Genomic DNA, 72,089 nt, shown 5'->3' with positions numbered 1-72,089 from the left:
ATGTTCTTTTTCATTTCTCTTGTACTTGAAATGTTCTGACTTCTGGACCCAGGAGATAAAAGATTTTTATCTCTGTATTCTCAGGATTTGAAAAGATGCTTTTTCTTATACTAAATTTAAACAGTTTACTCTGGATTTTAGCATTTTTCAGCACTCTTAGATGAAGGAAAACAAATAATTCCACTTTTCCTTTATAAATTTGTTTTAATTTGCAGATTCCAAGTGCCTGACATTTGTCTTCATGGCAAGTTTTATTGATGGCTAACAATAATTCAGATTTGTTTTCTCGAAGCCCAGGTAGTTGCATCCCTTTGTTTTTGAATTGAATATGAGATTCTTACTCTGTTCTCTGACAGTCCTGATCTAGATATAAATGGAAGAAAATCAGTGTGTCTGTGGTAAGTACTATCATTGAAATTTGTAGAGGAGATAACGGAACATCCGGTACAAAGGTGAGGAGAGTTGGGGGAGGTATCACAGAGAAGTGATTGTGCAGTTGGTATATGAAGCCTCAATTTTGAATGTTTCCCAGGAAAAACAGGTGAACAAAAGTGGAGGTACCAGGTAGAAGGAATATCTTGTATCAACACAAGGTTTGAGCTTATTCTGGGAATGATAAGAATTCCTGTATGGCTCTCAGATAGGATTTGTAAAAGAGATTTAAGGATATACCTGGACAGATAAATTGAGGTTACATTTAGAAAGTCCTATTTATCAACAGCTAGAGAATTAATTTTTTCTTCTGTAATTAGTAACTTTAGGAAGTATTAGAATCCAATTTGTGGTTTAGAATGCAGTAAGTGAAAAATCACGTAGCAGAGGTGTGAATAGAATTGGGCAGCATGTACATTTTCTACTGCTTTATAACAAATTACCCCTAATAGTACACTACCACAATTCACCCTCTCTCCCGATAATTCACACTCCTTCCACATTCAAAGTCCACTTGTCCTTTCTTAAGACCCCTAAAAGTATCATTCAGTCTTTCCACAGAATTGCAAATAAGAGGGTTGCTAAACTTCCTGCCACTACATGAAAAGGTTCCCTCTTCATTTGGTTTTCAATAACTTTTGCCTTACTTTCCTGTAAGCACTTATAAAAGGCCTCTTTAAAAGTTACCCATGGCCTTATATAAAAGACTCTGAAGCTTCACCAAGGAATTTTAGGATTTTGCCACTTTATTCTCAGAGCTCACCATCTGATTCCAAAGGCATACCCACATTGTAGTATTCATTTTAACAACATCCCACTTCCAGGTATCAAAATCTGTATGTATATGGGTTTCTATTATTGCGTAATAAATTACCCCAATGCTTTGCAGTTTACAATAAAATTTTTTTCACTAAGTTTCTGTGGGTCAAGAATCTGGGAGTAGTTTAGCTGGGTGTCTGTCTCAGGGTCTTTCATGAGGTTTAGGTTTGGGTCAGGACATCAGTCATCTGAAGAGAAAGGAGAATCTACTTTCAGTTCAATAACATGGATAATAGAAGGAGACTTAATTCCTGTCACATGAAACTTTTCATGGAGCTATGCATGAAAGCGATCCAACAAGATAGCTTTCTTAGCTCAAAATGAGTGATCTGCGAGACAATGTGAGAGATAACGCTAAAGTTTCAATTGTGTATAACCTAATCTCAGAGATGACAGCATTTGTATACATGACATCAGTTGTGTTGTATGTAGTTAGTTACACAATCCAGCCCTGATAAATGTGGGAGGTGACTACATGAAAGTGTGAATATTAGGAGGCAAGGATCATTAGGAGCCATGTTGAAAACTGTCTAACACAATCAGGCATTTATACTTGAGCTAGGGAAAGCCAAAATCCAATTTAATTGTTTAAGCTGAATATGAAGGGACGAATAGGATTAGAGAGGAGAAACTCGTTTGAGAATTATTTCAAAATGAGAATAGCCTATATTGTACTTCCTAACAAAGTACTTATTAAGAGCAATAGAGAGGAGTAAGAATCAGGTGAAAATTTATAGAGGGGGGTATGACTGATTGATTGAATTTATGGCCCCAATTTTCCTACCCCCTTATTTCCATAACATTCAGTAGGGCCCTTCTGCACTGGCTTGTCCATATGACTGACTTTGGCCAAAAGTGTATTAGCAAATTTGATGAAACCATAGTCTTGAAAAAACACATTTTCTGCTTTTTTTTTTTTTTTTTGGACCTACATATTTTTGTGGGGAAATAGAGTTCAATTATATAGACTGGAAGTCAATATATCAATAAATAGAAACATTTTAATAGGATTCTTTTAGTAGAGTGCCAATATGATTCCCTCAAAATGAAAAAAAAATTGGAATTATTTGGAGTTGAAATTATCTCTATTACAGTGACTCTAGAATGGTTATCTATATCCTTTACTGTCTTTCTCAGACCTGCTAAAAACACTGAGAAGCTTTACTCTCAGAAATGGATCACTTTTAATGTTCTAGAAAAGTTGTCCTGTGTGTCTGGAGTAGAATGAGGAATAATGTTCTCCCATTCTTGCTGTTCCTTGCTAAACGATGTGTTTTTGAAATAAAATAATGCTCAAGATTTAGGCTTTGTGCGAGTTCTCATAAATGAATAACATTTTCACCCGTCTTTCAACTTGCAAGACTTTTATCTTAAATTTAATTTCATTTTTCCAACAACTGGGAAATCTGCCTCAACATCAGAATCATAAATTATTAGCTTTACCTATTTCTCAGTGGGGCATGGGTTTATGAAAATAATCAAAATCTGTTGTAGAACATTCCAGAAGTTACAAAGTTTTGCACATTTCTATGTACAATTTTAATCCTGTTACACCTTAATAGAATGAGTGGTAGGTATACCATTCATTATTATGTATGAATTTTAAACCTCTGTAGTACACTTTTCTCTGTGGTACTGAAGCAGAGACTCAGCAAACTACATTTTTTCTTTGCCTGCTGGATCTTTAAGTTCTGCCAATAGAGGGCACCAGAAGAGATTGGGAGCAGGAGGAAAATGGGGGACCTGTGCTTCCTAGGTTGTCTACTGCTGCTAGTAAGATAGCCCCTGCAATTACTGTTGGTCTCAACAACAGGAGTTTGCTCTGAAGCAGATGATTAGTGTATCAGGGTTTTGTGTTTTGTTTTGTTTTGTTTTTTTACTTTATTTGCTTGTTTTTAATACTCCTAGAAGCAACATTGTGGTGTCTATTCACAGGTTCAAGTAGCAGCTAGGTGGTACCATCTCCAGAAGTTTGAGTCCTTACTCCCTGAGGGCTCTCCTCAGAGTTCCTTAGGTTCCAACAGAAACTAAGTGGCATCTCCTCCCTAGTAGGCTGAGTCCCAGCTCCTCCACACTCCTCCCCTGACACTTTCGGGTTTTGATAACTCAAACACTTCCCTTTGTTTCCACAGCACTAGGGTTGATTGCTAGTTGCAATCTGTTTACCTCACTATTCCTCTTTTCTTTATAGTTTGTCAATACCTTTATAATGACTAGTCTACATTAAATACTTTGGTTGTTTGGGTTTTTTGTTTTGTTTTGTTTTGTTTTGTTTTGTTTTGAGTAGAGCAATAGAAGTTTATTAAGCAAGGATACAGAAAAAGCTCTCAGGAGTGAGAGGTGTCCTGACAGGGTTGCCCCATTAAATACTTAGTTAAAATTACTTGCATGGTTCCTGTTTTCCTGATTGAATCCTCACTGATACAGGAATTGATATTCTCCTTATTCTAATACCTGTATCCTATCATAAATTTCATATCCTCATGAAAAATTATCTCCATTTAAGGTTGACATCATCAACTTAAACCACTCACTGTTCTTCCCATATTGCTGCTTTCTATAAGCATCCTGATCACTCTAAACACAATTCAAGTACTTTGGCATCTATGATGCTGTTCTAATGAGGAAAAACGTAAGTGTGCCAATTTTAAGTATTTTAATCCCCTTGGTTTAAAGTAATCTTATTATGCATATAGAATGAGGAGATCTAAGCCTTGGTTTACTGTTGGATCTCTGTTCCCTCCCTACTTCTCAAAATGGAATCTGGCTCCAAGGAGAAATTTCTGTGTCTTTCTGATAAATAGGGGCAGGGAATTCACTTTACATGAGTACTTGTGCCATTCTCTGAATGCTTACAGGCCTTGGTGGCACTGTCCCTTGCCCAGCCTGAGGCTATTCATCTAATGTGGAAGTATGTAGCTGCTCAAGTCTATGGCAATTTCCTCCTAGCTTCTGTTGACTCCTGGCTGTCCTTTGACTACTGTCTCTAGACAGTCTCCTTTAGTATTCTAAATGAGCTTCAAAGCTCAGTGAAGTCAAAGCCAGCATGGTAACTTTTGATCATTTGCCTTATTTACATTCTTTCTCTCTTCTTTTATTCTTGCTCTGTCTTGCTTTTACTCCCTTCTCCTTTATACCCATCTTCTTTCTTTCTCTCTCCCTCATGAAAGTGGAATGACATTATTTCTCTTTCTTCTTTGCCATAGATTCCTTTTGTGTCATGCTCTTCTTATTCCTTAAATTGTATTTGGCCTAATTATTCTCTCAGGCCGTAATTATAGAAGACTTCAGAGGAATATACATTTATGAATTTATGGAGAGAAATAAGAAAATTCACTTGTATATTATTTCTCAAATATGATCCACTTAACACGCGGCTCTGTGGTTCTTTGGATATGGAGAAAGTACAATTTCTTTCTTAAAAGGTCATGGGAAAAATGGAATCTTTAGAGAAATTGACAGCAATTAAATCTAAAATTTCAAAGAAAGATTAATGCTGTAGGAGAGTGTGTTTAAAATGGAATGAAATGTGAAGCCAATGTAAGATGTTACAAGATAAGTCAAGAGTAGGAGGATGGGTGGGGACAGCAAGCTGAAAGCAATATGGGGGTAAAGGTTTTTTTGCTTTTTGGGTGTTGTACATAGAACTATTCACTTAATCCTCATTGTTTTTGAGAAAAAAAGACAAAAACTCTTTACACAGTAAATGAGGACCTTGATTAATTGACCCTGATATTCCTCTACAGACCCATTTTTATATTGTTACAAGGTCTTCTAATCATTGTTCAAGTCTCTCCTCAATCAATTCCTCAAAGAACATGTGCTGATTAGGTCTTACTGTATTACATTCTTATATATTATCATAAAACCATGTTCTTATCCTTCAGAATATGCATCTCAGTTTGCAACTACACATTCATTCATTTGATTATTTAATATCCATCTTCTCTATCAAATAATAGCTTTCTGAAAGAATAAAATACATCTGGTTTTACCTACCATTTTATGCTCAGAGCTTAGTCTCTAAAATGGTAAGAACACAAATATCTGTTGAATTGATGATTGAATGCATTCACAAAATTCTGAGTCCTGAATAAAATTACAGGATAGCATTTTCTCCATTAGTTCAGGCATAGACTGTTGGAAGAATATAATTCAATGATATGATTCTCATAACAATGACTCTCCACAGCTTGGTCAGCATTATATGTTTTTCATTTTTTTAATGTTAAAACTTTTTGATTAAGTTGTTTTAGTGACTCTACAAAAGCTAGCTCTCAGTTGACCAGTGCCTTTATGAAAGTAATCAGTATTTCTTTAGCTACTGCCCTTGACAAAGCTTTCTCCCTGGGCCTGATCAGATATATTTAACCTTGCTCTAGCCAGAGACTGTCACTTGAATTCCTGAATAACAACTAGTATAAAACAATTCTTGAATGTGTTTAATATTAATAAATAATTAAAATACCAATATGCATCTGACTACTATAAGAACACTGTAAGTAAATATAGAGACAGTAAGAACACTGAAAGTGTCTCTATATTTTCTAATCCATCATGAACACAATAGTTAGCTATCTAACATATGAATCAATTTGTATAACTTTTACAATTAAAAATGTTTGACAACTCACTGTTTTATTCAGAAGGTAGTACAAATTATCATGGTGTGATAGTTAATTCCATATGTCAGTTTGACTGGGCATGGGCACCCAGATATTTGTTCAAGAATTATTCTGGATGTGTCAATGAAAGTGTTTCTAGGAGAGATTAATATGTGAATTGGTAGACTTAACTAAAGCTGAATACCCTTCCTAATGTGATTGGGTCTCATCTAGTCACTGGAAGGTCTGAATAAAATAAAAAACAGAATACGAAGGAACCCCTCCTGCCTACTGCTTTCAAGCTAGGACATACTCTTTTTTTGTCCTTCTTTGGTCTCAAATAGAAACATCAGCTCTTCTGGGTTCTCATGTCAGACACCTAGCATTTGGACTAGAACTATATCATCAACTCTCCCAGGTCTCCAACTTACAACTTCAGGTTTTAGTCTCTACAGTCACCTGAGCCAATCCTTTATAATGTATACATGATCAGGAACAAGGCAAAGATTATCACTCTCATAGCTCTTATTCAACATAGTACTGGAAATCCTAGCAAGTGCAATCAGACAAGAAAAAAAATAAAGACATCCAAATTGAAAGGGAAGAAGTAAAATTGTCTCTGTTTGTCAGTAACATGATCTTACATATAGAATATCCCAAAGATTCTACCAAGAAAGTGTTACAAATAATAAATTTAATAAAGTTACAAGATAGAAACTCAACACAGAAAATTAGTTGCATTTCTGTATACTACCAATGAATTATCTGAAAAATAAAGCAATCCCATTTACAGTAGCATCAAAAACAATAAAATACTTATAAATAATTTAACCAAGAAAGTGAAATATCTGTACACTGAAAACTACAAGATACTGATGCAAGAAATTGAAGAAGACATAAATAAATGAAAGATATCTTGTATTCAGGGCTGAAATAATATTGTTAAAATGTTCATATTACCAAAGCCATCTATAGATTCAATGCAATCTCTATCAAAATTATAATGGCATTTTTTATAAAAACAGAAAATAATTCCTAAAATTCACGTGGAACCACAAAAGGCCTCAAATATCTAAAGCAATCCTGAGAAAGAAGAACAAAGCTGGAGGCATCACACTTCCTGATTCCAAACTATATCACAAAGCTATAGTAATCAAAGCAGTATGGTACTGTCATAAAAGCAGACAAGTAGAATAATGGAAGAAAATTGAGAGCACCTAAATAAATTCATGTATATATACGGTGAACTAATATTTAGTAGGGAGACAAGAATACTTAGTAGGGAAAATAAGATAGTCTCTTCAATAAAAGTTGTTGGGAAAACTAAATTACTACATGAAACTGGATCCCTATCTTACATCAGTCACAAAAATTAACTTAAAATGGATTAAAGACTTATGTAAGACTTGAAATCATAAAATCCAAAAAAAAAAAACAACAACAAAAAAACAGAAAAAACACTCCTTTACGTTGTTCTTGCCAATGAATTTATGGATATAACATGTAAAACAAAACAGAAATAAACAAGTGAGACTACATCAAACTAAAAAGCTTCTGTATAGTAAAAGAAATGACAAAAAAATGAAAAGGACCTGCAGAATGGGAGAAAATATTTGTAAACCACATATCTGATAAGGGGTTAATATCCAAAATATATAAGGAACTCACACAACTCATGAGCAAAAACAACCCAATTAAAAAATAAACAAAAGACTTAGACATTTTTCCAAAGAAGATATGTTCCCCTTGTTTGAGTTGTCTATTCACTTTCTGGACAGCATCTTTCAATGCACAGTTTTCAACTTGAAGTCCAAATGGTTATACTTTTAGTTGTTGTGTTTTAATTGATATGTGTGGGAAACTGCTGCCTTATCCAAAGTCATAAAGATTTATACCTGTGCTTTTTTTCTAAAATTTTTGAGTTTTATATCTTATATATTTCATCAATTTGAATTAATCTTTGGATATAGTATGATGTAGAGGTCTCACTTCATTTGTTTTTAAGAGACTATCCAATTATCCCAACACTATTTTTTTTAAAGACTATGTTTTCCTCAATGAATTGTATTGGCATCCTTGTAGAAAATAAATTGATCACAAATGGAAGGCTTTATTCCTAGACTTCTAATTCTGTAACATTAATTTATGTCTGTATCACATTGTCATACTGTCTTTGTCACTTTGTCACTATAGCTTTGTAATAAGTTTTGAAATCAGAAAGTTTGAGTTTTCCAACTTTGTTCTTCTTTTCTCTAGATTAATTTGACTCTTCTGGATTTATTTTTTTCCACATGAATTTTAGGATAAACTTATCAATTTCTGGGGATTTTGGCAGGGATTGTACTGAATTTATATATCAATTTGAGAAGTATTAGAACTTTGCTATTAAGTCTTCCATTCCATGAACACCGTCATCTTTCCATTTGTTTGAATCTTTTCTTTTAATCTTTTACCAGTGTGTTGTAGCCTTCAATGTGTTTTGCAGTCTTCTGTTAAATGAATTCATAAGTATTTAATTCTTTTTTGTGCTATTGTAAATTGAATTATTTTCTTTATATCCTTTTCTGTTCAATTTAAGGGTATAAAAATAAAATTATTTTTTTAAATTTTTTATTGTTATGTTGATCACCATACATCACTGGTTTTTGATGTAGTGTTCCATGATTCATTGTTTGTGCATAAAATTATTTTTTTACATCAGTCTTGTGTCTGCATAGTTGCTGAACTCATTTATTAGTTATAATAATGTTTAGGGAGTTCTTTGGGATTTTCTAATAACAAAATAATGTCAAAATTAAATATAAGTAGATTCTAATTTTTTTTTTTAAATTTCTTATGGGTACACCTTTCATTTCATTTGCCTAACTGTCTTGGCTAGAACCTCTAGTACAATGTGAATAGAAATGTCAAAATTAGATATCCTTTCATTATTCCTGATCTTAGAAAGCATCCAATGTTTCATCGTTATGAATGATGTTAGCTGTGGACTTTTTATGATACTTTTACCAGGTTTAAGGAGTTTGTTTCTATTCCTAGTTTGTTTAATGTTTTTGTCATGAAGGGGTCCTAGCTTTTTCTCAATGCTTTTTTATGTGGCTATTGAGATTATCATGTGGTTTTTGTCTTTTATTCTATTAGTACAGTGTGCTACATTAAGTGATTTTCCAATTTTGAATCAGCCTTGCATATCTATAATAAACCTCAGCTGGTCATGATGTATAATCCTTTTTTATGCTGCTGAATCAAGTTTTCTAGTACTTTATTGATTATTTTGTATCTATATTTGTAAGGGATATTGATCTATAGTTTTCTTATAATTTGTGATGTCTTAATCTAGCTTTGATATCAGGGTAATATTAGTTTATATGATGAGTTGTGAAGTGTTCCATTTTAAATTTTTAAGGAAGTGTTTTGTGAAGCATTATTAATTCTTCTTTAAATGTTTGGTCAGATTTTTCAGTGAGATCAAATTGGCCTGAGCTTTTATTCGTGGAAATTGTTTACTATTTCAATCTCTTCACTTGTTACGAAGCTTTCCAATTTTCTATTTATTAATTCTGTTTCAGGTGTTTGTGTCTTTTCAGAAATTTCTTAATTTCATATAAGTTTTCTAAGTTGTTTGTCCACAATTGCTCATTGCATTGCCTTTTTAGTCAGTCTAGGTAAAGGTTTGAAACGGTTACTGATCTTTTCATAAAACAAGCTTTTGGTTTCATTGATTTTTCTCTATTTTTCTATTATCTATTTCATTTATTTCTACTTTAATTTTGAACATTTTGCACTGTTCTCATTAATTATATTGAGGTGCATATTTTCCAATGTCCTTACTCTGCCATTCAAGATGGCACTATCTCATAGAGTCATACTTCTTTTTTTTTTTTAAGTTTTTATTTAAAGTCCAGTTAGTTAACATCCAGGGTACTATTAGTTTCAGGAATATAATTTAGTGATTACCACTTCCATACAACACTTGGTGCTCATCACAACAAGTGCCCTCCTTAATCCTCATCACCTATTTAACCCATCCCCCACCCCCTGCCCTTCTGGTAACCATCATTTTGTTCTCTATAGTTAAAAGTCTGTTTCTTGGTTTACCTCTCTCTCTTTTTTCCCCTTTGCTCGTTTGTTTTGTTTCTTAAATTTCACATATGAGTGAAATCATATTTTTCTTTCTCTGACTGATTCATTTCACTTACTGTAATACTCCCTAGCTCCCTCCATGTTGTTGCAAATGTCAAGATTACATTCTTTTGGAGCACCTGGGTGGCTCAGTCATTAAGCGTCTGCCTTCGGCTCAGGTCATGATCCCAGCGTCCTGGGATCGAGCCCCGCATCAGGCTCCCTGCTCCGCAGGAAGCCTGCTTCTCTCTCTCCCGCTCCCCCTGCTTGTGTTTCCTCTCTCGCTGTGTCTCTCCCTGTCAAATAAATAAATAAAATCTTTAAAAAAAAAAAATTACATTCTTTTTTATGGCTGAATAATGTAATGTGTATACACACACACATGCACACACACACACACACACACACACACACACACACACATATATATATATATATACCACATCTTTATCCATTCCTAAGTCAGTGGGCACTTGGGTTGTTTCCATAATTTGGCTAAATAATACTCCCCATAAACATTGGGGTGCATATATCCTATTGAATTAGTATTTTTATATTCTTTGAAAAATACCTAGTAGTGCAATTGCTGGATCATAGGGTAGTTCCATTTTTAACTTTTTGAGGGACTTCCATACTGTTTTTCAGAGTGGCTGCACTGGTTTGCATTCCCACCAACAGTACGAAAATGTTCCCCTTTCTCCACATCCTCACCACAACCTGCTATTTCTTGTGTTGTTGATTTTAGCCTTTCTCACAGGTGTGAGGTGATAGTTCGTTGTATTTTTGATTTGCATTTCCCTGATGATGACTGATGTTGAGCATCTTTTCATGTGTCTGTTGGCCATCTGTATGTCTTCTTTTGGAAAAATGTCTGTTCATATCTTCTGCCCATTTTTAATTGCGTTATTTTTGGATGTTGAGTTATATCAGTTCTTTATATATTTTGGATATTAACCACTTATTGGCTATGTCATTTGCAAATATCTTCTATTCTATAGGTTTCCTTTTAGTTTTGTTGATTGTTTCCTTTGCTGTCTGAGCTTTTTGTCTTGATGAAGTCCCAATAGTTTATTTTTGCTTTTGTTTCCCTTGTCTCAAGAGATATATCTAGAAAGAAGTTGCTACAGCCGATGTCAAACAAATTACTGCCTGTGTTCTCTTCTAGGATTTTTATGGTTTCCTTCTCACATTTAGGTCTTTCATTCATTTTGAGTTTATTTTTGTGTATAGTATAAGAAAGTTTCATTCTTTTTCTTTCTTTTTCATGTTGCTTTCCAGTTTTCCCAACACCATTTGTTAAAGAGACTGTCTTTTTCCCACTGGATATTCTTACCTGCTTTGTTGAAGCTTGACCATATTGTTGTGAGTTTATTTCTGGATTTTCTATTCTGTTGTGTTGATTTATGTGTCTATTTTTGTGCCAGTATCATACTGTTTCGATGACTGCAGCTTTGTAATATAACTTGAAGTCCAGAATTGTGATGCCTCCAGCTTTTCTTTTCTTTTCAAGATTGCTTTGGCTATTCATGGTCTTTTAGGTTTCCATACAAACTTCAGGTTTGTTTGCTCTAGTTCTGTGAAAAATGCTATTGGCATTTTGATAGTGATCGCATTAAATGTGTAGATTGCTTTGGGTAGTATAGACACATTAAAAATATTTGTTCTTCTAATCCATGAGCACAGAATGTCTTTCCATTTCTTTGTGTCATCTTTAATTTCTTTCATCAGTGTTTTATATTTTTCAGAGTACAGGTCTTTCACCTCTTTGGTTAGGTTTATTTCTAGGTATCTTATTGTTTTTGGTGTAATTGTAATTGGGATTGATTCCTTAATTTCTCCTGCTGCTGCTTCATTATTAGCATATATAAATGCAGCAGATTTCTGTATGTTGATTTTGTATCCTGCGACTTAACTGAATTCATTTATCAGTTCTAGCAGTTTTGGGTGGAGTCTTTCAGGTTTTCTATATATAGTATGATGCCATCTGCAAATAGTTAAAGTTTTATTTTTTCCTTGTTGATTTGGATGCTTTTTATTTCTTTTTTTTTTTTTAAAGATTTTATTTATTTATTTGAGACAGAGAGAATGAGAGAGAGAGAGCACATGAGAGGGGGGAGGGTCAGAGGGAGAAGCAGGCTCCCTGCCGAGCAGGGAGCCCGATGCGGGACTCGATCCAGGGACTCCAGGATCATGACCTGAGCCGAAGGCAGTCGCTTAACCAACTGAGCCACCCAGGCGCCCCTTTTTATTTCTTTTTGTTATCTGATTGCTGAGGCTAGGTTTTCTAGTACTATGTTAAATAACAGTGGTGAGAGTGGATATCCCTGCCTTGTTCCTGACAATAGGGGAAAAGCTCTCCATTTTCCCCCATTAATTATGCTAGTAACTACTGTTTTCCATATATGTCTTTATTATGTTGAGGTATGTTCCCTCTAAACCTACTTTCTTGGGGTGTTTTATCATGAATGTATGTTGTACTTTATCAAATGCTTTTTGTGCATCTATTGAAATGATCATATGGCTCTTATCCTTTTATTAATGTGGCATATGATGACTGATCTGTGAATATTGAACCACCCTTACAATCCAGGAATAAATTCCACTTGATTGTGGTGAATGATTTTTTTTTTTTTTAATGTATTGCTGGATTCAGTTTGCTAGTATTGTACTGAGAATTTTTGCATCCATGTTCATCAGGGATATTTGGCCTACAGTTCTCTTTTTTAGTGGTATCTTTATGTGGTTTTGGTATCAGGGTGATGCTGGTCTCATAGAATGAATTTGGAAGTTTTCCTTACTCTTCTATTTTTTGGAATGGTTTGAGAATAGGTATTAACTCCTCTTTAAATGTTTGGTAGAATTCACCTGTGAAGCCATCTGGTCCTGGACTTTTGTTTGTTGGGAGTTTTTTTTTTTGATTACTGATTCAATTTCTTTGTATGTTATCAGTCTGTTCAAGTTTTCTATTTCTTCCTATTTCAGTTTTGGTAGTTTGTAGGTTTCTAGGAATTTATCCATTTCTTCTAGGTTGTCCACTTTGTTGACATGTAGTTTTTTTGTAATATTCTCTTATAATTGTTTGTATTTCTGTGATATTAGTTGTATTTCTTCTAATTTGTGATTTTATTTATTTGGGTCCTTTCTATTTTTGATATGTCTGGCTAGAGGTTTATCAATTTTACTATCTTTTTCAAAGAACCAGCTCCTGGTTTCATTGATCTTTCTATTGTTTTGTTTTGTTTTGTTTTAGTTTCTATGTCATTTATTTCTGTTCATAGAACCATAATTCCTAGGTAAATTTATATTCATTCATCCTAGCTGTACTCAGTTATCAACTGCATATGTATAAGCGTAATGCATCTCTGGATATCTGCCTTTATCAGAGTTTCAGTTTTTTATAATAGGTAGGAAAGCAGGCATCACCTTTTTTCTAACTTCTCTATGTGTATCTCCTCCTCAAAAGATACACTTATTAAAAATATTACCTTCCCAGGTCAAAGAGAATTAATTTTTAGTCAACAGCAATGTATTATCTGCTTCCAACTCTAAACCTAACTAGAAAAATGTTCCATATTGTCTACTCTGATGGAGGGAAAAAAGCAGTACCTTTGGAGTCAGATAGAACTGCTTGTTATAACACTTATTAGCGTTTCCACTTATTTAATGTGTGAAACTATTGAATATATATGTGAATTACTAAATGGATTATTAAATGAGTGAATGGCTATGTAAAAATGCTTAGTGAAGAATGTATAATTTTAAGTTTAACACGAAGTATCTCACTTTTGTGTAGCATATTTGTGTGATACAAATAAAAGCAACTAAGATTTGCTGTACTTTTAAGTAAGGGAGATTTCAAATACATTATCTCATATGTTCTGAGTAATATACTGTAAGGTCATTGTTCTTATTAAATTATCTAGAGAAGGCTTTGATGACATAAATCAGGTTCTGAATACAGTCCCAGATTTCTTTCCACTACTCTGATTTAGCTTTTTTATTGACTACTTGATAAATTATTTGCTTGGTGAAAACATTTTCAACTTTTACTTGAATTTGGATAGTATAACATAGTTCAATCTAACCTACTTTGAGATTTTGATAAGGTTTGTGAAGGATAAATGTGATTGAAACACTTAGAATGAGGATATATTCTTTTTTAGGTTTCAGGAGAATAAATGTGAATCAGTTCATGAACAGTGTTTGCTCTGCCCTATTCACAACATTTAGATTCAAAAAAGAATTCATTTATATTATCTTTTTGCTCCAATATGCATCAATAAATCTCCTCATTGCCTAACATTCTGCATGGAGGATTATAATGAGGTACACATTATTGAAGACCAACATAGGGGATCAATTAACTTAGATTCAGACCCAGGACTAGGAATTGGCAGTCCTAGTGGAAAGAACCACTGTGCTTAAATGTATCTCTAATGCCACTTTCTAGTTCAAAATTAGTGTTTTCCTCTGCAGTGGATCTTCTTGATACAAGGGCTAGTGTGTTCTGCATATGATTTGGGTTGTTCTCAAAACGTGTTTGCTGTCTTAATGAGTTCTCAAGAGGCAGTAAAAAAAACGTAGGGCTTCTCATTTACAGGGCTCACAGTGATTTAAAAGCATTCATTATAAGGCTACCTCATATGAATTCATCTTTCATATAAAGCTGCTTTGGTCTGAAATTGCACACAGTATTCAAAGCCTATGCTCAGAGTGTTATATCATAAAGAAAAATAAATTGAGAATGTGCACAGCAATCGAACTACAAAATAGAATTCCTGGTTTAATAGTGGTCATTTACAATGCGCTAATATTAGGAGATAACTTTTTCAAAAGGTTGCGACATTGATTCTCTTATTTGCATAAAATTGAATATAACATGAATTGGTTAGTTCAAGTAAAATGTTTCATTTGTTGATACAAAATTGCTGGTATAAAGTGGCAAATCACACAAAACATGGCTCAAATTATAAAATTAAATATATACAGAATGATGACAAAATGAGTGTGAAATGTATTATATAATTTTACCTATAAATTGATTATAAGACAAACAGGATAAGCAGATGAAATAGTAAGTCATATCCTTAAGGGAAAAAAATTATCTATAGTTGTTTTGCAGGGGATATAAAGGCTATATATACACAACATAAATGTTAGTTTTGTTAATATTATTTTTCAGATTTTTTTTTTTTTTTTGGTCCTTTCAGATCAATCCCTGATGTCTCCTTCTAGATGTACGTAATAGTAGACTTCTAGTTTAAATTTGACATATGCAGAAAAGAGGATTTATTTGAAAAGTTTTATCCCAGGAATTTTCTTAGTGGTCCAATTAAATATCATCTAAAGTCCTTCTTTTAAAAAAAGAAAAGAAAAGCATGTGTGTGTGTGTGATTTTGATTTATTTGATTCAAATGGATTAGAAGTAATTATATGCTATGTTATTTTGGTTATTTTTGCCACTGTGATGAATTAAATAATAATGAGTTTAATACATTTGTGAGCATCTTAATGTTTTTAGCCCCTGAAATCTTTTAAATCTTAAAAAAATACTTTTAATTCTTAAAATATTTCAGCTTACTAGCACCTTGCTATTCTTTTTTTTGTGTGTGTGAGTATAGTTGACACACTATGATATATTAGTTTCAGTTGTATAATATAATGATTCAACAAGTTTATATGTTATGCTTACTGCAAGTGTAGTTACTGTCACCATAAATATCCTATTATAGTACCAGGAATTATATTTCCTATGCTGTACCTTTTATTCCCACCACTTATTTAGTACGTAACTAGAAGCTGTGTCTCCCAATTTTCTTCACCCATTTTGTACAACCCCAACCCACCTCCCCTCTGGCAACCATTAATTTGTCCTTAGTATTTATAGATCTGATTGTTTTTTGTTTATTTGTTGTTTTGTTTTGTTTTTTGCTTTTGTTTTTGTTTTTTTTTAGTTTCTATGTATAAGTGAAATCATATGGTATTTGCTTTCTCAGTCTGGCTTATTTCACTTAGTATAATACCCTCTAGATCCATCCATTTTGTTGAAAATGGCAAGATATCATCCTTTTTGTGGTTAATATTCCTCTGTGTGTGTGTTTGTAATAAACATGGGGCGGAATATATCTGTTTGGATTAGTGTTATCATTTTTTTTGGGTAAATATCCACTGATAAAATTACTGAATTGTATGGTATTTCTATTTTTAATTTTTTGAGGAACATCCATACTACTTTCTGCAGTGACTGCACCAATTTACATTCCCATAAATAACTCATGGGAATTCCTTTTCTCCATATTCTTACCAACACTTATTTCTCATCTTTTTGATACTAGCCATTCTGACAAGTATAAAGTGATATCTCATTGTGGTTTTGATTTGCATTTCCCTAAAGATTAGTGGTGTTCAGCATCTTTCCATGTGTCTGTTGATTATCAGTATGTCTTCTTGGGAAAAATGTCTCTAGTTCTTTTGTCCATTTTTAATAAGATTATGTTTTTGGGTGTTATGGTGTATAAGTTCTTTATATATTTTTGGTATTAACCCTTTATCAGATATAGGGTTTGCAAATGTCTTCTCCCATTAAATAGGTTATCTTTTAATTTTGTTAATGGTTTTTCTCACTGTGCAAAAGCTTTTTATTTTGTTATAGTCTCAATAGTTTATTTTTGCTTTTTTTCTTGCCTGAGGAGACATCTAGAAAAATTTTGCTAAGCCTGATGTCAAAGAAATTACTCCTTGTGTTTTCTTCTAGGATTTTTATGGTTTCAGGTCTTACATTTGGGTCTTTAACCCATTTTGAGTTCATTTTTGTGTATAGAATAAGAAAATGGTTCGGTTTCATTCTTTAGTGGGTAGCTGTCCAATTTTTTTAATATCATTTGTTGAAGAGACTGTCTTTTCTCCATTGTATATTCTTGCTACCTTTGTCATAGCTTAATTGACCATATAAATGTGGGCTTATTTCTGGGCTCTCTAGTCTCTTTCATTGATCTATATTTTTCTGTTTTTCTGGTAGTACCATACTGTTTTAATAACTACAGATTTGTAGTGTATGTTGAAATCCGGGATTGTGATACTTCTAGCTTTGTTCTTCTTTTTCAGGATTGCTTTGGCTATTTAGAGTCTTTTGTAGTGCCATATAAATTTTAGGATTATATGTTATAGTTCTGTGAAAAATGCTATTGGTATTCTGATAGGGATCACACTGTATCTGCAGATTGCTTTGGGTAATATGTACATTTTAACAATATTAATTTTTCCAATCCATGAGCATGGAATATTTTTCTATTTGTGTCATCTTCATTTTCTTTTATCAATGTTTTCATAGTTTTCAACATACAAGTCTTCCACCTCTTTGGTTAAGTTTATTCCTGGGTATTTATTCTTTTTGGTGCAATTGTAAATAGGATTGTTTTCTTAATTTTTCATTCTGCTTCATTTTTGTATATAGAAATGTTATCAATTTCTGGTTGTTAATTTTCTATTCTGCAACTTCACTGAATTTATTTATCTCATTTTTAGTGGAGTCTTTGAGGTTTTCTATGTGGAGTATCATGTCATTTGCAAATAGTGACAGTTTAACTTCTTCCTTACCAATATGGATGCTTCATTTCTTTTTCTTGCCTGATTGCTGTGGCTAGAACTTCCAGTACTATGTTGAATAAAAGCGGCAAAAGTGAACATCTTTGTCTTATTTCTGATATTAGAGGAATCTGATCTTTGTAAAATGTATTTTTATTTATTCACTTATTCATTCTTTTGTTTATTCATATATTATTTTTATTTGGTGATTATATATTATTGTGAACACACTGCTTTTTCTCTATTACATCCTCCTGCATCCTTTCATCCAAATCATTAAAATAAATGTTGCTTTATTAATTTCTTTTTTTTTAATTTTTTTAATTTATTCATTTGAGACACAGAGATACAGAGAGAGAGAGAGAGAGAGAGAGCATGAGCAGGGGGAGAAGCAGAGGGAGGGGGAGAAGCAGACCCCTCGCTGAGCAGGGAGCCCGACGCGGGGCTCGATCCCAGGATGCTGGGATCATGACCTGAGCCGAAAGCAGACGCTTAACCATCTGAGCCACCCAGGTGCCCCGCTTTATTAATTTCTTATTTAAAATGTGGTTATATATGCATGCATGTGTGTATATATCAATACCCTCTTGTTATTTTCCTTATTTTTAAATTGAAGAAAAGAGCATCATATTGTATATTAAGATTTCTCCATGTTGTTTGTATATTTACTATTTTTCACTATTATGTTTCCTTTGTGTAAATAGTCAATAGTTTTCCCCATCTCCTATTTATAGGCATTTGATTTATTTCAAACTTTTACTTTATGCTACTATCCTTGCTGTTATGAAAATTCTTAGTATATGTTTGTTGGTGTACAAATGCAAAAGTATTTCTTGGATATATAACTAGGAATAAAATTATTGGGTTACAGGAAATGTAAATATTAAAATACCTAAAGTGGTTGTAGAAATCTGTATTCCCACATCCATTTTTGAAGATCCCACCTATTCCCAAATTTCCAATTCTTATTATTGTCAGACTTTTTAATTTTTGCCAACTGAATGAGTACAGAAAGGCATCTCATGGTCTTAATTTGTACTTCCCTGAATTAATGAAGGTGAGCATCTCTTCTATATGTTTATTGGCTATCAATTGTTTTCTCCCTTTCCTCATTTTTTATATCTCATATTTATCCTCCTTCCCAGCTCAGAGAAAAACAAAGTAAGTATCTATTCTCCATTCTAGAGATCCTGACAGAGTCTGCATTAGGTTTCTATTACAATGTAACAAATTGCCCCAAATTTAGCAGCATAAAAAATTAAACATTTACTATTTCACACAGTTACTGAGATTTAGGAATCAAGGTAGTTTTGACTCAAACTGTGAGTCTCAGCTGTGGTCATCACAAGGATTGAGTAAGTATTAAAAAAAAAGCCACTTTTGTGATAACTCATGTTTTTGAAAGGCCCCATTTTCTTTATAAATATTGGCTTAATTTTTCTGCCAGGTGGGCTTTTCCACAGGGCTACTCACAACATGAAAACTGGTTTTGTCTGAGCAAATGACAAGACATGGAGAGGGAGAAAAAGAGAAAATACTCAAAACACAAGCAAGTCTTTTAATAACTCAATCTTGGAACAGAAACAGTGAGAAACATCACTTCTGCCATATTCCATTCATTGATAGTGAGTCAGTAAATCCAGTCAATGTTTAAGGGAGAAGAATTTAGCTCTCTTGACCCTTTATATCACATGCACATTTTTGCCTCTATTACTTTGCCTGCATCAACTTTTGCTCTGCTTTGTAGAGAAGTTGAAATGGACATGGGAGGAATTGGGCATCGTGGTCACTATATTCCCTGAGTTTGCTTCTTTCATTTGATCCATTTTGCAATTTTAATGACACCTCAAAACATACTACAGACCACTTGATAAGAGTTTGTTATATGTAGAGGAAGAAGGCAGGATTATTCAAAGGAATGAAATTAGTGTCAAAAAACATTTGAAATGTATTATCTACTAATCTGGAAATAAAACATATAGCTCTTTTAGTTGCAAAACTCAAAATACAGCTTTCTGGGATAAACCAGGATGCTGTCCAAAAATCTTAGCGAGATCCACAATCAGATCTCTCCAACACATTCTCACAAGCATGAATGCCTTATGATTGAATGTGAGAAAAAAATGAATATATTATCACTAAAAGAAATATTATGACTTCCAGTAAAACTGATACTAAAACTTAGATTTACCTTGGAAGAAAGTTTTGTAATTATAAAATCCAAATTGTTGGGTGCCTGGGTGGTTCAGTTGGTTAAGTGACTGCCTTCGGCTCAGGTCATGATCCTGGAGTCCCGGGATTGAGTCCCACATCAGGCTCCCTGCTCGGCAGGGAGTCTGCTTCTCCCTCTGACCCTCTCATGCTCTATCTCATTCTCTCTCTCAAATAAATAAATAAAATCTTTAAAAAAAAAAAAAATCCAAATTATTTTTAGCCACTAAATCTACCAGAGTCTCAAAAAATGTTAATGCAACTTTATTTCCTAAAAAGAACTTTTGCCCATGAGGCTTAGCCTGTTTTTGATTTCTTTATCCAAAAGAAAATGGCAAGGTAAATTATTACTCCAAAAAATATACCCCAAATTAGGTCCCTAATCAGATGTCTAGTTCATAAGTCTCTCATGTGTACTCAATCTCACAGTAAAACAATTAAAAATTAGAAATGCTAGCATTACTAGAAAGCATCTTTTCTAAGTGAAGATTTATCAGTGCTGCAACTCAGTGTTGAGTATTTTAAATGAAGTCATTAATGTGGGGCTGAACGTTGTTTTGAGATTTTGAAAGATCCTAAGTAATTATTAAATAACATTTTGGATTTAATTTTATTTATCTCTTAGAGAGGGCTCAATATATTATCCATTACCTTTGAGATAAGAATCATATTTATGGACTGTGCATCATTTTAACAAGTATCTTTACGAAAAATTAGAATTTGCTTGTATTTTGGGTATTACTATCAATATATAATTAAATTGGTAATGGGATTTATTAAATATTAACAGATTTCAATTGGATTTATTTCTGCATGTGATGCTAAATAAAGTTAATCTCAGGAGATATTCAAGTACATTGTATGATATGTTGGATTGAACTAGAATCCCACAGATATGAATAATGTTAAAAGTTCCAAGAGAAAAAACATGTTCCTGTGTTCCAATGCTGAGAAGACTTTTTTAGGGAAGGCAATTTAGCTCTCCCAAGTAGCCTTAAAAAATGGAGTTACCCTGGTAAATTTCCCAATGTCTGACATTTTGCCTTTAGTCTTATTACCTCACAACCTTAATTTGCACACGTATTTAGAGGGAACATAACTCAAATGTCCATCAACTGGTGAACAGATAAAATTAGTATATCCATATAATGCAATAGTATGTGGCAATAAAAAGAAATGAAACACTGATATGTGTTATATGAACCACAATATGGCTGAATCTCCAAAAAATTATGTCATGTGAAAGAAAGTAGACATGAAAGGCCACATATTGAATGGTTAAATTCCACTTAAGACATATATTTTGTTGTTTCGTTTTTATCTTATTGACTAAATAACAATACCAACTAACAGTTTGGTTATCATGTGAAAAATGAACACATAGTGTGACTTCAGATACAGAAGTTCAGCAAATAATCAATAAAAGAATTTGTGAGAATCATTTGTCTCCACAAAATTTATAATAAAGAATAATATAATTTTTATTATCTGTAGATTGTGTGCTATACATTCTCTACATCAGTAGAGTTTATAATAAATGTATGTACAAATATATGTTTACACATGGTTTTATTTGATATCCATTTATAAAACATTAATCTGCCCATCACTGGATGAAAAGATCATTAGTTGCTTGGGAATACTATAGGTGGAGTGTTTTTTGACTACAAAGTAGTAGCATGATTGTATTTGGAGATAATAGGACTGTTTTTTACCTTATCATAAAACTACCAAAATTAATAAATTTCTGTGTACATAAAGTAAAAAAATAAAATTTAAAAGTATAATCGAGGGTTACATTTTAAATAGGGATAGTTTCAGAGGGATTCATTTTTTTTGGCAAGCCTGAATACATTCAACATAGGCCACCATTGGCCATTAAAGAAACTCCAGACAACTTAGGGACTCTATTTGACCATTGGCCTTGATCTGTACAGTTCCATAAAAACACAAAGCTATTATTCTTTTTGTCATCATTTTGTTTACCATCTAAACATTCTTTAATGATTAGAATCTAGTATCCTGGGGTTTGATTGGTGGAAGACATTTTCCAGGAAAAAAAAAAAGTCAGAAGAGAAAATGTATTTTAGCTCCAGGCATGGTGTACTTTCTCCTCCCCCTGATTTCAAATTACACGATCCTTATTAATGTGCTGCTTTGAAGTAACTCACTGAAAATAATGCTAAATAATGTATTTTTTAATAAGTCATTTACATTCATGATTTCCAACAGGGAAGTAATGCCTATGTGTTCTTCAAATATTCAAAAATATAAAATTGCATGTCTACAGCCTCGGTAATAGGTAATCTGATGTAAATTGCCTGGCCCTTAAATTTCTTTGTGTAAGTCTTCTACTTAAGAAATTAGTTCTCACAGGGTGGGAAAACAAAATAAAAAATAATCTAAAGAATGCAAGATTAAGAACTGAATTTGTAATCTTAAAAGCAAAACATTCTGAACTACTACTCCCTCATTCTGGATTTCAATCCCTTCAGTGTTTTATTTGCATAACAATACCACAATTTCTAAATGTAGTTGATTGGTAATGAGATGATTTAAAGGAAGTTTTTTGTTTAATGTGGTTGATTGTGTTAAATTCTTTCCTCTGTTTACCCAGCTAAGACATGTGGATTAAAAGAGTGGAAAATAGATCAGTCTGTATTTCCATATCCTTCATTTCTAATTCTAGTCAGAAAAATAATTTAAGCCTCACTTGACACTTCTCCTATTATTTAAACATGACTAAACACTCGAATGTGGGAATTACAATAAGTGAGGGACTTTATTGGACTTAATTCAAGAGTCTGACATTGTCAGACACATGGTTTGTATTAGTAAAACACATCACAATCTGGCTGTGGTATTCTTGCTTATTGCCTCATCCCAGTAGACAGAAAATGGGGAGAGGGGAAAGAAGGAAATTTATAGGTAAATCCGAAGAGTGTGAAATTATCATCTCATTTCACAGAAACCTAAGAAAATGAGTAACAAGGAAATAAGAACACTAGACATAAAACATTACCTCTTATCCTTTCTCTTCCCTTCATACCAGATCTTTGCTCCCACAACCCTAGGGAAACAATTATGGGAAATGTTACCATCATTCCCTTTGTTTCCAAAGGCAGTGGGCCACTCTGAGTCCAGTTACTCAAGGCAGCTTACAGCCCTATTGATGTTAATTTCTTATTTGAAAGGCATTCTTTGCTGGATTTCTGCCTATCTAGGAGATCCAGGAAGAGATCCAGGAAATTACTTTCTGTTGTTGCTCCTCAGTCCTTTGCTAGCTCCTTTTACTCTACGTTATAAAATAATGGTGTTAGTACGGTTGTTACCATATACTTTGTCTTTTCTTCTTCAACGTATTTTCCTAAGTAGTCTCATTCACCCCCTTTATTTCAGTATCTACCCATATATTCATGACTTCTTCTACTGTATATGTTTAGTCACTTTCTTCAAAATTTTAGATCCATAGAGAAACAAATGAATTAAGGCATACTGAAAATTTCACACCAGATACTCAAAAGGCATGTGAATATTAGAATTTCCAAAAGTGAACCCCTTGTCTTTCCCTTTTCCCTATCAAAAATAAACAGATAAATCTTCCAAATCCTATCTTTGTTTCTCAGTAAATACCATCACGAGTTACCTCTCTTCTGAGTCACCCAAAGTGATCTGAAAATTTTCTTACACCGTTTTCACTTTTTCTCCCACTTTTAGTTGGTGATAAAATCTCATTCTTTTTCATTAACATATATCCTATCAGTTAATTACCACCTCTCATTTTAAGGGTTTCTTTCTTACTTGATTTTCACATAATTTGCTCTCCTTTTGTAATATATGTATCCATGTTGCTGAATGAGAATGCTTTGCAACCCCATTAGAGTTAACATAACCACTTTGTAAAAATAAACAGGTCCCTCCCTCACGACACCTTATTCTTTTTTACCATTATCTTAGAAACTATCTAAATCTCTGATAACTCTGAGACAAATGGCAATCCTGGAATTACCCAGTGCAACACTTGCAAATAAGAACAACACTGACTCTTTTTAATGTGCGTATGTTCATGTTGATATCTCATTTGAATCCTTTTAGTCTTCCTTATTGACTACCACATTAAACTTATTCTCCATAAAACAGAATATCCTCTAAGGTGTGATTTCTGTAAATATCTTTTCTACTGCAGGTTTTCCCAGGCTCTCCCATCTCCAAATTTTTTCATTTCAACTTTACAGAAGTCCATACAGGCCCATGTATGTTTGCTTATTATGTTCCCGAGTCCAAAATTCTCCTTACCTCACCTTTTCAATGAATATTTGACCTCCACTTTCTCACTGTCTCTGATGGAATTAACCACACCCTTTTCCACACTTATGAACAGCCTCTCTTTGGCTACTATAATAATGTGCTTAATGTTATCTAAATGTTTTTCTCTTTGTAGACTTTAAGACTCCTATGAACAGGGATGGGTCTTACTTGTCTTCAATCCTCAGGGCACTGCACATTGCCAAGAAGCAACTGCACATATAGCTGTTGGATGAATGAATAAATAAATATAACTGTACCAATAAATAATGTTAAAGAAAAAAGAGAAAAGGTGGAAGCTCTTTCCATTGTCTGCCACCATGCTAAGTGCCTTAAGTATACTAAATGATTATTAAACTTAAGAGAAGTTATATAGAGTTATAGATGTCTTTATCATTTTCTAGAAAAGTAACTGGCTCAGATGATTAAGAAAATTATCCATGGTTCCTCAGTCAGTGCATATTTTCAAGGCATGCACAATGCTGTAGCTCTGTGTTAAGAATCAGAGCAGTTTGTCACCCTGAATGGAATATTTTATCATGTCTTTGTAAATAAGAACTTTGCAAAATCCCTCAGATCTTCTAAGTACACCAAGTGAACACTTATAAATAGCATAGTATTCTTTTGTACAGCAAAGTCACAATAATGGAGTAATATAAAAACATTTTAATTAAAGTAGGTTAAATCTACATTACTTAGTTTGTATTAACCAAAATATTAGTAGTGTATAAAATTGATTTTTTCTTTCTTTTTTTTTGTTTTTGTAGAGTGAGGGGCAGAGGGAGAGAGAGAGACTCTTAAGCAGGCTCCATGCTGGGCTCAGTCTCACAATCCTGAGATCATGTCCTGAGCCAAAATCAAGAGTCGGTTGCTTAGCTGACTGAGCCAGCCAGGCACCCTCAAGACTTAGTTTTAATATCAAATTATAAAGCCTTTTTAAAATTCTCCTGGGAAAATCAACTGTCCAATTTCCATATCATCATTATACACATAGATTTCTGTTGTTATACTTTTCAAATTCTTTCACAATTGTCTTTCTATTCATTTATTATCTCAACAGATGTTTAATAGGCATCTAATGCATTCACAGCACTACACTAAGCCCTGAGGTTATAATTTGTTTCTGCCTCCCTGGTTGGATTCCATAGGGACAGGGTTCACACAAACATTTTGTGTGTACATCATATCTATGACTTATAGGAAGATGATGTGAAGAAATGAATATTGAATGAATACCTTAAATATTAGTTTTCAGAAGATTTATTTTCAGTATGGGCTAGAGTAGTTAGAAAAGGGTACTTTTCATGAATATTGCATGTAAGCTTGAACCACAACTATTTTATAAAGCACTTAAAATAGTAACTAGTAAAATGATTAACCTAGTAATACTATTAGGCTCATGTAGAAAACAAGAAAAAAAAATCAGTCCAGCTAACAAGATGTTCTAATATAGTCATTAGGTGATAGGAGTCTGATAATGGTGAGGGTGGGGCAGAATGAATGAATCAACATATTTTTTTTTTAAGGGGGAAAATGAAGGGGGGGAAATTGGAGGGGGAGACGAATCATGAGAGACTATGGACTCTGAGAAACAAACTGAGGGTTCTAGAGGGGAGGGGGGTGGGGGGATGGGTTGGCCTGGTGATGAGTATTAAGGAGGGCACGTATTGAATGGAGCGCTGGGTGTTATACGCTAACAATGAATCATGGAACACTACATCAAAAACTAATGATGTATGGTGATTAACATAATATAATAAAATAAAAAATATATATGTTAAAAAAAATTAGAAAAAATAGAAGAAAACCAAGGTTTGGTGACAGTGTGTTGAAGGAAAAAAATATCAAGGATGTTTTCAAAATTTCTAGTATATTCATAGAAAAAGAAAGGGTGGTAAATGAAGTATCTTGAAGAAAAATGATGAGTTGATTTGAAGAATTTGAAGTAAATTCATTGAAATTGCTCAGTGAATATTTGAGAAGGATAATAAAGAGACGGGTCAAACTGGAAATGTGCATTTACTGAACACCATGATAGTCATGTTACTTAATGCCATAAGAATAGGTAGTAGAAGTTCCACTGTCATACCTCTGCATCCTCTAAAAAATGTGTGCATGCTTCATTAAAATTAATATCTCTATTTCCATATGGTTGGTATGACTAATGGCAGCAGATATGAAGAATCCTAGGAGAAAAAGAGTCTGCATTTTCCTCATGCCTACTGCAAAAACCACACATGAAGGGAAACATTATTACTTCTCTGATTCTACCAGACGATGGCCAGTATGAGCCCCTGTGACTCTTCCCAAATTCATCAAAGTGCAAACCTAAGCCTAAATTTATTATTTCCAAGTTTGATTTAAAAGCTTTCCCTTTTTAACTCTGACACACTATACTGTGGCTTAAATATTTAAGCATGGACTCTTTCTAAGATTGAGAGGCAAAAAAAAAAAAAAAAAAAAACAACCCACAAACATCGAGTGTCTAATGTTTAATTCAATGAGGTAAGCTTTCTCAAACTCTGAAGCTTATGTGAAGCTGTTTGGAATTTCTTCAAGGGTCTTTTATCTGTAAATCAGGATAGAAAATTTAAAAAAGAAAATACTTAGTAATTCTTGAAATCAGAAATAACTCCTCTCAGAGAGTTCTTTGGTTTCTGACTTGAAAGAAACAGATAAATGGCAATTGTTTATTTATTTCTATGTGAATGCAACATGATCAAATTCCAAAAGGTTTAGAGAGTTTTTCTTATGCCTTATGTAAAGATTTAGAGGACTTATTATTCAGGCCAAATAAGGTTTCTGCTAGAAAAATAAGGCTGTGTGTGTGTGTGTGTGTGTGTGTGTGTGTGTGTGTGTGTGTTACTTTGAAAACAGAATATACTCTGTAGATAGTGATTCTTAATGGATTGATAGGCAAATACCCCCTAACCTGCACATACACAACAGAGGTTGCTCTTAGGTTCTCACTAACAGAAAGACCTTCCTTGGGAGAGGAAAATAATCTCATATGTAAAATTTTCTAATGTCTGATTTCTTTTTCTTTTTCATGTTAGTTGCCAAAGCCAAGCCTTCCAGGCCCTCACTAATTGATCCCAACAATTTGTCTCTGAAATAGAATTTTAAAACATAGAAATATTGGAAGAATCTCATTGGCGTGATTCAAGAGGATTCTAAAACTCAGACACAGTCAAAAATTTTCAGAGTAATAACTTTGTAAGGTGACAATAACTAGGCTTATCATGGGGATCATTTTGTAATGTGTAAAAATATTGAATCACTATGTTGTACACCTAAAACTAATAGGATATTATATGTCCATTATATTTCATTAAAAAAATTCAGATAGTAATCCCAGTTAGTAGTAATAAAATCATGGCAGTCACTGTGATGATGATAATTATGATGATGATTATATTGCCTGTTGTAATGCTGGATGAATTACATAAAACTACCATCGTGGCTTTTAATAAGTTGCATAACCTCTTTAATACTTACATAACTGGTCTTTAAAATATGATTATCCACATACTGTGGATGTAACATTTAAATAAGTTAACACATGCAAATGATTTAATATAGCGCCTAGCACACACTAAGCACACAAGACATTCCTCATACTTTTTTAAGCTGCAGTCCTCTTTCCTGTCCTTGTATGTCCTAATTTATCTTCTTCAAGCCCTGAGATAGTTAAGGCTTATAATAATACCTTTTTCTATAACATTCTATCCAATCTGTTTATATTCTAATCGTTTTTCTTTATGAAGAGATATGCCTGTGATCTTACCTTTTTTTAGAATAAATACTCTTTTACTGCTTTTAGCACAGCTAGCTTTTTTCACCTTTCCTTCAATAAATAGCCTCTTCTTAGTGTCTTAGGCTGAACCTCCAATATAAAGTAATCTCCTCATAATCGAGGTAATTATTGCTTATTATTATCTATCACCGTATCCTCTGTAGTTTTAGTACTTATGATAGTTTACCTGTTGTACATTTCAGGAGCAGTTACGCTCTTCCTAGAACGTAATAAATACTCAATATTTCAGTAATTTAAAAAATTGTTTCTTACTTGCTTTTCCTACTATTTGGCAAGTTCTTGAGTGTGAAGGACATGTTCATTTTTTCACCGCTATATCCTGAGAGCTTAGCACAAAGCCTATACTTCATAAAACTCAATGCATATTTGTTAAATGATTTAATCATTTAACAAATTATTGTTAATTTGTTAACAATGAATTAACATTTAATTCATAAAATCATGTGGTTTCCCCATGGCATTAATGTAACTGTAATTGTCATTCCTTAAAAAAACATTGTATAAATGTAAAGACTCTATCAGTTATAACATTTGAGGGCTATACAGCATTATGAGAGACTTTCATTAGATCTAGTAATTAAGTATGCTTTGTATATTGTATTACTTTTCATTGTAAGAGATTGCTGGCCTTTAACAAATTAATTTTTAGGACTAGCTTTTGGAATATACACACTCATATGGAAATATTCAAGTACCATAAGATTGTATATGTCAGTGTGATACTGAGGATGAAATTATCACACAGATATTAATGGTTTCCAACAAACTGACTATTCAAAGAGCTATATATCAGTAAATTTTTTAACAGCAAATTTAGGGTTAAAACCATTTTATTTCTGAGCAATATGGGAAAGATAAAAATAAGTCAGTGTATTAATTACCTCTAAACAACTCTTCAGCATTTAATGTATTGGACATAAGGCTAGCATCCCAGCAGTCTACCACATTCCTGATGTAATTATTTCACATTTTGGACTCAGCCAAGTCACTCTGTTATAATCTACTATTTGAACACAATGTATGAAATGGAGAACATGTTTTTTTTTGTTTGCTTATTTTTGGTTTTATTTTTGCTTAGCTAGGACTTAGATGATAAATACTTCTCATTACAATATGGCATTTTATTCTGACTTCTAACCCTCTGTTGTTTGCTTACTAGAAGAAAGGGAAAAAATATATTTCTTTTTTTTTTTAAGATTTTATTTATTTGACAGAGAGAGACACAGCAAGAGAGGGAGCACAAGTAGGGGGAGTGGGAGAGGGAGAAGCCGGCTTCCTGCTGAGCAGGGAGCCCGAGGCGGGGCTCGATCCCAGGACCCTGGGATCATGACCTGAGCCAAAGGCAGATGCTTAATGACTGAGCCACCCAGGTGCCCCCAAATATATTTAGTTTCAAAGCAGAGTTTGATAATGACAGACATTCTTCTAAAACTTAGGTAATAGGGTCAATGCATTACTTCTTAAAAAATAGAGATGAGAATTTCCTTTTATCTTTCTTTTTCTGGATATGAAAGACTTAGGAGGGATAATTCATATTCTTAATTTTCAATAAACTTTTTTGAGAATAATTTCAGATTTTGAGAAAACTTGCAAAGATTATACAGAGAATTAATAGTCCCTTTACCCAGTTTGCCTTAATGTTAACATTTTATATAACTACAATATATTTGTCAAAATTAACAAATTAATGTTGGCCCCGTACTATTAACTAAACTCTAGACTTCATTTGGATTTCACCAGTATTTCCCCTAGTGTCCTTTTTTTGTTTTGTTTTAAGACCTAAACCAGGATAACACATGCATTTAGTCAACATGTCTCCTTAGTGTCGTCTGAAGTTAGGGTTTGGGGGTGGATGTTATTCAACTGTACAGTCTTGTGTCAGGTCCAAAGAAAGTATGACAAGATCAAGTCCTTGTAACTTGACTATGAATTAGCTTTAAAAACTTTTTTTTTCTAACTCTACCAAGTCAGGAAGTTAAGGCAATTTGGGGACGGGGGTTCCAGTTTCTCACCAGCAGGGGACTAATAAACCAATGTTGATAATATCAAATTTATATATGTAATATTATCATTAATAGAAGAGAAAAGGTGTTTTATTGAATAAAGCCTTCAAACAAATATGTCTCCATGTGTTCTGCATCTTCTTTTTACTGCCTTGGAAGAAGTTACTAATTGATGGGGGCCTTTAATACAAAGGAATTTTCCCTGATAATTAGCCAAGTCTTTATCATAAAACAACCTATCATTTGATGCTCTAACTTCAACTGGGCTCCTCATGCTGCCCAGAAAGCTTCCATGTTTCTTCTGTCCCCTCTGCATTCTGCTAGATACAACAGCAATTTAAAACCTCTTGGCTTTTCTCAAACCTAGATAGAACTATATCTCCTGGTCCCTTGCTAGGAAGAGATCTAATCCCTTCTTTCCCACAGAAATAAGAATGACAAGAAAAAGGAGCTCAACTTTCTTGAGTATTCTACCTCTATCGGCACTTTGCTCCTTTTTTCCCCTTCTTTCCTACAGTGACAGCAGAAAATGTTCCTTTTTGCTTATGAAGGATGATCCTTTCTTTAGAGACACCACAGGTTGGTTGTTCACTCAATAGACTGGTATCTCTAGAATAATACCTACTATATGGGTTTCTTTGCATTAACAGTTTGTCTCATTTTTTCCATCTAAGAATCAAACCCAAAGCCTACCCCTCAGATAAAACCTCCCCTAGATCCATAATCTCTTTCCATTGCTTCCTTTCTAAATATCTTGAATCAATATTTGACAGCCATTGTCACTATCTCTTCACCTATTCTTGCTGAGGCTACTAAAGATATCCATGTTGTTAAGTATGAGGCACATATTCCAATGCACATATACATGGGCTCAGCAATCAGATGGCTTCCATTTGAATCATGATTCCACGTCTTGACCTATGATCTGTGCAAACTTGAACAATTTTATTAACCTCTCTTTGATTCAGATTGCTCACCTGTAAAATGAGGAAAAGTATAGTTTCCTCATTAGCATGGAGTTTCCCCTATAGTATGGAGTTGCTACAAGACTAACATGATAAATTATATAAAAAGCCTTTCGTCTAGTGCTTTACTTACAATGGGCACTCGTTTAATGTCAATATTATTGTTCCTTGATATCTCATAGCATTTACCACTGTTAACCACTCCTTTTACTTGTGGCATCTTTCCTTGCCTTTGATTAGGATAAAGTCTTTTGATATTTGTATCCCTATTTCACTAGTCTCAGTGAGCCTCCTTTGAAGGCTCCTCCCACCATGATCTCAAATGTGAATTGTTTTCAGGAATCTATATTTAGCCTCCTCTATTTGTACTATACGTAATTTATATGAGAAATCTACAAATTCAATGATTTATATTTTTAGAGATTCCAAATCTACATTTTCAAATCATATTATTCTCCAGACATTATTACTCTTTGCATCTGAAGCCAGGGATAAGGAGGATAAGGGCATAGATTCTACAACCAGAATCCTGAATTTACAGTAGTTTTACCACTTACTAGATGTGTGAGTTTGAGCAAGTCATTTAAACTTTCCATGCCTACTCCCTGCATTTATAAAATGGAGATGATAATAGTAATACCTAGAGTTACAGTGTTAAGTGAGTGCATGTCACAATGCTTAGAATAGTGCTTGCCCTCAAGTGCTATATTAGTTTTACCTTTTAGGCTCCCTCAGATGTCCCCAAAGCAACCCAAACTTCTACCTTATCAAGAAATAGCACACTGTGCTCGGTTGGCCAAATTCAACATCTAGCTTTTCCCCTTTGCTCATCTTTATATCCCACCAATTGCTAAAAAAATAAAAAAATAATAAAAAAATAAAAAAGCTGCTGGTAGTATTACCCTTAGACAAAGAAAACAAGGGGACTCTGCCCTGAGCCCTATGCTTTAGAGGCTCTGTTCTGGCCTTCCTCTAGCTTCTTCACACTAGTAAAGAATCTTTAGGAACAAGAGATTGTGCTATCCTAGAGCCTAAGACTGTCCCTTCTTTATCCTCAGAACTTTGGGTAATTAGCACCTAAGAATTCTCTGCCCAAATGGCATCCAAGCTGCCCAGTAGAGGTTATTGATGGGAGAGGGAACACATTGGGGAAGGTGCAGGGGAAGAAAGAATAGGTTGGAACATCATAAAGCATTGAACTGGGCATTATAAAACCTAATATTTCATTCTCAGTATTAGTAACTTATGTTTTCTGTCCTTTTTTGTCAGTCTTGCTATAGGTTTGCCAATTTTATTGATTTATTCAAAGAACTAACTCCATTATTTTCAGGGGCACCTGGGTGACTTAGTCACTTAAGTGTCTGACTCTTGATATCAGCTCAGGTCTTGATCTTAAGGTTGTGAGTTCAAGCCCAGCATGGAGCCTACTTAAGAAAAAAAAATGTGTTTTAGTTTCCAACTTTTGGAAAACTTCCTATTATCTTTCAGTAATTGATTTTAGCTTGATTCCATTGTGGTCAGAGAACACACATAGAAGATTTAAATTCTTTTGAATGTTTTGAGTCTTATTTTATGGTCTATCTTGATGCATCTCCCATGGGTGCTTAAAAAGAATATGTGTTTTGCTCTTGAGTAGAGTGTTTTGTTTTTTGGTTTGTTTTAAATTTTATTTATTTATTCGTTTGTTTGTTTGACAGATAGAGAGCAAGCACAAGCAGGGGGAGCAGCAGAGGGAGAGTGAGAAACAGGGTTCCCAAAGGTCAGGGAGCCAAATGCGGGGCCCAAGTAGAGTGTTTTTTCTAAGTTTCTAAGTTTCAGTAAGATCCTGTTGTTTGATGGTATTAATGAGTTTGTCCTTATCCTTGCTGATCTTCTTTCTGCATGTTTTATCCATTTTTGAGAACAGAATGTTACAGTCTCCAACTATAAATGTTGATTTCTGTATTTCTCATATTTTAGTGTTATCAGATTTCTGCTTCACATTATTTTTTTTTATTTCTGTTTGGATATACATTTAGAATTACAGTGTGTATTTGATGGATTGACTTATTTTTATCATTATGTAACGTACCTTTCTTTTTTCTTTGCTCTTGTGTCTATTTTGTTTCACTCCTGATTTTTTAAAATTAATGTTGCATGATATGTATTTTCCCATCCTTATTTTCAATGAACCTAAGTCATTGAATTTGAAATGAGTTTCTTGTAAACAGGATAGAGTTGGTTCACATTTTTTTTATCCATTCTGCCAATCTCTGTCTTTTAACTGGTACAGTAAGACCGCTTAAATTTAATATAATTATTGATATGTCAGGGCTTAAATCTTCTATTTTATTCTTTGCTTTGTTATTTCTATTTTTAATTTTTCTGATACCTTTTTCTGCCTTTCTTTGGGTTACTCAAACATATTTTAGAATTCTATTTTGATTTATCTATAGTTTTTAAGTGTATCTCTTTGTATAGATTTTTAGATTTTTTAGGTATTACATTATGCAAACATAACTTACCTTAATACAATATATCAGTATTTTACTACTTCAAAGAAGTGTAGAAAACTTACTTCCCTTTATGTCCCTTTAACCTCTCATGTATAATCTACCTGTCTTAAGTAAATACTCAATGTATATTGAAAACCACATTAGACAGTTTTGTAATTTTTGCTTCAACCATCAAACAAAATTTATAAAACACAAGAGAAAAATAAGTCTATTGTACTAATCCATATTTTCACTCCATTTTTTCTTCCTTCCTAATGTTCTAAGATTTCTTCCTTATCCCCTTCTGTTTAGAGGACCTCCTTTAGCTATTATTTTACAGTACTTATGCTGGTAACAAATATTCTAAGTTTTTTTCATTAAAGAATATCTTGATGCTCCTTATTTTCTGAAAGATAGTTTTGCTTAATTTTGGATTTACATTACATTCCTTTCCTGTGTATAATAAATCATTTCTCTCTGCTTTTAAGATTTTTTTTTTGTCACAAGTTTGACTATGATATGTCTTGCTTTTGATTTATTTGGATTTATCCTACTTGGAATTTAGTCAGCTTCTTAAATGTCTGGCTTTATGTCTTGTGCCGAATGTGGAAGGTTTTTTAGCCATTATATCTTTGAGTATTGTTTCAGTCCTGTCCTATTATGTCTCTCCTTTTGGGTTGCTGATAAAATTAACGTTAGAGCTTCTGTGATAGTGTTACAGGTTTCTGAGGTTCTGTTCCTTTTTCTAAGTTTATTTTTATTTTTCTGGATTGAATAATTTCTAAGTTCACTTATGCTTTTTTCTGTCCTTTCTATTGAAACCATTCACTGAGTGTTTTATTTTATTTATTGTTTTTTTCAGTTCTAAAATTCCCATTTCTGGGTTGCTGGCTTCTCCAGAAACCAATCTAGGATATATAAAGAAAGGAAAACAAAAAAAGAAAAGAAAAGAAAAAAGAAAGAAAGGAGAAAAAACAACACAGGGAGTTCACCCCTGCATCGTTTTTTAGGTCCTGAAATATCTACCTGATCTACAATCTTTTCTATGCTCTTCAGTCTTCTAATATTTTTAGTAAGTTTAATAAGTACAGTAGGATGAATAAGGAAAAGTATGCCTACTCCATTTTTCCAGAAGTGGATGTCTGATCCAGAATTGTTTATTTAGCATTGTTTGGTTATGTTTTAAACACAATAAAATACTCTTAAGTGTACAATTTGGTAAGTTTTGGAAAATATATGCACCCACACTTTTAGATATTTGTTAAAGCAGCACTCAACTTTTCATTACCAAAATCTGTATTAGCTTCCTAAGGATGTCATCACAAAGTACCACAAACTTGGTAGCTTTAAAGAACAGAAATGTATTCTCCTACAGTTCTAGAGGCCACAAGACCAAAACAAAGACATTACCAGGTCCACACTCATTCTTAAAAGGACACTAATCATTGAATGTAGGGCCCTAAATCCAGGATGATTTCATCTCAGATCTTTTAAGTAATTACATCTGCAAAGATGCTATTTCAAATAAGATCATATTTTGAATTTCTGGGTAGATACCCAGTTTGAAGGGACACTATTTAGCCCACTACAGTGCCATAAACAAGTGTCCATAAATTTAAAAGAATTGAAGTGATACACAGTAAGTACTTGTGACCACAGTTAAAACAAAGAATAAATGACAAAGACATTTGTAAAAATCTTCAAATGTCTGGATATTAATACACTTATAAATAACTTCTATTTCAGATAAAAAAGTACAAATTAGAAAATATTTTTAACTGAAAGAAAACAAAAACCCAAACATGAAACTTCTGAAATACAACAAAAGCAGTACTTAGAAGTTTATAGCCTTAAACATAAATATTAGAAATAGATGAAGGTTGTAAAATTAACATAACTGTCCACCTTAAGAAGCTAGAAAAAGAAGAGTAAGTTACATCTAAATTGAGTAGAATCGGGAGGAAATAATTAAAAACATAAATCAGTGAAAAAGTAATGAAAAGTAAATTTAAAAAGTCTTATTTTTGGACAAGATAAATTAGAAAAAATATTTATCTAGTTCTCAGAAAAATAACAGAGAAGACATTAATTGCTAATACAATGAACAGAAAGGACATCATGAGTACTATTGCAATTATTAGAAAGAAAGGAAATGTTGTAAGTAACTTTATAACAACGTTATAAACTGAAATAATCACATCAGAGGAAATAGATAACTTAAATAGCCATATGTCTCTGAAAGAAATTGGATTTGTAGATATAAACCTTCCCACATAAAAACCATGGGCCCAGGTTACTTTGCTGATAAATTATACTCAGCATTGCAGAAAGATATAGTATCAATTCTACCCAAACCCTTAAGTCATCTGTAAGACAAGAATTTCCCATATACCAAATCAGAAAATGACACTACAGGAGTACAAAACTCCAAAACAATATCCCTTAAGAATAGATGCAAAAATCATTAACAAAATATTAGTAAACTGAAACACATCATATGATAGAATTATCACATCATGACTAAGTGTGGTGTATCTCAGGAATGCAAGATTGGTTTTACATTTTTATTTATTTATTTATTTATTTATTTATTTTTAAAGATTTTATTTATTTATTTGAGAGAGAGAGAATGAGAGAGAGCACATGAGAGGGGGGAGAGTCAGAGGGAGAAGCAGACTCCCCGCCAAGCAGGGAGCCCGATGTGGGACTCGATCCCAGGACTCCAGGATCATGACCTGAGCCGAAAGCAGTTGCTTAACCAACTGAGCCACCCAGGCACCCCTGGTTTTACATTTTTAAATCAATCTATGTCTTTCACTAAATTAGTAAAGTAAAATAAAGAAACGAAGAAAACAATGAGATGATCTCTATAGATGCAAAAAGACATTATATACACATTTTTAAAACTCTCAGTAAATTAGGAATATAAAGGAATTTTCTCAAGGGTGTCCAGAAAATACTAAACAACAACAAAACATGGAGAAACTATAGTTAATATCATATTTAGTAGTGAAAGATGGAATACTTTTTCTCTAGAATTGGAGATGAAGCAAATATGTTTGCTTTTCCCTCTCTTCTTTAGTATTTTACTGGAAGTCCCAGACAAGTGCAATAAGGCAAGTAGAAAAAAAAAAATAAAAGTCATATATGTTGGAAAGAAAGAAACAAAACTTTATTAACATTTTTCTCTATAGAAAGTCTAAGGAATGTACCAAAAAAAATCTTTAGGGAGTTTAACATGGGATCACAGAATGCAAGATCACTATAGAAAAATCAAATGCACTTCTGTTTTTAATAATGAAGAGGAAATTAAAAAATAAAAATATTCAGAATGGCCTATAAAATATGAAATATTTCAGAATGAATTCAATAAAATATTTTATTTCTTCTTGATTCAGTTATTATTTATATATTAATCTTTGTTCACACATGTATTTATACAAGATAGATTTCTAGAAGTGGAATTTCCAAGGCAGAAATTGAGTACATTTTAAATTTTTGATAGATTTGGTCAAAATGGCATCATAAATAAAATTTGCTAGTGTAGAATTCTACCAGTATATGAGAATGACCCCTTTTCCATATTCTTGCCAGCACTGGTTATTAAAAGTGTTATATGTTTAATGGTATTTGCATAAATGAGAAGTGTTATGCATTGAATTGTATCCTTCCAAAATTTGTATGTTGAAGTTCTAACCCCCAGTACCTCAGAATGTGAGTATTTGGAAATAGGGTCCTTACAGATGTGATTCGTTAAGAAAAAGTTATACCAAAATAGGATGGGCTCCTAATCCAATATGACTGCTGTCCTTATAAAAAGAAGTTTGGATATGGGCATACACACAAGGACAACATCATGTGAAGAAAAAGGCAGAGTTGAGGGTGATGCAACAGAAGCCAAAGAACACCAAGGAGTTGCAGCAAATTACCAGACTTTACAAGAGAGACAAGGAACAGATTCTCTCTCACAATCTTGGAAGGAACCAACGTTGCTGACAGCTTGATATTTGACTTCCATCCCACAGAACTGTGAGACAAAAATTCCTATTGTTTGAGCCATCCAGGTTATGGTACTTTGTTACTGCAGCCCCAGCAAAGTAATAAAATGAGTAAACAAACAAAACTCCTTTAATCTACATATTTCTATAAGTGATTAGTTGTGCTTCTTTTGAAATGTTATTGCCATGAGTCTTTCTTCTATGAATTGTTTGTTTATATCATTTCTACTGATAATATATCAAAACGCTTTGATGAATTCTATTCTTAGTTTTAATAGTTGTTCAGAGTCTCTCTGATTTTGAGACAAGGTTGTTGGGTTTTTGAGGATAAAAAATTATTCCATTTGTGTTTTTGAAATATTGATACCCTGTACTTTCATTCAGATAGCTTTTGTCACAATTGCAGTTATTTGTGTCTTGATTCTCCCTGTGTATCAGCGTCACCACGATAGCAACTGGTCTTTCTTGTTTAGCACATATTCACAGTGCATAACATATTTCCTGACACACAGCAGGTGTTCAAAGATATTTGTTGAATGTAATAATATACAAAGAAACTATTTAATCTATCAGGAGCAGCAACAAATTGCAGGGCAAAGAGTTTTGTGACTGGAGTTGAGGTTTTATGCTACTTATTCCACAGTTTGTAGGATAAAAATGAAGTCTAAAATATATCTAATGCTTAACAGAGTGTAAATCTCAACCCTATTGATAATATTCTTTTTAAAAAAATTTTTATTTAAATTCAATTAGCCAAGATATAGTACATAATCAGTTTCAGATGTAGTGTTCAATAATTTATCAGTTGTGTATAACACCCACTGCTCATCACATCATATTCTTAATTTTTGAATAAATGAAAAAGCAAGAAATGAATCTTCACCCTTTATAAAATTTTAAACTTCTACAAAAAATATAAATTTTTAAGAAAAACACAAAACCCAAATATATCAACCTTTTTTTTCTTTTTAATTAAATGTTATAGATTTATCTTCAGCATTTGCTGCCATTATCACATTCTACGGGATCATGAACTAATTGTTTCTCAACCTTAAAGAAGGATATTCAAAGCAGTGACCTTAGCATATATTTCCCTTGGGGTAAATAACATGCCATTCGGGGTTAGTTTTGCTCATTCCCCAGTGTTGAGTTCATTGCTATGCCTACCACAGTATTCAATATCACAAGCTAATGGCAAGAGACCATTGGAAGTAATTTGAAGATCAGATGAAATCACCTAAGAGTGTGACAAAGCATACCATATGTTACAATTTCCGTTTTGAAATTGTACCAGGAATTGAAAATACCAGGAATATGAAGCAAGAATGAGATTGCCAGGCCTTTAATTTTGCCAATTCTTGGAATATAAATTAAGGGTGGGATGCAGATGAGAAGGACTACTTGTCTATCAAAATAATTATTTCAAAATGATGGCAAAGTCATCATTAAAGAAATAGCAATACTGATGACTCTACCATCAGAAGGCTTTCTTCTGAAACTAAGGAAATAATGCTTTTAAGATTTACAGCAGGATATCATCTTCATTTCATTTCAGAATCATGTAGCAAAAGATTCTTTTTTTGGGTATAGAGTATTTTTCAGGACTCTCCAAGTACAGAAATATTTTTGCAAAAGGAAATGACATTTTGTTTGTCTAATGTCTGTTTTTCACATTCATATTTTGTTATAAAAAGAATACTTCTGGAACGATTTGGTGACAAATAACAGGCATATTGTTGGAGAAAAGATACCCAGGTCCAAGTTTCTGTGGATAATTGAAGGGCTGATTATTTCAAGAGGATAGGTAATGTTTATTACCTACAGATGGCTGGTTGCAGCTCATTTTACAATGTGTTCATCCTTAATTGTGACAGAATTTGTCCTGCTGTTTATCTGTCAACTGATTTAAAATAAAGCCAGAAAGGTTTTTCTTTTGTTTCAGCCAAAGTATCAAAATACAACTCTAAGATACTTTGAGAGCAATATAATTTGAATCTAACCTGATATATCCCAATTGTGGGAGAATAAAAAAAGAAATGTATAAAATAATTATATTCACTTATTCAAAGTAAACTAGTGTCTATAAAATAATACAATATATTTAGGGAAGAAACAGATGTAAGCAATATTTTTAGTGGTAATAATATTCTATTTGGCCAGATGTAAAAGCAGATTCTACTCTTGGAATCTGATTGTTTTTAATATTGTAAGGAACAACTTTTGGTGTAATTGTGAGTTTTCAAAGTAACTACAATTGTCTGTTGGTACACTGTTTTACCCCTGATTCAGGATGTCCCTCAGAGTACGTAAATGGAACATTTAACAGTTATCTGGCTTTGGGCCACATGCAGTGATGATAAAAGCTATAAGCTCTAGGCAGCGTAGAACTTAAAGCATGAGTTTTAAGAAATGGAAGAAATAAAGAAATGGAACTGTTAATTTCCTTGATGCCATGGTTCACTAGCATTAAAAAAGAGCCTCTAAGAAGTATATTGGAATCATGAATGAAATAAATAATCATTAAAAGTAGTAATATAGGAGTTGACATGGAAATAAAAGATAAAGGAGAGGAAAAGTAAGTTTATTTTTATCTGATATAATGAGTAAAACCTAGCCTATTTTCAAGTCCAAGTGACCTTAACTAAAACTATTTTACAAAATCTTCAAAAAGAATTAGAGAAAAAAAGTCAAACTTTATCTGCTGAAATGATGAATACCGACTCTCCACAAAGCTGATAGTTATAATTGTGCTATTTTATTGAATGACTTCTCTTAAAAACTCTGTAGAACAATAGTAGTTTTAGTGTCATTCAAATTCCAAAATCAGGACTGTACTTGTTTCATTTACTTTCTGTTTTGTTTTCACCTAACCAAAAGTTCAGAAGGATTAAAGCATATCATTGTCCAATATCATTAAGTACATAATATGACAGAATTTTATTTTATTAAAAGGAAATTTTTGAGTGAGAATTAAATTCAGGAAAAAAATTAAAACAGTTTGGTATAAATCAACCTATAATGCTTTGTAATACAGTCACACACAGTCTTTGGACCTCTGCTTTCTTTCTTCAGTGGGCTATAATGTCATATTCATATAGGAGGTCTATATCCATGGATCTAGTAAGGTCTTCAATAAAAGCTTGACTATGATGTTTTATAAGGCCTTACTGAAGTTTGGGGAGAAGCTCCTCAAAGAATACTCATTGAAAATGAATAGCTACCTTGATAAGTATTAACATAATGAACACATTCTGATACAGGAAGAAACCAAATGGAATACACTAGTTAAGGCTACTGAGATCTTTCCGAAGGATATAGGTCAGAATAGCTCTGCTGAACATCAATCATTGCTAATAGCTCTGAGCAGGTAACAGGCTGTGCCTACTGATATAGCTTTATAGCTGTACATTTTTTATGGTTTTCAGATTGCTCTCAAGGTTAAAGGAATTCCTATTATTTATCAAATGCTCTAGAGGAGGAAAATTGCCTGAATGTGTATAGAAAGATGATATCAATGAATATTTTCTTTACAAAGCCTATAGTATTCATTTTTAAAAAAAAATTGGATAGAATGCATTTTTCATGATAGATGAGCATATGTTAATGTTTTTTTTTTCTTTTTAAAATGCAGCTTAATTCTAAGTTCTTTTCATTGTTATTTAGGTGTGCTGAAGATTACTGTTATTTTTATTTATGGTCTGTTTTGTCTTAGAGAACACAGCAGATTGGAGGTAAAGACCAATCACAGGTTTCATTTTGAGGAAAATCTCCTTTTCTTCAATTACTGTTTCCTTATCTTTTATATGTTATTAATACATGGTGAAGAACTTTATTTTAATTTGTAGAGGTAAGGCTAGAATCTTAATAGAACCCTGAACAATATATTCTAAGTTCTACTTTATTTTTAATCACAAAATTCCAAAAATACGTGGAACGTTCCTTTGATGCAAATTGAAAACCTCCATCTGGAATATGGCCTTTCAAAAACATCATTTTAATCAATTAATGGGACTATGTAGAAGACTTTTACCCGGTGCGATTATTGTGTTGTGCTAAGAAGACAATTACTGCTTTAAATAAAATTGAGAGTCATACAAAATTATGTCAAGGAACTTAAAAAATGCTTTATAATGAAATCTGTGACTAGTTAAGTAAATTGAAAATTGATTTTCATGTTCTCTTCAATATACGGTATGTACTATTATGAGATTAGAGAGTTTTTGAAGATTGGACATTTTCTTGTTGACACTTGAAAGCTTATAAATATTAAAAGCCAGACAACTTAGTAGTATTCAGATGTAGCAAGTAGAAAAAAAATAAAAGAGAGAGAGAAAACAAAAAATATTTTCCTCAGTAAACAAAGAGCTTTCTTTCTGAATGTAGCTCCTGATTATATGCTCAGAAAACCTAGTATAGAATCCCTGAAATTATGTTTGCGACTTGTTAATATTTATATGGGTATTTTCTTCATTCCTTTATATGATAGCTATTATTTATGGGGGACTTACTATGTGCTGTGTTCTTATGAGCTAAATATTATCTTCATTTAATGGTAAAAAGCATGAGTTAAATCTGGAGCAATGTTAAGCAGACAAATACAGCAATAATTGGAGTGCTCAAACTAGAGAAAAGAAAGGAAGGCACAGAAAAAAATACATATGATGAAATCATGGCAAAATATTTTCATATTTGATAAAAATTATAAGCTGACAGATCCAACAGTCTTAATGAATCCCATGCAAAAGAAAACGCTGGAATTATACCAGGGCACATCATAACTCTTGAGTTAATTGAACAACTGCAATAAAAAAGAGGAAGTCTAAAAAGTAAGCCAGAAATTTAAAAATGCATTATATACAAAGGAACAAATATAAGAATTGCAAGAGATATTTCAAGGACACAGTCCACACAAGTGAACAGTGAAGAAACATCTTTAAAGTATTGGGAAGAAAACCATCAATCTAGAATTCTTAAGCAACAAAATTATGTTTTAAAATTGTAGGTTGAATACATTTTTGAGCATAATAAAACTGAAAAAAATTTATGAGCCACAGACCTTCACTCCAAGAACTGTCGAAGTCCTTCAGACAGAGGAAAATGACACCACTTAAAATTGGTGTTAGATTTTTGTCAAGTGCTTTTTCTGTGGCTATTGATGTAATCATATGGTGGTTTTCATATGTTGAGCCAGCCTTGTATTTCTGCAATAAATCACACTTGGTTGTGGTGTAAGATCCTTTTTAGGTTGCCTGATTTGTTTTGCTAGCATTTTGTAGGCAATATTTGTGACTATATTCATGAGATATTGGTCTGCAGTTTTATTTTCTTGTGTTGATTTTGCCTGTTTTTTTTTTTTTTTTTTAAGATTTTTTTTGCGAGAGAGAGAGAGAGAGAGAGAGAGAGAGAATGGGAGCACGAGCAGGGGGAGGGGCAGAAGGAGAGGGACAAGCAGACCCCATGCTGAGTGGGGTGGGGCAGGGAGCCGGACAGGACACCAGGCTTGATTCCAGGTCCCTGAGATCAAGATCTGAGCCAAAGTCAGATGCTTAACCTACTGAGCCATCCAGGGGCCTCTGATTTGGCCTGGTTTTGATAGCAGTGTTATTTTCAAATCTACTGAGTAGCTGGAGGGAATAAAGGGGCAGCTGAATTGCCACAAATCTCATTGTTAATACCAAATTTCAGCTTTTTTTCCTGATAAGCAGTCTTCAATTTGTTCCAAGCTTCTGGTTAACTTCCAGAATTTTGATATTAGATTTTCACAATTTTTTTGCCTAGTGTTCTTGTTGCTTTTATACAAGAGTAAATTTTCAGGGGTCCATAACTTCACCATTTCTGGTACACGCTATTGTAAGATTCTTATACATAAAATGGTATAATAACACTTGAAGGTAAATTGTCATAAGATAAAAATGCATATTGTAAACATTAAAATAACTACTAAATAACTAAACATCAAGTTATAATAAGCAAAAAGAGAAAAACTGAAGCATAAAATATTCTTCATTTATTGCAAAAGAGCAGAAAAGTGATAAAAGAGAACAAAGAACAGATGGTACAAATAGAAAGCAAGCAATAAGATGATTGACCTAAAACTAACCATAAAACTAGTCACATTAAATGCACATAGTTTAAACATCCCAATTAAAAGGCAGAGATTGTTAAAAAAAAAAAAAAAGGCAGACTCTATATGACTTACAGCAATTAATGTGGGAAACAAAGGCAAAAGAAAAAAATTAAATTTCCTCACTACTTACAGCCTATTGACAAGTACAAAACAGGCAGGTACTCAGCTGCCTTGCTGATACTTTGCTAAGGGCAAAAGGCAATCTTAGCTTAACATTATCCTGACCTCCAGGATCCTGTGAGTCTTCTTTAACATATATAAATTCCTTTGGAAACTTCCTTTATCTCTACCCCCCAAGATATATGTTAGCAATCATCCTCCAAGCATACGGCCCACTGATGAACATCCGAAGGGTCTCATGACTGAGTTTTTACTAAACAGTAGTAAATGACATTTTCATTACAATAGCTAGCCCCTGTTTGGAAACCTTGTTTCCAAAATACCTTGGAGGCTTGTGCTGTCCTTAACCTCCTCCCAGCTTGAAAGTATATAATCAGTCACCTCTCACAACCTCAGCACAACTCTTTCTGCCCACTGGTCCTGTCTCTGTGCTTTAAGAAAACCACCATTTTGCACCCAAGACATCTCAAGAATTCTTTCTTGACTGTTTGCTCTGAACCCCAACATTTCCTATATCAGCAATTACATATTAAATGGAAAGACACAGAAAGATTAAAAGTAAAATGATAGATTAACATATACCATGCAAAAATAGTGATTATATTAATATCCGATATCAGATAAAGTAAAACTCAAAGCCACTAAATTCCAAGAGTTAATTAAGGCCATTCCCTAATAAGCAATGAGTCATTTCATCAAAAAACATAAAAATTCTGAATATTTGTTTACTTAATAATAAAATTTCAAATCCATGAAGCAGATACTATATATCAACAAGAAACAATAAATAATAAAATAAATGAAGGGTATTGAATACTATTTATTCAATATATTAGACAATATAATGTCCAATATATTTAACATAATATTCAGGATGCTTTGATGTCCACACTGAAAAAATCAAAATCCTGACTCTTGCCACGCACAGAAAATTTCCATTTATATTTTATTATACATTATACAAAATATACATGTACAATATATATCTTATACATTACATAAACCTATTTATGAAATTCAAGATTTTAAAACACCTTGAAGGGCTTATTAAGAGACTATCTACATGATGTTGGACTAAGGAAGACATTCAGAAGTAAGAAAATAAAACTTCCAATCAAAGCGTTCAAGACTGATCAATTTTATTCAAAATGAAAAACTTGTTTGTATATAAAGAAAGCATTTTTTTTACAAAAGTTAATTAACAAGACTCAGGTTTAGAGAAGATATTTGTGATGCATATAATGATAAATCAAATACCTAATATATATCAGAATGCCTAAGGATGTTTTTCTAGAACAAGAAAACTGAATGCCTGATCAATGTTTGAAAAAATACTTATCTTCACTATTTATCTGGAAAATGCAAATTAGCACAACAATTTATTATTAATATACACATTGGCATTGTCACTGACAAATAGTAAAAACTGAGAACATCCGGTATTGCTGTAAGGACTAGTATAGTCTGGAGATGCGTATTTATTTCAGCGCAGCTGTAGTTACACCAGCGCTCCTTCTGGCTGGATTTTTGTTTCTGTTTCATCAGTCTTAAAAGTTTGTATTTGTCCTCATGCTTAAAAAGTTTGTATTTGTCCTCATGCTAAAATCACAAGATGATTGTTGTAGCTTCAGAAGCTATGCCCATGCAGTTAGCCAGGGAAGGAAACAGCATCTGTCAACTGAATTGACCTGTTTGATTAGGAAGTTAGAAAGTGTACAGTGTTGGGACGCCTGGGTGGCTCAGTCGGTTAAGCGTCTGCCTTCGGCTCAGGTCATGATCCCAGGGTCCTGGGATCGAGTCCCACGTTGGGTTCCTTGCTCAGCGGGGAGCCTGCTTCTCCCTCTGCCTCTCTCTCTCTCTGTCTCTCATGAATAAATAAAATAAAATCTTAAGAAAAAAAAAAAAAAAAAAAAAAGTGTACAGTGTTACTATAAGATACTCAATTTCAGATAATATGCAATCTAATTTTATTTTCATACTTCATATTCAATTTAATCAAGAATTTATGTCATTTTTATATAGATCTTACGTCTTCATATTTACATCTACTGCTAACTGTATTTTGTTACTATAGATAATTTATGTAAAGCGTCTAAAATTATCCTTGATTCAGGTATTCAGAAAAAGGTAGTTATTCTCTTCTCAAAAGATACTGCTCTGGTCTCACTCTATTTCTTCCCTCATATTTAGAAATATTTCTATCATTTTTATGTTCAAGTCCCTTTTGTACTGCTTTATTATCTGTGATTCATGAGGTGTGTCTAATGGTTTAATTTCATTTAATTTAAATAATTTTCTCTCTCTCTCTCTCTCTCTCTCTTTCTGACAAAGTCTTCATTTTGTCTTTGGTAGACAGGCTTCGTAGATGGCCCTAATGATCCTCTCCTGGTTTTCACATCCTTGTGCAATCCCGTCCCCTTGAATGTAGGCAGGATCTGGTGACTTGCTTCTAACCAACAGAATGCAGAACACATGATGGAATATCACTTGCATAATTAGATAACAAAGATTGTGACTTCTGTCATGTTAGCACTCTCCCCTCTCTTGCTAGCTTCAGTGAAGCAAACTGCTATGTTGGAAGAGCCCATGTGGTAAAGAACAGAGGAGAACCTCCAGCCATCAACCAGTGCTTAACTGAGGCCCCCGGTTCAACAGCCAAAAATATTGCCCTAAGTCATGCGAGTTAATTTTAAAGCAAATCCTTTGCTAGCTGAGCTTTAAAATAAGAACACAGCATATAAGAGTCACCGGATCAGAAGACCCAGTTAAACTGTGCCCAAATTTCTGACGCACAGGAATTACAAGATAAAAACCTGTGTTGTTTGAAACTACTAAATTTGGGGGTGCTTTATTATGTAACAGTAGATAATGAATACATTTTCATCTCAGAGGGAGTTTTTTGCTGATTATTGAATCCTGAGTTGGCAGTTACCACCACTCTAACCCCATAACTCTAAAGATGTATTTCCATTGTTTTGATTCAGTTGTTACCCAAATATCTATGGTATTTTTTTCTGTTTACTTTGAAGATTTTATATTTATTTGGAGCAAAGGGATTATGAAATTCTTAGAAATGGTTTTCTTTGTGTTTATCCTGCTCAAAATCACTGATGTAACTGAATTTGTAGATTGATGTCTTCATTCACATTTTTAAAACTAAGTTTTTTTTTCTTTACTGAAGTATAATTAACATACAGTGTTATGTTTCAGATGTACAATATAATGACTCAAAATTTCTATACATTACTCAGTGCTCATGACCATAAGTGTACTCTTAATCCCCTTTATCTGTTTCACCCATCCCCCCACTCACCCCTCCTGGCAATCACAGGTTGTTCTCTGTATATAAGAGTGGGTTTTTTTGTTTGTTTTTCTCTCCCCCCCCATTGTTTGTTCCTTTGTTTTGTTTCTTACATTCTAAATATGAGTGAAATCATATGGTATTCAACTCTCTCATTTCACCAGTAATTATACCTTCTAGGTCTATCCAAGTTGTTGCAAATGGCAAGATCTCTTTTTTATGGCTGAGTAATATTCCAGTGTGTGTGTGTGTGTGTGTGTGTGTGTGTGTGTGTGTGTGTGTGTGTGTTGTGTGTAATGGCACATCTTCTTTATTCATTCATCTATTAAAGGACACTTGGGTTGCTTCCATATCTTGACTATTGTAAATAGTGCTTCAGTAACCATAGGGGTGCATATACCTTTTTGAATTAGTGTTTTCATTTTCTTTGGGTGAATACCTGAGGAGACATATCTAGAAAAATGTTTCTGTGGCCAAAGTCAAAGAAATTACTGCCTCTGTTTTCTTCTAGGAGTTTTCTGATTTCGGGTCTCATATTTAGTTCTTTAATCCATTTTGAGTTTATTTTTCTGTATGGTATAAGGAAGTGGTCCAGTTTCATTCTTTTACATGTAGTTGTCCAGTTTTCCCAGGACCATTTGTTGAAGAGACTGTTTCTCCCCATTGTATATTCTAGCTTCCTTTGTCATAGATTAATTGACCAAAGAAGCACAGGTTTAATTCTGGCCTCTCTATTCTATTCCATTGATTAATGTATCTATTTTTCTGACAGTACCATACTGTTTTGATTACTATAGCTTTGCAGGAAATCTTGAGATCTGGGATTGTGATACCTCCGGCTTTGTTCTTCTTTCTCAGAATTACTTTGTCTATTTGGGGTCTTTTGTAGTTCCATAAAATTTTAATAGTATTTGTTGTAGCTTGGTAAAGAATGTGGTCAGTATTCTGATAGGGATTGCATTAAATCTGTAGATTCCTTTGGGTACTACAGACAGTTTAATAATATTGGTTCTTTCATTCCATGAGAATGGAGTATCTTTCCATTTTTTTGTGTCATCTTCAATTTCTTTCTTCAATGTTTTATAGTTTTCAGAACATAGATCTTTTACCTCCTTAAGTTTATTGGTAGGTATTTTATTCTGTTTGGTGCAATTAGAAATGGGATTGTTTTCTTAATTTTTCTTTCTGCTAGTTCATTATTACTATATAGAAATGCAATGGATTTCCGTATATTAATTTTGTATCCTGTGACTTTACTGAATCCATTTATCAGTTTTTTTTGTGGAGTCTTTAAGGTTTTCTAGTATAGTATTATGTCATCCACAAATAGTGAGTTTTACTTCTTCCCTACCAATTTGGATGCCTTTCTTTCCTTTTCTTGTCTAATTGCTGCAGCTAGAATGTCCAGTACTACGTTGAATAAAAGTGGTGAGAGTTGAATAAAAGTGGAGAGAGTAGAATAAAAGTGGTGAGAGTGGTGTCTTGTTCCTGATCTTAGAGGAAAAACTTTATTTTTTCACGATTGAGGATGATGTTAGCCGCAGGTTTTTCATCTATGGCCTTTATTATGTTGAATATGTTCCCTTTAAACCTGCTTTATCAAGAGTTTTTATCATGGATAGATATTATACTTTGTCAAATGTTTTTTCTGCCTCTATTGAGATGATCATTATCATTTTTATCCTTTCTCTTATTGATGTGATGTAGTACACTGATTGATTTGCAAATATTGAACCACCCTTGCATCCTTGGAATAAATTCCACTTGATCATGGTGAATGACTTTTTAAATGTATAGTTGGATTTGGTTTGCCGATTTTTGGTTGAGGATTTTTGCATCTAGGCTCATCAGACATACTGTCTTATAGTTTTCTTTTTTTGTATATCTTTGCCTGGTTTTGATATTAGGGTAATATTGTGCTCATAGAACAAATTTGGAAGTTTTCCTTCCTTTTCTATTTTTTTGGAATAGCTTCAGAAGAATAGGTCTTAATTTTTCTTTAAATGTTTGGTAGAATTGACCTGTGAAACCATCTGGTCCTAGACTTTGTTGGGTTTTTTGATTATAGATTCAATTTCATTACTGGTAATCAATCTGTTCAAATATTTTATTTCTTCCTGATTCAGTTTGGGAGGTTATGTGTTTCTAGAAATTTATCCATTTCCTTTTTGTTGTCCAATTTGTTGGAATATAATTTTTCATAATAATCTCTTATGATCTTTTGTATTTCTGTGGTGTCCTTATTTCTCCTCCTTCATTTGTGATTTTATTTGAGTCCTTTCTCTTTTTTTCTTGTTATATTTGCTTAAAATTTATCAATTTTGTTGATTTTTTTTTTTAAAACCAGTCTCAGGTTTCATTGATCTTTTCTGGTTTTTTTAGTCACTATTTCATTTATGTCTGCTCTAATCTTTATTATTTTCTTGCTTCTGCTGAATTTGGGCTTTGTTTTTCTATTTTTTAGCTCCTTTAGGTGTAATGTTGTTTATTTGAGATTTTCCTTGTTTCTTGAGGTAGGCTAGTATTGCTATCAACTTCCCTCTATGAACAGTTTTTGTTGCTTCTTAAAGATTTAGGGCCATTATATTTTCATTTTCATTTGTCTCCATATATTTTTTCTTTTTGGATTTACTCTTTGATTTCTTGGTTGACCCATTCATTATTTAGTAACATGTTATTTACCTCATGTATTTGTGATATTTCCATGTTTTTTCTTGCAGTTTCTTTTTTCTAGTTTCATACTGTTGTAGTCAGAAAAGATGTGTGGTATGATTTTAATCCTTTTTAATATATTGAGTCTTATTTTGTGACCTAACATGTGATCTATCCTGAAGAATGTTCCATGTGCACTTGAAAAGAATGTGTATCCTGGTTTTTTTTTTTGGATGGAATATTATATATTTATAAATCTGTTAGTTCCATTTGGTCTAGTGTACTTTCAAAGCCACTGTTACCTTCTTGATTTTCTGTCTTGATCATCTATCCACTGATGGAAGGGGTGTTAGGGTCCCCTACTATTGTATTATTGTCACTTTCTTTCTTTATGTATGTTAATTATTGCTTTATGTAGTTAAATATTAACTATGTATTTATGTGGTTTTTTTCAATATTTTTCTCTCCCATTCTCTCTCTCCTGTGAGAAATTAATGGTATTTACACTTTTTAAAGTGGGTCCCATATATTTCTATACTTCATTCTGTGAGGGTTTTATTTTCTTCTATCTGTGTTTCAGTTTGGGTATTTTCTATTGAATTCTTAAATTTATACCCATACAATGAATTCTTAATTTTGTAATATTATATTTTTGAATTGTAGACCCTGCATTGTTTTTTCTGAAGATTGTGCTTATTTGTTGAAATATTCTACTTTTTTTCTTTAAGAGAGAGCATGTGTGCATATGCAAGCATGGGGGAAGGAGGGGCAGAGGGAGAGGAAGAAGGAGAATCTTAAGCAGATTCCATGCCCAGCATGGAGCCCAATGTGGGCTTGATCTCCCAACCCTGAGATCATGACATGAGCCAAATCAATAGTCAGGTGCTGAAACCAACTGAGCCACCCCGGTGCACAGAAATATTCTACTTTTTATACATTTTTTCTATTATTTCCTTATTTTTTTTAAATTTTGAATTTCTTGTTGCCTAGTTCTAATGTCTAACTCATCTCTGGGTCTAGTTCTATTTTTTGTCTTTCTTAGTTATCAGTCACTTTTTCTTGCTCTTTTGGATATCTAGTATATATTTTATTTTTTTGATAGAAATTATTCAAAATTTAAGTTACCTGCATATGTAACTTTTCTCTAAAGGACGCTTCATTTTGATCTGACAAATTGCCCTCAGATTATTTTAATCATTTTGGAGTTTATTTTTAGGCTTTGTTAGAAAGATTTTTTTCAATTTACCTTAGTCCTAAGCAATTGTATGATCCTTACAACTGTGTGTGCCTGTTTTGAGGTCTCAACTGAGTCCATGGGTGGTCATGAAGATATTATACTCAGGCTGGGCCATGATTCCAGTGTCTTTCCAGTTCTCTGCTATCTTTATAATCTCTATTCTTTTTTAAGTCTCCCAGAGTCTTAAGCTACATTTGTGCATCTTTAGCATTCAGCTAAGATTCTAAAGAGATCTTACACAGATATTGTTTTGAGTGTGTGTGTGTGTGTGTGTGTGATTTACTTCTATCAAACCATATCCCCAAATCTAAATTGTTATAGAAAAACCCAAACTCTAATGTCTGTTTCATCTGCCGTCTAAGCCTGCTCCTTTTTCCTTAGACTCTATTTCTCTGGACCATGGCTTCAAAATGCTCTCAAAGGGAAATTTCTGTCAATGTTTGGCTCATAGTGTTTGCTTATCTTCTTTCAAGAAGAGTAGTTTTCATACTTTATCCAGAATTTATAGTTTCATAAAAGATTGCAGCTCTGGGGATCCTGGACTATAGCACCTTAAGCAGGAATTAAGTTTCTTCTAAAAACTGCAGCAGAAGCCAAGGCAAAATATTACCTTTGCATGGCTATATGGATAATGACATCACCTAGGAGGCTGAAATTAATTTGAACATTTACTGAGGCAGCTGTAGAAATTTCTAGATACATGCAGAAGATTTGGGGAGGGAATTGAGATGCTATGATATGAAGATGAGGGCAATGATCCAATGCAATCTGAGAAATTGCTATTAAGGTGAGTTTCCTTATAACCGTGTCCTACAATTGATTAGGAAAATTCAGATTACTACAATATCTCTTATATTGTGAATAGTTACCAAAATGATCAAACCTCTAATATATACTTGTGCACACTGTGTATTTGGACATCCCATTTCATAGTCAATGAATTGGTTTCAGGAGCAACACAGAAAAAGCAAGTCTGTAAGAACCACAGGTGTCCTCTCTCTCTCTGGTGTAGGCATGCTGTGGCTGCCAAATCCTGGAGCCTAGTGTGTGAGATTTTATGACTTAGATTTAAAAAAATAATAATAATAAACTTATGTCAAATACATAAAAAATCTGAGATATGAAGCCAAAGATGTTTAATTTTGGGGAAAGAGCTAAAAACAATAAAAATTTAAATTAAAAACAGAGACCCCAGCATGATAGAAACAAGAGAAACCACAGGTATCAAGTAGTAGGAAGGAGAAATGAATGATTTTCTTTTGGCTAGCTCCCAGCACTGAGCCTGACAATGCTTTGTATGTGGTGGGAATTGTAATTGTCAATTAGGATTTTCAGTGGAAAGTAGAGCAGAACCTGGATTCTTCAGGAGTTACATTTATCTCCAAAAAGTGATTGCTTTGTCACTTGGAAACATTTACTGCATAAGACCCTAGAGAATATGTGGAACTTGATAGATCACCATTTGCTATGAAATTCTTCGTTCAAGAAACACCCACTCAGAAACAAAGGAGAGCTAATTTTCTATCAGCCTAACTTATGGAAGCCTGACCATGGAAAAAAGCAAACAAATAAGTAAACAAGAAAAATACCAAATAAATAGCCAACAATACATGTTAGGTATTATTTTTTAATTCCAAATATATCAATAAGCTGATGAGCCCCCTGGAAAATACCAATTACATCATCATTGTTGAAGGGGCTCTTAAAAGTACTATATTTCTGGGTACCTCTGAAACAAATAATACATTATACGTTAAAAAAAAAAAAAAAAAGAAGACCATAGTAGGAAGGGAAAAATGAAGGGGGGGAAATCGGAGGGGGAGACGAACCATGAGAGACTATGGACTCTGAGAAACAAACTGAGGGTTCTAGAGGGGAGGGAGGTGGGAGGATGGGTTAGCCTGGTGATGGGTATTAAAGAGGGCACGTACTGAATAGAGCACTGGGTGTTATACGCAAACAATGAACCATGGAACACTACATCAAAAACTAATGATGTAATGTATGGTGATTAACATAACATAATAAAATAAAAATACTGTATTTCACGTTTTAACCAAATTTCTCAGTATTTGTCAAATATTACCATCTAAGCAATTCAAAGTTATCTCACCAGGACCTAAGAGGCTAGTTGTAGATTATAAATAGATACCATTAAATTAATAACACAAACATAGAAAGATAAATAAGAACTACATTTAGTGTGTGCTGTTTGTTTTCAGAAAAAATAATTCTAAAGCATTTATCTATTAACTGTGCTACATATGACACATCAGACATTGAAAAAGAACATTTAGGACAAAGCTTACAAGGTGCTAATGCCTTTTATTTTTAATACAGAAACATTGAGACCAGTACAAATCCTCGTTAAAAAAAAAAATGACTGTCAATTCATCTTTAAGTAAATTAAACATTTATAGAATAAGCTTCCACAAATACCAGACACTAAAAGTGCTAGTACTCTGTATCTATCTCTGAAAAGATGAAAAGCTGAGTCAACCCTGTGGGGATTTAAAGTTACGGCTCCAGAGAGTCTGAATATTTTGAACAGAGAGCAGAAGGCAGAGAATCCAAACATTCATTTATAATATAAAACTCTCTGCTACACTATGGTGTATGTTTATTTGTATTAACTGTTCTATGGACCTTGATGACTAGTTAAAAATGTATTTATCAGAGAAGAAAAATAAGATTTCAGGTTCCCACAATAAAAGAAATCATAAATATATTAAATCTTATCTTCTACTTAAATCATTGCACTTCCTTAAAATTATTTTAATTAAACTATTTTGTGCAGTTATTTTTTTGATCACATGTTTTAATTCCTTCCTAGAGGGAGTTATATAAATCTTCAATTTTGAATTTCACCCACAAAGTATTTTTTAATTAGTAAGCAGATGGGTTTTACCTTTACAAAGTTTTATATAGCAGTTTAAAGTTTCTCCTTACAATTTTTTTTTTTAACATTGTTAAGCTCACATGGGTATGTCATTGTCACAGTCCAAAAAATAGTGCTCTTTGGGATACTTGAGCATGCTATAAGGGAAAAAAAAAAGACTTGCTTCTGTTATAGGCCCTGGATATGAAATATTAAATGCCAAAGTTTTTTGAACTGTTCTGTAAAAACTACAGCTTAAGAGAGAGAACTTAAAAATTTTTGAAAAGTTTTAAATCCCATTCTTTTTTTTTTTTCAGAAGTATTTGACAGTGGATCACACATTGGCTTTTTGAGACTGTTACTTCTCCTGGCTTTTGTAAAACCTGACTCTTAACATGTTAGTCTTTCAGGTCTGTGTCTGACTATTACTTCTCCTGGCTTTTGTAAAACCTGACTCTTAACATGTTAGTCTTTCAGGTCTGGTCTGACTATTACTTCTCCTGGCTTTTGTAAAACCTGACTCTTAACATGTTAGTCTTTCAGGTCTGTGTCTGACTGTTACTTCTCCTGGCTTTTGTAAAACCTGACTCTTAACATGTTAGTCTTTCAGGTCAAGCTATGTCTTTTTCATTCACTATATTCTCAGGCTCTTTCTTTGGCTTTGTACGTCAGCTATACACTAAAACTTGGAGGATTTAGGAAAGGATTTCCTGGAGAGAAAATATTTGGTTAAGTCTTAAAGCTTAAGTAGTAGTTAGATATTCTAAGGAAGGAAAGTGGAATTTGAGAAAAGGAGTAAAATATCAAAGAGTGACAAGGAAGTGCTGAAACTCTGAAACTCGTAGAAAGATGTTTCTTTCAAATATGAGCTGTACTCTAAATTTCTCAAATGTAAGTATCAAGTTCAGACCTCTTCTCTCAGCTCGAGTCATCTATCCAACTTCCAAGCTGACTGTTCATAAGAATCTAAGGTATATCAGATCCAAAAAAACCACACACACAAAAAAAACTGAGTGTACTTTAGGTCTTGCTCTTCTCAGTAAGTAAACTCCCCAACCACACCCAGGACCTGGAAGTCATCCTAGAATATCCTAGAACCTGGAAGTCTTTATTAACAATTCTTTGTCCTGTAAGTTCTGATTCAGGAAGTGCCAGAATATCTACCAGCAAATTGACCTAAGATTGCTCCTAAAACAGGCAAAAATTGTCTCTCACCTGAAATAAAAGTCTCCAGTAGTTGTACCCATTTCCATTTAGATCCTGTCCAAATCATTTTTCACCTTTTTACATATATGTATATATATAATATATATATATATAAAATAATGGAGAAAAACTATAAAATCATCTAAGTAGATGCTAGAAAATTTTAACAAAATTCAACATGTATTCATGATAAAACTACGAAGAAAACAGAGATAAAAAAAATCTATGGTTAAAATCATACTTAAAGACTGAATACTTTCCTCCTAAAATTAGAAAAAAGGCAAGGAAGTTTGCACTCACAGTTTCTAGTGGTTAACTGGGGGGGTCTATACTGGTACAATAGGGCAGAAAGGACAGAAGGTCATAGAAATTAAAAAGGAAAAAGTAATAATAAATTTATTTGCAGGTGATATCGTGTTTGGATAAAATTCAAAAAAAATCATTAAGATGATTCAAAATTATTAATTTAGCAAGGTTGCAAAGTACAATGTCAATACATATAAGTCAATTATATTTCTATATTGACAGGCTAGAAGAGAAAATGAAATTTTAAAATGTCATTTAAAATAACATTAACGGGGCTCCTGGGTGACTCAGTCATTAAGCGTCTGCCTTCAGCTCAGGTCATGGTCCCAGGGTCCTGGGATCGAGCCCCACATTGGGCTCCTTGCTCCATGGGAAGCCTGCTTCTTCCTCTCCCATTCCCCCTGCTTGTGTTCCCTCTCTCGCTACATCTCTGTCAAATAAATAAATACAATCTTTTAAAAAGATAAATAAAATAGGGGCGCCTGGGTGGCTCAGATGGTTGAGCGTCTGCCTTTGGCTCAGGTCATGATCCCAGCGTCCTGGTATCGAGTCCCGCATCGGGCTCCCTGCTCCTTGGGAGCCTGCTTCTCCCTCTGCCTCTCTCTCTGTCTCTCATGAATAAATAAAATCTTAATAAATAAATAAATAAATAAATAAATAAATAAAATAACATTAATAACATGAAACACAAAGGGATCGACTTAGCAAAATATGTGCAAGCTCTGTGTAATGAAACATATGAAATTCTGCTCTTAGAAATTGAAGATAAATGGTGAGATATACTGTTATAAATTACAAAACATTTTTTAATTTTAAAATGTTTATTAAAAGTCCTCTAATCTGTCACCTCCAGATCCCACATTACTGAGTATTGCTCAGGATTATATGGTTATCTTTAGTACATATTTGTACTTTAGTACATATTTAGTACATGTAATCCATATAACTTATCCATCTATGCAAGTAATATATTTGGATAAACTGGCCCTGACATTTACCTGGTAACTCCTGATAGGTGATATCTAAATTGTGAAGTTATAAATGTCAGCATCACAATAGCAAATTAAGGATTTTCAGATTTTGCTGTACAACAGCATACATTACAAAACATATTTTTAAAGTACTTATTATCCTCAAATTGGTTCACAGAGTTAACATAATGTCTAAAATCACCATAGGTTTTTGTGGGGGTTTTAAATTAATAATTTATCTTTATTGAAGTTTAACTAAAATATAACATTATATTAGTTTCAGTTGCATAACATAATGATTCAATATTGTGTATGTTTCAAACTGTTCACCACAATAAGTCTAGTTAACATCCATTAACATGTGTAGTTATACATTTTTGCTCTTGTGATGAGAACTTTTAAGATTTACTTTATTAACAACGTTCAAATACTCAATACAGTATTACTAACTGTAGATACCATGCTGTATATTAACATCCCTATGTCTTATTTATTTTATAACTAGAAGTTTGGACCCCTTTCACCCATTTTGCCCACCCACCACATTATGTCTCTGGCAAACACCAGTCTGTTCTCTATGAGTTTGCATTTTTGTTTGAAGATTCTACATGTAAGTGAAGTCAGGTGGTATTTGTCTTTCTCTAGCTGACTTATTTCACTTAACACAGTGCCCTTGAGGTCCATCCATGTTATCACAAATGGCAAGATTTCGTTCTTTTTTTATAACTGCATAAAATGATATGTGATAAATGTATCTCTCTCACATTTTCTTCATTCATCCATTGATAGACACTTAGGTTATTTTCATATCTTGACTTTTGTAAATAATGCTGCAGTGAACATGGTGGTGCAGATATCTTTTTAAGTATTTTTTGTTTTCTTCAGATGAATACCCAGAAGTGGAATTGCTAGAGTGCGTGGTAGCTCTGTTTTTAATTTTTTTGAGGAAGCTCCGTACCGGCTACACCATTTTGCATTCCCTTTTCTCCACATTCTCACCAACACTTGCTAGCTCTTGTTTTTTTGATAACAGCCATTCTAACAGGGGTGAGGTGATACATCATTGTGGTTTTGATTGTATTTCCCTGATGCTTAGTGCTGTTAGGCATCTTTGCATATACCTGTTGGCTCTCTGTAGGTCTTCTTTGGAAAACTGTCTATTTAGATCCCCTGCCCATGTTTAAATCAGATTCTTTGGGGTTTATTTGCTATTGAATTGTATGAGTTCCTTATACGTTTTGGTTATTGACCTGTTTCATATATGTATGATTTACAAATATTTCCTCCCATTCCGTAGGTTGCCTTTTCATTTTCTTGATAGTTTCCTTTGCTGTGCAGACACTTTGTAGCTTGATGTAGTCCACTTGTTTATTTTTCCTTTTGTTGTATTTTCTTTTGGTGTAAGATCCAAAAAAATAATTGTCAAAACTGATGTCAAGGGGCTTATCACCTGTGTTTTCTTCTTGGGTGTTTTACGGTTTTAGGTCTTATGTTCAAATCTTCAATCCATTTCAAGTTAATTTTTGTGTATAATGTAAGAAATGGTCTGGTTTCACTCTTTTGCATGTGACTGTCCTCAGGGGTGTTTTGTTTTCACTTTGCTTTTTGTAGAGATTGTCATATTGATTGCAGAATTTATATAACAAAACAAAAAATCTGAAATAGCCGAAACAATTTTGAAAATGAAAACAGTGTTTGAAGACTTTATTTGAAGACTTTAATAAGGCTATAATAAGGAACAGAATGTGATAGGTGTAAGAATAGACATAGAAATCAATCAAACATAAGTGCTAAAATATATTCTTCTTGAAGGAACATTGCGGGGAAAACTGTCTGCAACTTCTGTGATATTGTTTTGTTGTTGTTGTTCGTTAGATAGGAGTGCCCAAAAGCATGGACCATATAAGAGAAATAACTCTGACTTTATTAAAATTTAAGTTTTCCTCTTTGAAAGAGATCCAAAAGAAAGTGAAAATGTCCAGTGCAAATTGGTAGAAAATGTACATACATGTGAAAAAGAACTAGTATCCAGCATAGATAATAAATTCTTACAACTCAGTAATAAAAAGATTATCAGCCCACTAAACATGGGCCAAAGATTTAAACAGACATTTCATACAGAAGGTTTAAATATCAGCACTAAGCCCATAAAAAGATGCTTAATTACAAGAAAGTGCTACAGTAAGTTCAATAAACCACAATGTATACTACTATACAACCATACGAATGTCTGAAATTAAAAAGACTGGGAATAGTAAGCGTTTTCAAAGATACAGAGCAACTGAAACTCTCATGCACTGCGGGTGGGGATGTAAAATTTTATAGTCACTTACGAAAACTGGAAGTTTCTTACAAAGTTAAACGTACACCTACCATATGACACAGAAATTCTATTTGTAGTTACTTACCAAAGGGAAATGAAAACATACTTTCATAAAAAGACTTGCGTGAGAATGACCATAATAGCTTTAGTTAGAGTAGTCAAAAACTAGAAAAAAATCCATACATCCATCAGTGTGTGAATGGATAAGGAACTATGGTATATTAAAACAATGAACAGTTGTTCAGCATTCAAAAGGAAGAAGTTACTAGTACATAAAATATAGAGAATAGACTCAAAACATGCTGAGTGAAAAAAGATTAAAAAGTACATATTGTATGATTGCATTTGAATGGAGTTCTAGAATAGGCAAAACTAAACTATATGTCTTAAAGCAGATCAGTAGTTCCCTGGGTCTGAAAAGGAGCAAAAGGAACTTTTTTGGGTGATGGAAACGTTCTATACTTTTATTTTGGTGGTGGTGGTGGTGATTACACAGAGGTATAGCGTTGTCAAAATTTCATCCTGCTGTAAACTTTTAACTGGGGTCTTTTACTGTATGTAAGCAAACAATGTTACTTTTTAAATTATAAGTGAGAAAAGGAAGAGAATTAAGCTTACTGATTTATAATTAAAAAAATAGCTACCATTTATTAAGTACTTAGCACGTGCCAGGCCTTATGTCTAAGCACTTGAGATGTACTATTCCCACCTAATCTTCACAACATCCATAACAGGTAGGCAATATTACCGTTGTAGAGATGAGGGAAGTAAGTTTTAGGGAGCAACATAGCCAAACTTTTTTCTTAGGTTTAAGCACTCAAGGATCATTTAGTATTTTCTTAAAGTTTCTAGAAAGCTCAAGAATTTCCTCTTTCTACTTTTTAAATTGCTTTTTCTTGGCATTGAGATTTAGTCTAGTTCCCGTGGAGTGAAACCCTGAAAATCAATACATCTGTTTAACAGTTTGCAATCTCTGGAATTCTCATTGAGGCTGTCTTCATATATAAAAAAAACCAGGCCAAAATGATGACTTTATGATCAAATGTAAAATGAAAACAACAAATGAGAAAGTAGTCTAGTTTTGAATGTAAGCTATATATAATTATCTATGATATATATATATATATGCAGTTTCTTTCACAGTTCTAGGTAATTTTCCCATATTTAATTTTTCTTTCCTAGGAATAAACTAAAAAAAACTTATTACTGTATTGATAATATCCTAAAACAATATTTAAAATAAACATTCTGAGGATGGGAAAGTTAACAAGATTGGCATTAAAGATTATGTTTTGCCAAAAGGATCCCATTCTGATGGCAGCACCATTAGATTTTACAGACAATAGGTTATTAAAAAGGAGCATTTCTGAGGAATATTTGATCTTCTTTGGATCTATTTCATTTCTATATAAAAAAGAATAAAAATGTCATTTTTCAGTACTGTTCTCAGTACCTACTGAAGGTTCCTTTCTCCCACAAGTCTAATGTACCCTTTCACGATTAGTTATTATAATAAGCAGACATCAAGCATGTAAATGAAAATGAAATTTATTTGCTCTAGCATTCTAAGAGTGGTATGTAATATTTGTAAAATAATAATTTGTCCCTTTTCAAGAACTTACCTCACAACCAGAAGTTATCTGTGCAAAATCCAGAATGTCTCACTACAGGTAATGAATTTCAGAGAACAAAAACGTTATGCTCATCTTGGTTTTGTATCTTTATGACTTCAGTTTTCTCCCTGCAAAATTAGGCAAACTGTGTTCCTAGATACCTTACTTAGAGAAAAAAAAATATATATATGCATACACATATATACACATATGTATATGCACATACATATATGCATACATATACACATATATGTATATATTTGTATTTTATATTCCTAGTAGTATCCTAAACAACAAAAGTACAATATGAACAATGATCTAGGTTATCCCTTGAAGCTCACTATCATTACACCTAACGAGTAATATCTTATCACAGAGAATGCCATATTTCTAAGAAATAAGAACGCATTCCATATGGGAGTTTTATGAAAATCCATGGTAAAATAATATTTGTCATAGTGTACAATGAGTTTTCTACAAAGAATAATTTTGAAAAATTTTTTCCTTGCACTGCTTGACCATATAACTGGTCTTGTCCAATAGCTCTGGCTCTATGTTCAGGCACACAGGTGAACACACACTCACAGAACAAAACTAAGCAAATAAAAGCCACCAAAGATGCTGATATTTTCAGTGCTGTAGGAGCAGGGAGAAGAGAATATTTGCTGACCTTTTGTATACAGACATCAAAGAGCGATTTCTTTGCCTTTCTTTTCTCTTAAACAAGGCTGACAACCCCAATTCAATATTCATCTGAACTCCCAAAACCTCGAGTAGTCACAGGAAAACTGCATTCTATAAGTTTTGAGATTCGAAGGGGGGAACAAAAGCGTCACATGGTGAAAACTACCTCTGTGTGTGTGTGTGTGTGTGTGTGTGTGTGTGTGTGTGTGTGTGAAATTCAATAAATTCAACAAAACACATTGAGCGGGTAGTACATGCAAGACATTGAGGTAGGGCCTGGGGAGAGAACAAGGACAACTTTGTTCATGCTTTCTTTTTTTTTTTAATATATATTTTTTAAGATTTTATTTATTTATTTATTTCACAGAGAGAGACAGCGAGAGAGGGAACACAAGCAGGGGGAGTGGGAGAGGGAGAGGCAGGCTTCCCGCTGAGCAGGGAGCCTGATGTGGGGCTTGATCCCAGGACTCTGGGATCAGGGCCTGAGCCGAAGGCAGACGCTTAACGACTGAGCCACCCAGGCGCCCCTGTTCATGCTTTCATGTAGCTTACACTCTACTGCCCAGAGTGCTGGGTTGTTCTATTTATTCACAAACTCACTCAGTAACATCTGTGATCCATGTGAACTTGTGTGAGTAGAGTGATGAATATTAGGTGAGGTCTTCAAGAATGAATGGCCAGTTACAGTGTTCAGCACGGTGATATAAGTGATGTGCACTGATGGAGGATAAAGTAGTGTGTCGTGAGAGAATGTAAAGAGGACACCACCCCCATAATTCCCTTTAGAGGCCAGAATTCACGAAAGCTCTGCCAGGTTTGTAAATAGGATTGACAGATACTAGCAAATAATAGAACTGGGAAACAATTCATGATAATGTGCCTCTACGAATAGTTTCAACTCAACATGGAAATTGCGGAGAGTGAGAAGTTCTCTGCCAAGTCGTATTAGCCTGTTTAACAAATTTCAAGATAAGCTGATGCTTCAGTTATTAGGTTACACAGTTTAATTTACAGGCACAGAAATGGAAATCATGTTTCTTTGTTTTTTTCAATGCAGACTTGACAACTAAGTGGCTGTGGTTCTGACGAGTCACTTAAACTCTGAGCATATGATACCCTAGATATTGAGAAAAGTAATATTTATCTTACCTGTTTTTACAGAGTGTGCATGGTGATAGATGGGAAAGGAGAAACACATGTTCCACAGAAGAAAAATGGCACATAAGAACAAAACACTCTCATGCCATCATTTGGCATTACAGAGGGAGAGTACTAATAAATGCCAGCACTTTTCAAAGGACCCTTCTGTTCATTAAGCTCTCAGTGACAATGGAGGAGGCTGTTTCAGGGTACCACCAGGACAGGTGGGAGTAAATTCCTTCCAGGCCCAGATTGGATTTTAACTTTCATTTGGAAAAATAAAAGGACTCTGGACCCTTTTAGATGGTCAGGAAAAAGCAACTGACATTCTTCCTCCTGAAATGTAGTTACTGAGCACCTTAACTACAGGGAAGCTCATTAGTCCAACTCATTACTGTTCAATTCTGCATCAAACTGGTAATAAATGCACAATTGAGAGTGACTCCAGTGTTTCCTTACACATTCTTGTAAAAGAATAATGCTTGCAAGTTACTGCCTATGCTTTGCTAGCTATTATAGGGTTACCAGTGATTTGTATATACCAGGAATGTGCAACACACACAGATGATTCATATTTAGGTGGTCAAATGTGAAAGAGTAAGTTACAATGAAATACTTTAAGATCATTTCAGAGGCCCTTGGAAGAAAGAGAGAAGAAGGCATTAAGCGACTTCTACTGATAGCCCTGACCCAGGTTCACGTGTATGCCACAAAAGTAGCATTGGTGTTTCATAAAAACTGTTTGGTGAAATTCCAAAATTAATATTTAATAATAAGCTAAGTAAGCAAATTAAGGTTGTGTATTGGTGAGTGGCCTGCCATTCAGTTTGTGAAAATCAAACCAGCGGTGGATTTAATAATTAAAGGACACTTACCCAAGCCACCCAAGTGCATTACAGGTATTGCTGATGTTCATTTTGTGAATTTCACAAACAAGTGAGAATGAGAGCCAGGGGAGATGGGGTGGGGAGGATAGAGAATGAGAGAGACAATGAGAGGGAATTACATAGATAAAATTAAGTGACTTAAACATTCCCTCTTCACTCTTTTCTACTCGTTGCACAATCCGACACACATATATTGAATTTTTAGATTTCTAGTCATCCCGAGTTCTCTCAACCACTTTATCAAGCTGCCCTCCCCAAAGCTCTGGAATAATACATTTACAAGTTAGAAAGGATATAAATCCACATGTCACCTTTCCCAGGGGATAAGCGCTTCATCACAGAAGACTTAGAGCCCCATGAGAGGAATTCTTGGCACGAGTTGAGGGAGGCTAAGGGAAAGAAATCAGAGCAGATATCAAACGTCATGGAATTCATTGCATTTAAAATAGAGAGTTGCACCTTCTGTGAGTGGCTGGTATATGGAGAGCAAGTCAACTTTATGATCCATAAACATCTATAAATCTCATTTAACAATTAATATAACAGCACCTGGGGTGGTTTAGAGAGAATAAGGAGGCATAAGACATAATCCTTTTCCTTTAAATGTGACTGGGACAATCAAATAGACATGCATAGAATTTTAAAAACTCTAAGAAATGTATAACAATTAACTGTTGATTTATTACTGCATTTCTCTTTTGAGCTCACATGAGATTTTCTGTTTTTAATGTTTGTGCTTGTAAGATCTTTATAAGCTCTTTTTCTACTCTTTTAAAAATAGAAAACTTCTTGGTGATTATGGTATTAAGAAAAAAATCATGATTTTCTTAGCACTGTTTGATAGCCTCTAGTAACATGATAACGTGATATAGATATAACACGATATAGATAAATAAAAACACAAATTTTTTTCTCTAGTGAAAAATGACAGATTAAACACCTTGTATTATGAAATCACAAGCAGAAACAATGAGTCACTTTTTATTTTGTAGCCTTACAGGAAGATTGGTAAGTAAACAATTGTGCTAAGAACATAAAGAACTAGATTCTAATTTAATCTCTGTGATTTACTAATACGAGCTCTTTGAGCTTGAGTTTCCCCATCTATAAAATTGGAAAGCATCATTGTAGTTAGGAGCAATTAAGATAATCTATGCTTAACTGCTTCACTTGTTTGATTTTATTCTAAGCATATGCTTAGTTCTTAGAAATGTATTTGTAACACAAAAAGTGCCTTTGAAAAGAATTTTGTTTTGGCTATGAGATTATTTTAATGTTAACTTTTGATATATGGCAGATGAAATCAAACCTCCTAGATATTTGAATGGAAAAGTAAAGAAACATAAAGCTTCGAGCATTAAAAATCACCTTCCAAAGCCAGTGTTTAGTGGATATTACCACTTAATTCTTCTCCTAAAGCTCTCACTATGTCATCCAGATTAGAAGGGATGCAGCATGAATGCGTCCTAGGAAGTCTGCATATTTTCTATGGCCAAGAATTATGCAAGTTTTGCTGCTGCTGCTGGTGTTGGTGGTGGTGTTGGCAGAGTGTTTATGTATGCACATATACAAAAAGGAAAATATTGTAAGGGATGGGGCCCCTGAACTTAGAGTTCTCAGTTTCCTTTTCTGAATCCTGTGATGTCAGAGACTTGTGTGAGTGGGTCAAGGCTGGAAAGTCTTTCTGCAGATAACCACACATTCCATATCCTCAGCATTCCCCAAAATGTACAACAGTAACTAGCTTCCTTTCCAAACATCTTCAAAAAACATTTTTGATATATGTAGCTCTTAGTAACAATTTATTACTCCCTTCCCACTCCTTACCCATTTATTTTCTCTTATATTCAAAGTATGTGGAAGAGTGAACACAATTTGAATTTTTTTCTTGTGCTCCAAGAATCTGACATCAATCAAAACACAGTGCAATTCTAATTAGATTCCAGTATGCTTCTAACATTTTATTAACCCTCAAAATCTCAGTGTCACATACTATTGAACATTTAAAATTGTATTTGAGGAGTCCAAAGCCAGGGTGATATTGCCTGATGGAAAGCCACTCAAAATTCAGATGAGCCTATAACTGGAGGAAGGAAATCATGACCTCCCATGCAAACCTACTTTGGGTAGAAAGAAGGCTCTTTGTCTGTTTAGACAGACACACATGAGCAATAATATTCATAGCATCACTGTGTCTTGGGAAATGAAGAGTATGATTCCAGACTGCATTTGGGGCTAGGGCATGGAGAGATCTTAATAATATTGCAGATAAAAAAGACTTTTTTTTCTTTTACCTTGAAAGTACTTTATCATAGTAAGAGAAAGTCACGCAAGATGAAATAACTAGAGTATTTTTAAAAACAAGGATTTAAATCATTCTATGCTAATGCAAAGAGCTAAAATTTTAACCCCCTTCCCTTTTCCTAAACATTCAGGAAAATATACAACACAAACTAAAATGTGTGGGTATCTATACTGTATTCATCGTATGTGAGTATATGAAAAATCTCTCCAATACACAAAATAATTTAGCTTAATAATTTGTTAGGGAAGAAATGAACAGCCACAACATACAATGCAGAGAACAAGAATTGAACAGAGACAGGAAGTCCAAGAAAAAGGTGTCCCTGAAAACTCTTTTCTGGGATTCTCAGAAACTTTTTTTTTTTTTTTTTAAAGTAAGACAGAGAAAGGGAGGTTCCAGTCATACTTAGATCTCAGGGGACAGAATAAACTCTGCTGATGGTCAGACTTTAAGTGTATCTGCCAGGCACTCTTTGGGTTCTAACTTAGCATTCAAGTTTAATTTGTCATGCAGATTAGATTTGCTAGATAAAATACAGGAATCATAGCTAAATTTGAATTTCAGATTTTAAAAAATGATTTTTTAAAAATATAAGTGTGTCCGAAAAATACATGAAACATATACTAAAAAAATTATTCATTGCTTAATGAAATTCAAATTTACCTGAGGGTCCTGTATTTTATCTGCCAAATCTGACAACCATAATACAGATACAAATTTTCTTCTTATTTACCTAAATTTAATTTTTTCCTGCTCAATTTGTCTTGTTAGTCTCATTCATCCCCTATCTCCTCTGCCAGAGTCCCTTTCATCTTATTCATCAGCTTGATGCTAATACCAGTATATTATTGAATGTCATTTAATGTGATAGTTAAGAGTAGTAGCCTTCTGCCTCTGGTTGACTGAATATATGTAGTTCCTCTTCATCAGGGAATAACTTCTTGCCATAAAATATTCTGAGATCCCAGGATGAAACTAGACATTCCAATTATTATAATTATGGTGGATACAATTTTAATCCATCTTTTCATTTAATAAATTCACCATAGACCAAGCACTATCCTGGGTAATGGAAATAGAAAGTAGAAGAGTAAGACAAGATTTTTGTCCTTAAAGGTCTCACATTGCATTTGGGGAAAAGATGAACAAAAAAGGAATTGCAAGATTAGAGGTTTGTACCAGTGGCAGGTAAGTGATAGAATTTCTGTGAAAGATCAAGGAAGCTGTCTGTTCTGAGATTGTGACAGTAGAAGGTGATTAGGAGAAGGTCACGTCTATACTTATACACAAGAAAGGGTTTTCCAAGGGAAGGAGTAGGATGAGCAAGGACAAGAGAATGTGAGGTTTAGAAAGTTTTAAAGCATGAAAGTAGCTCAGTATTTCTAGAACAATAGAATGCATGTAAGATAAACAAGATGATAAATCCTGAAAGAATTTTATACAAATTTTAAAAGGTTTTGGCCTTTATTTTGTAGAAGTTGGCAGGAGTTAATGTCTCTTAAGCAGGGGGGTTACCTTATTAGATACTCCTTATGAGTCAGAGAGAGAACTCTAGTAGTAAAATTAGAAGGCAGTTGTTGGAAGGCAAACAAACTGGAGGGAAGGAGATGTGGGAACATGCTATTCATAATGTGAGGCCAGGGGAAACTAGTGCATTAACTAAATTGGGGAGAATAAGCAGATTTCAGGAATGTGATGAATCTAAGAGATATTTAGTTGGCTGCATTAACAAAATTTACTGATCAGTTCATGGAATGATAGGGAAAAGCTAAGGGGAAGATAAGAGCCTTAGATAATTCCACTGTTTGGGGGGTCAATGATTTAATTGACTAACTCAGTCAAGGGCCAGGGGTGTGATGAGACGAATGAGACCGTTGCCTGAAGCACAAAATTTAACTGATTTTAAATTTGTTTCTGCTGCTTGACTTCCATTATGAACAATCAGCATAATATTTCTGATTATTTACTCAAACACTTTTTGCCCAAGTCTATTGACACTCCTTTATTAATGGGAAGAAATTTTGTTAAATTGATCTCTGATTTCAATATGATATTTATCAAATCCAAACAAAGTTTTCCATAAAACTTGACAAACTGACTCTAAAATTGATATAGGCATCATTAAGCCAACAATAACCAATATACTCTGAACAAAAAAGAATGAGGTGGGAGGAATTGTAGTATTAGATATTAATACTACAAGACCATAGTAATTTTACATTGATGCTGGAATAAATAAATAGATCATTTCAGCTGAATAGACTTTCAAGAAACCTACACTGCATATATGAAAACTTGATTCATACTGAGTGGGCATTAGAGATCAGTGGAGAAAGTACTGAGTAGTCAGTAGTAGTGCTAATACACCTGATTATCCATATAGAAAACACAGAATGACCCTTTTCAGGTAGAATAAAGACTTAAATATGAAACACAATGCTACAGATCTTTTAGAAATCAGTAAAGATTATCTCTGGTTTTGGAGTAGACAGTATTTCTTCAAGTATTTCTTAAAGAAGACACAAAATTTGTTCATCTGAAGAAACCAAACTGAGGGCAAAAAGACAAACCGTAAATTGACAAACCACAACCCAAATAACTGATAATGGATCAAAACTGAATTATGTAAACAAGTCCTACAATCAATATGAAAAATATCAGTACCATAGGAAATGGGCAAAAAATATAACTAATCAATTCAGAGAAGGAGAACAAATAATGGCAAAAACTTGTATTAAAAGTATACTGAGTATCATTATTAAACAGATCGATAAAAGTAACACACAATGAGGAGAAGTTATATTTTCCATAATGGTAAAAATTAAAATGTTTGACAGTACCAAGTGTTGTATGTATATATACATTATGACTAGGTACTGCTTGTTAAGAGTATGACTTGGTGAATAATTTTTGAAAATATTTTGGCAATATGTAGTAAAGTTTCATATGCACAGACTCTGTGATCCAATAATTCCATTCCAAGGCACATACTCTGAAGAAATCTTACACTTGTACACCAGGAGACATGTACAAAAAAAGCTCAAAATAGTAACATTCAGAATATCATTTTTTAAAAACCTAGAAAGGGGTGCCTGGGTGGCTCAGTCGTTAAGCGTCTGCCTTCGGCTCAGGTCATGATCCCAGGATCCTGGGATCGAGCCCCGCGTCGGGCTCCCTGCTCCGCGGGAAGCCTGCTTCTCCCTCTCCCACTCCCCCTGCTTGTGTTCCTGCTCTCGTTGTGTCTCTCTCTGTCAAATAAATAAAATCTTTAAAAAAAAAATAAAAAAAAAAAAATAAAAAAAAATAAAAACCTAGAAAAATATTAATTATCAGATGAATAAATTATAGTACATGCATTGAAGCAAATACAGAGCAGTGAAAATGAATGAAATATAGTTGCACAAATTATCAGGGATGAATTCCAAAATAGTTTTTAAAAAAGGAGGTAATAAAAACATACATATTGCTCCATTTACATAGAGTACAAAAACAGATAAAATATAGTAGTTATCTTGAGAAAGAAAGAGGGATGCAATTAGAGTGAAGTCCAGAGACCATTCAATGTACAGGGCATGTTTTATTTAAGCTCAATAATCCGTTCGTTAATGTTCATTTTACTTTTAAACTTCTCATATGTTATATGTATTGTTTTTATAGTTCTTCTTGGTGTAAATACAAAAACTGATGCCTCAGTTGCCATGTTTTTAATGTCTTGAATAGACACAAAAAATTGGTGCTCATCATGATATTCTTCTGGATATTATCATGCCTGATAATTATTATCACACGTTCCAGATCCATTTGTTTCTGGCTTCCATTATGAATGACCAAACAACTCTACTGGTGATCATTTTTGAAAATACAGTTTACCCTTGAATAACAGGTTTGAACCATGCAGGTCTACGTATACATGGATTTTTTTTTTTTTAATAAATACAGCAGAGTAGTGTAAATGTATTTTCTCACAACTTTCTTAGTAACATTTTCTTTATTGTAAGAATATAGTTTATAATACATATAACATAGAAAGTATGTGGTAATTGAATGTTTATGTCATCAGTAAGGCTTCTGGCCAACAGTAGGCTATTAGTTAAGTTTTGGGGGAGTCAGAAGTTATACACAGATTTTTGACTGTTCAGGGGTTGGCACCGTTAACTCCCCCCTTGTTCACAGGTCAACTATATTGTGAATTGTCTTCTAGCTCTATCACTTTCTGAATTTAGATATCTGTTTAGTACCTAGTGTTACCATTGGCTGGCTCCTTTGTTATTGCCCAAATGTGCACAAGTTATTACCTGGGCAAATACTGGTGATTTGAATTTTTGTGATCATGGAGTTATCCTTTTTCCCTACAAGCTGCCACATCTCCCAGGTAACATATTTGTTAACTACCTGCAACCAATGGTATTTTGTTCAGCTTTTACATTTCCTTCATCAAAATGTCTTTCTGCATGCTTGTCACTGATAGTCATGAAATTCCTTTCATTTCAGCTCATCTTCTTAAAACTATTGAGGTTGTTTGAACCTACAGAATATTTTCAATCCCTAAGAGATTTTTGCTTCAGAAATGTCATGAAGTTTCTTACCATCAGCCGAATAAATTTTAATCAAGTTGCCAATGTTCTTTCTCCAACTGGAGCCAGTTTAATGACAACTCAATGCATTTCCTCATTGAACTTGACTATAGTTCAATACACACAATTTTTTAGACCAATGAAAATTGTTACCTCTTCCAGATAATAATGGAAATATTTTTCTACCTAATATTCATTTTTGAAGGCAATCTAGACATGACCTCAGAAGAGAAAACCAGTAGCAAGGGATTTTGATAAAGTAGGTTGAGCGATTTCCTGCCATGTAAGGAGGCTATGGTTGCCTCAGAGTGAGAGGGGTGGGGTCTTTCCAATTCATTTTTGCACTGCTCGGCAAAAGATACTCTAATCTTGGCACTTCTCAAGAAATGTCCCTGTAGAGGTAGTAGCTTTGGCCAGTAGATTCTGCCGAGCCCTTGAAACCTCAAGGTTCAATCTATAGTACAATCCCCACCCACTCCTGCTCTCCCATTTTTCAACATGTAATTTCTATACTTCAATGTTGATAATTATCCATTAGTCTTTTTTTGGATTTGTTGCAAATACGGATAAAATAAGTGCCAGTTGAATTAAATCCAAGAACAAAAATACACACAACCATACTATCAACACTACCACAAACACTACTGCTACCAACAACAATCAGTAGTGCTCAAATTTGTATAAAAGGGAAAGAATATATCTAGAAAGTTAAGGCATTTCCAAAACTATAAATGTGATTAGATATTTGAGAATTAAGTTTCTCTTTCTTAATGTAGCTACCACTAGCAACATTGACTCTCATAATTATTTGAAACTTTTGAGAAAAAGGAAATATAAAATATGATTTATTGTCATTGTGTTTTATAATCAATTTATAAATAGAGAATGTAATGCAGTCACACGCACCAAGTTTTGTATTATTTTGTTTTAAATTTGGCATACACAGAATAGATGCTATTTGTTAAGGCTAAAAAAGTGCACACAAAAGCTTTCTCAATCCAGGGTTTAACAGTGTAAACTCAGAGGTATTACCTAGTGGATTTACCTTACATCCCTGAGTTGAATGTGTTTGCAACTGGCTTTGATCAAAACTCAACTAGAGGCAAACCCTCTCCTGCCTAATGAGTTTCAGGCAGATCTGAAGCAGGGTGTTATGAAATCTACAAAGTTGTGACTAAATCTTGGCTTACAAAGATAAAATGCCCATATTATTACCATCTTTAATTTCAATGCATTAGCTGCCCAAATCTAGTTGTATACTCATATTGTTAAATATTACTATAACATAAAGGTCTAAAGAATTTCTCAAAGCTAAATTATTCAAGAGGGAAAAAATACTACAAATAACACTGGTTTGGAATTTAAACAGACTTGGCTTCAAATTTTGTCTACAATTTAGTATTCATGTGATCTGAGGCAAAGTACTTGAATTTTCTGTGTGTGTTTCCTAAGCCTTAAAACAAGGACATTATTTACAGTAGGGCTTTGCCAATTTTTCAATGTATAGAATACAAAAACTGAAGGCAATTTGTAGGTATTTATATGGGACTTGGTTAAAAAAAAAATTGTAATTTCATTAGAATAATATAATAAAAGTATTAGGTAAAATATTAATGTTAGTTGGTATAACACTTCCAAATTGTTTCATAAGCAACTTGAAGTTGATTCATTAACATAAGGATTTTTGTTTTTATGAAGTCTCAATGTTGATTACATTTTCATGATAATCTCTTCAAAATATTGTTAGTTGTCATCAACATGAAACTTTTTATAAATAGGTGAAAAAATGTAAAACCTCTTAGAACTATTACAAAATGTACAATTAAATTATATTTAAAGAATTGAATAACTCTAACTGTAGTGATGAATAGGACGTTAAATTTATTGTTATGTGAATATATTTTATTATAATAACTTCTATATAAATAATTTCCAAGTAAGATAAGGCTTTTATTTGCAGAATTTTGTGTACTTTCTGAGCAATTAATTACTCTGGAGCAAGTTTAGATGGCACTATTAGTTTCAGTTATCTATTGCTATATAACAAGCCACCCTTAACTTTTTTTTTTTTTTTTTTAATTTTATTTTATTTGAGAGAGAGAGAGAGTGAAAGAGAGAGCACAAGAAGGGGTAGAGTCAGAGGGAGAAGCAGACTCCCCACCGAGCAGGGAGCCTGATGCGGGACTCGATCCCGGGAGTCCCGGATCATGACCCGAGCCGAAGGCAGCCGCCCAACAAACTGAGCCACCCAGGCGCCCCTAGGCCACCCTTAAGTTTTATGGCTTAGAGCAAAAATATTTGTTTCGTTTTCTCATGAATCTCCAGCTCACCTTTTTTTCCAAGTAGTGTCACCTGCGATAGCTTTACTGGGATTAGAGGATCCATTTTCAAGAAGGACCATTCACATGGCTGACAAGTTAGTGCTGGCTCCTAG

Source organism: Phoca vitulina, unplaced genomic scaffold (genome assembly GCF_004348235.1).
Source record: "Phoca vitulina isolate PV1807 unplaced genomic scaffold, GSC_HSeal_1.0 scaffold25, whole genome shotgun sequence".
Taxonomy (NCBI): Eukaryota; Metazoa; Chordata; class Mammalia; order Carnivora; family Phocidae; genus Phoca; species Phoca vitulina.
Note: the sequence above shows the minus strand (reverse complement) of the source record.